Here is a 72,089-nt window from a genome sequence, read left to right as displayed (position 1 = left end):
TAAGGATATACCTCTCATGGCACCTGAGATTTCGTCTCTAGTAGAACTCGATGAAATTAATACGAGAGCGATAGACTCCATCCATTGAATTTTTGCAGAATGTCAATACGAGGACAACCTTAGAGCTAATTTGAATGACGAGATTGACACCGTAAGTGAAGAAGTCCTATGTATAGTTGAAATAAGGGGTTTTGTAACTAGTCGAGATGAAGAGGAGTCTTTTTAAAACTAAAATAAAGTCAAAAGGAAAAACAATGGTTCTGTTTGAACCACAGGCGTTAAATCGAGACCCTGGCAATGTATGGAGTCACAATCAAACAGGATTGGAGAAATTTGGTTCAAAGGATTGTCAACTAAGGTGACAAAAGCATGAAGAGCGTACAGCTGTGTGCAGTTAATATTCCACAAGGGAATAAAGCGGTTCAAGAAATTGAGGCAGAGTTTGAAACTAGTACACGGGCAGTTGTGGACTCTCAAAATGATAGGAGCGTAGTCTAGAGTCTCAAAAATTTTAATAGACGAGATAGGATTCAAGTTCTGCCGATGTGTTGTGAAATAGGGTTCTGCTGGGAAGCAGCAGGGTTCTTGAAGTCGTGAATTAAGCACGTGTAAAGCTGAATATGTTCAAGTCTCTGACAACTGCACTTCAGTGGTTTCAAGGGTACGTCCAGGGAGCAATTCAGGTGAATGCAGATTGCAAGTGCTGTCCTCAGCTAGAGTCGCTGAGTTTGAATGGGAAAATTTGTCAAACATTCCTATTGAGGGTTCATGTGTAGCAATTTCCGCCAGAGAGTGGAGTGAACTTTCCAGTTTCACTGAAGTAATAGAAGGATTTGAGGTTTGTTCAGTTGGTGGCATGATGAAAACAAGTATTTACAATAAGGGTGTGATAGAGGCCTGCAGGTCTGATTCGAAGGAATGTCAAGAACTAAAGAGGAGCTATGATCGTACATTGGGTTTTGAGAACCAGTCGTGCTTAAGTAGGTCAGAGCTTCGGGCCACACTGGAGAAGAACTAGAGTTGAGGACGCGTGGCCAGAAGATGAGTGTTGCGGTGTGACATTTCAAGCTCATTATCTCAAAAACTACAAGTCCGATTTAGTTCATTTTATCATATGTTATATTGTAGACTAGTACTAGTCACTGCCAAGTTTGCTCAATTTTGAATTATTAGTGTGGGAGCTATTTTCATTTGAAGACTTTCTCCATTTAAGAGTGTTAAGAGTGCTTATAGTTTTTATAAGGGAGCTGCACTTCAGCCCTTTGAGATAGAACCTTCAGTTTGACTCACAATGTGTATCTTACCATTTTCTATCGACTCACAAAATTTGGAGTTGATTTTTTTTAGTTTCTGAGTTATTATTAAAATACCGTTTATTTTAGCCCCAATTTGGACATAGCTGAAAATGTGAAAATTTGTTATTTAGTTCATATTACCTCAATTGTACTGGTTTATTGATTGTGCATTCAAAACTCAGCTAGTATAGTGCTACTTGATCTGTTTTAATCATATCTGGTCATTTGAAGTACACTTTTGTCATATATTTGCCTTTATTAAATTTATTCAAGTATTTATGTTTCCTGAACGGAAGGTTGTACTTGATTAAGAAAACGGAAATGCAGTTAACTTAAAGAAGATTCTATTGATTTTTATCAAAAAAGCTCTGACATTTATGTACCATTTATAACTATGATTTGGTTTTGCTTTCATTGATATTTAGTGAACATATATCCATTTAAATATTACACACGCTTCGTTTAACTTAATTTAACAGACAATAATTTAACTGTCTCATAATAGAGTCCTTTCCATTCTTTCTACTTTGAGAGAGAAACTTACAACAAGAACAGTGCGGCCTTTAAACTTAGGTGAATATTATATTGATAACCTAAGGTAGGCCCAAACATTTGGTCCACCGACCCGGACAATCTCGAAAATGTTTAGAAGAAAGCAGCAGAGTCCTTCTGGAGCCCGCAGTGGTGGTATATCTCATCAGTCAACTGATTGCAAAACGGTGGAAGATGTGGAATATCATTATCAAATTGGCGAGGGAATACCGAAAAAAACTTCAAATAAGAAGAGCAGAACTCAAAAGACAATTTGGCTCTAAACTAAGTAGAGCAGCGAGCAACATAACCAATCTTGACAAATATCTTGCCCTCGACGAGAAAAAAGTCGAAGAGATGAAACATTACAGCACAAGGGTCTCAACAAAGCAGAAAGCAGATCTGCAAGAGAAACAAAGAAACTTGTCTTTGAAAAGAAAAGAACTTCTGGCATTGTGGGACCAGAAGAAGAAGTCATTGGAAACTGCTAAGTCAGTGAGCTTTGTCAAAGAACCACCTTCACTCGTTTAATTGGTAAATGGGACCGATGAGGAAACAAAACCAAATATTGAGCCAATTTAGAACACTAGCGCAACTAAGACACAAACCGATCAGCCAAAATCGAAAGATGTCCTGCCCGATGTTTCAACGGAAGAAGAATTGACACAAAAAGAAGAAGCGCGAGCTAAAATAAAACGCCAAGTGCAACTGAGGCTAGAATATCAAATACAGCAACTGAAAATTGAACAGGAAAGACGAGCTCGAGAAACTGACGAGCAATTGAAACAACTTGAGGAGCAAAAGACACTCTAAATGTTGAAACTCGAAATTAACACAGACGAAGAAGACCAACTTCATTCGGAAAACCCAGTTGTACAGGACAGTGAAGACTTCCTGGGCATTATCAGCTGCAGTGACGATGAAGACTGTTTGGGCGACAACAGAAAACTTATTCAAGCAGAGGGTGACAATCAACAAAATGCAAACGATGTTGCAGCCTCATCTCAGCGGAATTACAGTGACAGCTGGCTGGGGTCACTGATGTCACAAAGAAACTTGCGGAGAGATGGTGTGTTTGGCAGTGCTGCAGTCAGACACCTTCCCGAATCGGTGGGCTCAAACCAACGGCAGCATAGTAAGTTTGAAATTTCTGGTACTTCGCAATCAAGTCCGAAACACGGCTTTAATCAGTTTGATATGTACCCCGTAAGTTTTGCAGTCAATCGCAGGTTACCAAAACTTAAGTTAAGAGAATTTAATTGCGATCCCCTCGATTGGCCAGAATGGAGTGGCATGTTTCTATTGACAGTCGATCGTAGTACTATATCAGACGACGAAAAAATTACGAATTTAAAAACGCTATTAACTGGGCCGGCAAAAAGAACGGTGGCTGTTATGGGTTGATCGGGCGATATGTACGACATGGTTTGGAAAACGCTTGAGCGCAAATTCGGTCAGCCGCACTTGATCGCAATTGATCTAAAATCCAAACAACCCACAAATTTGGCCATAGGATAGTGCTAGTTTTGTTATTTTTGTTGACACAGTCGGAAACAATTCGGTTACAGCAACAATTTGTTTTCATCAAGTAATCTAGACATGATAGTTAATAAACTACGGGCAGACATAAAACGCAGATGGTTTGCACACATTGAAACAGCGTCGCATAATTCGAAGCTGCCAAATCTGATTGAACTGAACGAATGGCTACAAGAAGAATCTTTAGTTAAAGAGCGAATGAAAACTGCAGCAACCAAGCAATTTCCAAAGAATTCATATAGAGGAAAACAAAATAGCGTCAAATCAAGTAGAGACCAACCAAAAAACTCCACTTCACTAACGATAGAGAACTAAGATTTCAGAAATGCCCTCTCGATGGCGGAGATCATCCGCTTTGGAAGTGTGATAAATTCAAAAAGTTCTCTGTCACAGAATGGTCTGAAGCAGTGAAAAAAGCTAACCTCTGTTTGAAATGCTTGACGGAAAAGCGTCACGTCAGAGATTGCAAATCGCAGCTCAAATGCGGAATAGACGGCTGTGAAAGAAATTACAATCGCATATTTTACAACAACCTGGCCCATGAGACAGCTTGGTCAGTCAAAGGACTCCTCCAAGTTGGACCGTTTCAAATCTGTGCTAAACACGGAAGTTTTGTCGAAACTAAAGCAGTTTGCGAAACCGCCTCCTCTCAAACTTGGATAGACAAAGAGTTCATACAATATCTACGCCTTGAAGGAAGAAATACGTCGATATCAGTGACTGGGATCCATGGATCGAACTCAACCGACTGTTGGAAAGTACCAGTCAAGATTGGGCCGGCCGATGAAATCAGCGACACAGTAGAAATAAAAGCCAGTAGTTATAAAGATCTTGTAGTTGGAACCTCGGTTTACAATGTAATTGAGCTAAGTGAACGTTATTTTCATTTATCGTGCATAGACTGAAGAAAATTGATTAGAAAGAGGTAAAAATGATTCTTAGTCAAGATGCTTAATCCCTAATAGGACCTTTAGAGTACAAATATTGTGGAAAAAATTCTCCATCGGCAGCAAAAGCTCCAGTAGGCTGGACGCTTAGTGGCCCACTGCCAAATAGTGAAAGGACAGAGAGCAGTTTCCTATGCAGCGATAGCGATGAAAATCCAGGGCTAACAGAAATTGTGGGAAATAGGTGGGAAATCGAATCCTACGGTACAACAGTTCAAGCAAAAAACAGAACAACACTTGAAGATAAAAAGTCTCCTGAAATTGTAGAGAAGACAACTTTAAAGCTACCACAACGTTTCCAAGTTCAAATGCTTTTTACCGGAAAAGAACAAAAACTTGATTGTAACATTTCTTCCGCCCTCGGATAACTACGATCGCTCGAACAAAGAAGCAAAAAACGAGTCGTTAAAACAGAAGTATAGAGATTCATTAAAAAAAGATTTAGCAAAAGGCTATATCTCCTTTCTGGAAAACGGTGAAAATGAACGTCAGGATGTTTGGTATCTACCTCTTCATCCAGTTGTAAACCCCAGAAAACAAGAGAAAGTACGAAGAGTTTGCAATGCTGCGAAAACGTTTCGAGGATACTGCCTGAACGACGTTATGATGAAAAATCCCGACCTTTTTGAAAAATCTAAATGAAATTTTGTTCAGATTTTGAGAAAACTGTGTTGCACTACCTGCAGATATTGAAGAAATGTATTTGCAAATTCAAGTGCCAGAACAACAAAGACGCTACCTCAGGTTTATGTGGACAGATGAAGATGGTGAACTAATGCCGAACCAGTACAACCCGCATATTTTTGGAGCTAAGTCATCTTCTACATAAGCAAATTATGCCCTGCAGCAGTGTGCAAAATTGTTTTGACTGGAACATCCTAATGCATCGCAAGTAGTAATGGATAACTTTTTATGAGGACGATATGCTTGTTTCGGTTCACACAACTGAACAAGCATCTGAAGTAATCCATGAACTGAAGTCAATGCTAGCAAAAGGAGTTTTCAACCTCACAAAATTGTTTTCTAATTTCGAAGAGTTTTTGAAAACAGTGAAATTACACCAATAGAAAGTGAAGACACCCCTAAGTTCTTGGAACTTATGAATAGCAGCCAATAATCTGTTAACTGTTCGGAAGGACCAAGAGTTCCTGCAGACATCAACTTGGACGCAAAGACATATTTTGTCAACAGTGTCGCAAGTGTTCAATCCTCTGGGATTCATGGCACCATTTGTCATTCGAGGAAGGATGTTAATGAAACGAATTTGACAGACACAAGGTCACAAGTGGGACTCGCCAATAGCGGAAGACATAAACACCGAGTTTTACAAGTGGGTGCAAGAATGGAGTAACTCAGAACATTTATCCGTTCCAAGGTGGTACAATCAAAAATCTTGTGACAGAGTTGAGCTGCACGTCTCTGGAGACGCGTCGGAAGATGCCTTTTGTGCAGTAAGTTACGTTGTAATCACCAAACCAAAGCAAGGGTGGCTTCAATGAAACACCATATACCAAAATTAGAGTAAATGGCAGCAGTTATAGGAAACAGAATTAAAGATCTAATTTTGAAAGAACATAGAATTTCGTTTGCGTCAATCTATTTGTGGAGCGATTCAAATACTGTTTTGCAATGGCTGCGTAGTAGTGACAAAAAGCCTTCCTTTCGTTGCTAACTGGGTAGCAGAAATCCTAGACAGGTCAACAGTTGATCAGTGGAGACATATAGCTGGAGCTGACAACCCAGCTGATCTGGGAGTGAGAGGCCTCTCCTTAAATGAACTGATGCAAAGTGTCTGGATAAATGGACCCGATTGGCTGAAGAGCGAAATTAATGAAACAGAAAATTGGGAGAAAGAAGAAGTAGTTCCTGACCGACAAAAAGTTTTTGAATATAATTCGAACGAAAAATCAGCTCCGATTGACTGGAAACGATTAAGTAACTTCAAAGAGAAATATATTTGCGAGAATATTGATTCTGAAAAATGGGAACAAAGAACTTACTCCTGTTTTGCTTGACCAGGCAGAGAATCGAATATGGGAGTTAGTCCAGAGAGAAATTCACACAAACGAAGTAGCGTCACTGAAAAAAGGAGACTCTGTCAAAAGCATAAAAAAAATGAATCCCTGAATCCTTTTCTCAACCAAAATCTAATAAGACCCATAGTTCGACTTAGACACGCAAACCTCAGTTTCGGAGAAAATCATCCTATTATTTTACCACATTCTCATCCAGCAGTTGATTTATATATCCAGTTTCAGCTTAAGCACAACCATCACCAAGGTGTTGAACATATTAGAGCTGAATTTCAAACAAAGCTTTGGGTAACTGGTCTAAGAAACGCATTGAGTTTGGTTAAACACCAATGTCTACACTGAAAAATGAAGAGAAGCAAAAAATCGATGCCAATGATGTCAAATTTAGCAGTAGTCAGAATACAAGATAATGTAACGCCGTTTACAAACACCCAAGTAGACTACTTTGGACCGTTTTCAATAAAACTTTTCCGAAGAACAGTGAAAAAACGGATTTGTCTATTCACCTGTCTAAGCGTCAGAGCAGTGCATATGAAAACCGTTCAGTCACTGGACACCCAGTCTTGCTTAGATGCAGTTCATCGGTTCATAGCGAGAAGAGGGAAACTGAAAACAGATATTTCTGACAACGGAACTAAATTTATAGGCGCAGCGAACGAAATCAAGGCGGCCTTCAAGGAACTGAATCATTTTGAAATGCAACGCAATCTAGCACAAAACAAAATACAATGGACCTTCAACCCCCCTGCAGCTCCACATTGCGGTGGCGCATGGAAGTCATTAGTGAAATGGAGCAAAAGAGCGATTTTCAATATTTTGGGAAAAGATTTACTGAAGGAGGAAAATCTCTCGACAGTAACATGCACAGCAGAACAACTTCTGAATAATGAACCTCTAACGACAGTTAGTAGCGATGTTGAAGATTAAGATACGATAACACCAAATCATTTCCTAGTTGGAGGGGCAAACGTGTCTTGGCCAATTTCTCTGTTCAGCGATAACAAAGCTTCAAATCAAAAAATGTTCCAACACATCAACGAGCAATTGAAAGGTCTTTGGAAGCGAAGAAAGGTCTTTGGAAGCAAGTATCTACCCTCACTCCTACGCAGAGCAAAATGAAGAACTGAATCAGGCACCGACATCAAAGTGGGAGACTTAGTCTGGTTGGTTGATGAGAAGGAAAGCTACTTCAACTACCCTTTAGCCAAAACTGAGAAGCTTCATGAAGGACACGATAAAGTAGCTAGAATGGCGACAACTAAAACTGCTAAACGAACCTATTTACGGCCATTAGTTAAACTTATTTCATTGGATACTGACCGCATTTGAAAGTGTTTTGCTAGAATCAAAATAGGGCCGGTTATGTTACGGTCTGACATTTAAAGCTCCTTATCTCAAAAACTACATGACCAATTTAGTTAATTTTTTTTCATATGCTACATTGTAGACTAGTGCTAGTCACTGCCAAGTTTGCTCAATTTTGAATCATTAGTGTGGGAGCTATTTTTATTGGAAAATTTCCCCCATGCATTAAGATTGCTTGTAGAATTTGTAAGGAAGTCGCACTTCAGCCCTTTGAGATAGAACCTTCTTTTTCACTCACAATGTGTATCTTACCAACGTCTATTGAATCACAAAATTTGGTGGTGATATAAGTTTTTGTTTCTGAGTTATTATTAAAAAACCGTGTTTTTTAGTCCCAATTTGGACTTAGCTGAAAATGTGATAATTTGTTATTTAGTTTATATTAACTTAATTGTTATTGTTTATTGATTTTGTTTTCAAACTTCAGCTAGTATAGTGCTATTTGATCTGTTTCAATCATGTTTGATCATTTTACATACACTTTCTTTATATATTTGCCTGTAGTAAATTGATTCAATTATTTATGTTTCCTGAACGGAAGGTTGTACTTGATTAAGAAAACGGAAATGCAGTTAAGTTAAAAGAAGATTTTATTGATTCTTACAATAAAAGCTCTGATGTTTAAGTACCATTTATAAATATAATCTGGTTCTGCTTTCATTGATATTTAGTGAACATATATCCATTTAAATATTATGCACGCTGTGTTTAACTTTAAATTTTTTGCGTTTTTATTTTGTATTGTACAATTAGACAAGAAATAAACCGTTTCATAATGCAGTTTTTTCTATTCTTTCTACTTTAAGAGAAAAATATACAACGCGAACAGGGCGGCCTTAAAACTTAGTTGAATTATATGTTGATAGCCTAAGATAGGCTCAAACACTTTGGATGGAGGGGAGAATGTCCCGGTGAGCGAGAGTGCTATTAAGCGGAAATCAGACGCCCAAGTAAACAAGAATTTCTTGACTACCCCTAATTTAAAAGAACACCTGAAGGTCTTAATTTGTCACAACAACTGGAGAACAGCTGAAGTTCCATTAGTTGAGAAAATTTTGAGAGCCTTGGTGCAGTTTTTTATGCAAAAGCAAATAGTTTTACGAGAGAGATGTCTTTTCAATGGTTAAATCAAGGACGAAATGTAGGGCATCAGAGAAGGGCCGGCGGAAGAGGGTTGGTTCTGGAAGTCATTACACAAAAAGCTATATGAAGCGGCACGGAAATTTCAGAAATGTTGTCAGGAGAAATCCGAGAGGGGAGGGATGAAAAGTAGAGTGGAGGCCGACTCAAATCTCAGTGAGCAGTCAGCGGAATCACGCGGCTCATGTAGTGAGGACTTTGGATCCAGGAGTTGTGGTCACGTGTTAGCCGAAGCGAGTGAGTCTTGCCGTTCATCGGAGGACTTAGCAACTGATGAGCAAACAAACGGGCAAGAAAGTCAAATTAGAAGTTTCAGCCATCAGCTAATTCACAGCAAGGTAGCAGAGAAATTGGTCAAGCGGAGATTTGCATACGAAATTCTAGATAGCGGTAAGAGTTCGGAGCACAACATCATCTTATTTCCGAGGGATGACGATCAGAACAGAGGGGAAGAGCTCAATTCGTTGTTGGATATAGAGTACCTGTTGATCAATACAATTCGTTTGTACACAGCAGAAGGAAGGAGACCAGTCAGCACTCCTGCAGTCAGTCGGAAATCTGGCTAGCTGGTGCTCGGAACACGATAATGAGATGTTCGATGTGGCTTCAGACAATTCGGAAAGAGAGATGGAGCAAGCTGAAGCCGATGAGGAAATGGTGCTGTAGAAGGAGACCTCCAGATTTGGGATGGCGGTTCAGTGAGGAGATTGGAGGGCATCCCTGCAAGCATGAAAGGAAGAAAATTTTTTGAGGGAGTACTGTCGGTTTCATAATCTTCAGCACGATAGCTTCGTCTTATTTTAGTCTCTATTCTTGAGTTTCAAATTAGTTTTTGTGTTTTATCATTGGTCGGTAGAGTGCCAAAAATAAGTCCGAAAAATTGATTAATGGTGTTAAGTTTGTTTAAGTTGCTGAATAATCGCTTGAGATTGTTACCGAAACTGTAACTGGTAGAGGGTGCATGGAGTATCAGTGGTAAAACACAGAAACTTGGTTTGTGAGTATTGTGTAGAGCAAGCTAGTTGCATATGGCTAACCTTGATACAGAATTAGAAAGGTGAGTTGAACCATGAATAATTGAAGTTGGAGTTACCGGAAATGTTTGAATAAGATTTGTTGGTGAGATGGCCGGGGTAAAGGATGAAAAGATTCGATGGTTCAACTAACCAGTTGCTGTGTAGATAAATCGCAATAGAAAGTGGTATTTAGTTGCCTCTTTATTAGTTGTTATATGTGTTGTATCTATTTAAAACAGTCAAGTTTTTAATATGCGTATTCCTTTTAGTGGTTTCAGCCGTATTTGTTCATTTGAATTCAATTGCTGTAAATTTGATAAATTGTTGGGTTATGGACTTTCGCAAGCGGAATAAAAAAGCGTTTTTAAATAAGTAAAGAATTAATTTCTCAAAAATGAGAGAATAACAAAATGATATTTTACAGTAGAATTTAGAGATTTACAGGAGAGGTCTGATTATTAGATCAAGATGGTGATTTGAATTTGGGGATGGAAAAGGACTCAAAAATCAGCTGTATATATACCCATTATCAGTGTGAAAAAGTCACGATACAAAACTAATCTTAGCACCGTGATTTATAGTGGGGGTCGCAAAGGTTACCCAAAATGGTTTGCTTCTGCAAATCAGTCGCAAAAGGAAACCATAAATGGAGTGCATTTGCACTTTTCTAAGAATTCATTCACACTTCCGGAGATATCATCATCATTTAATACATGCTGGGAAGATTTGACATCACTTAAACTAACTCTAATAATAGTTATCTAGATTCACCAATTTGAACCGAATATTGATTCTCAGCACCATTTCTTGACAATTCATTTATATAATTTCTTTGATCGAAGTCATATTGCTTGTCTTTCTAATCTGGTAAGTCAAACTTTCTTTCTAATTCTCACTAAGTTTAAGACTATAGTTTGATCGATATTCTAACACCCCCACTCAGACTTGAGAAGATTGCGTAGAGGCTGTTCCCATCAAAACAGCTCTGAATGTTTCCACTTTCGAAACGGGTAAGGACTTTGTGAAGATGTCCGCTGCCATTTTGTCTGTAGGAACGTAATGAATTGAAATAGTCCCATCTTCCGTCTTGTCACGAATGAAGTGAAACTTTGTTTCGATTTGCGTGCTCCTCTTGTGCATGACTGGGTTTTGGCAAAGTCTGATACAACTTTGGTTGTCCTCTCCAATTGCTATTGGACGTTTCTGTTGGATGCCAAAATCCTCTAGAAGTTGTTTCAGGTAGAGTGCTTACTGAACTGCTGCTGCCAAGCCCTGATATTCTGCTTCTGATGAAGAAAGAGCAACTGTGGCCTGCTTCTTGACACCCCAGTTGAGTGCTGCGCCACGTCCGTTGAGCTTGAAGTAATAGCCCGTTGTTGATTTTCTGTCGTTCACGTCTCCAGACCAGTCTGCATCACTTTCCCCCACTAAATCATAACTAGCCTCTTTTGTGTAAGTAAGTTTTAAACCTTTTGAACCTTGAAGATATCGCAGAAGTCGTTTTCCGCACATCCAGTGTTTATTGGTAGGTGCATTCATGTGTCTGGACAGAATGTTGACTGTGAACATGATGTCTGGCCTCGTCTGTTTGGCCAGATACAGAAGTGATCCAACCAAGCTTCCGTAGATCCTCTGGTCCGCTTCTTTGTCTCCGTTCTGTGCTGTCTGAAGTTTCAAATTCAAATCAGCTAGAGTTCTTGAGGGTTTGCATTGATCCTTTTGAAACCGCTCAAGCATTGTTTCTATGTAGCGTTCTTGGTCGACTGTGACTTTTCCCTCTTCTCGTCTGATTCTTAGACCCAGAAACCAGTGTAGTCTCCCTCTGTCTTCCATGTGAAAGGTTGCTTCTAATGCCTTCTTGACATCAGAGACCACTGTCATACTTCTTGATGCTACTATGATGTCGTCAACCCAGACCAAGATGAAGGTGTGATCCTCTGCCTCTGATCTTGCGAACAAGCTGTGATCGTTCCTGCTTCTGGTGAACCCCTGTCTCAATAGGAAGTTTGCCAGCTCTTTGTACCAGTTGTTAGCAGCCTGTTTCAAACCATAAATTGATTTATTTGGTCGACATACTAACTTCTCCCCATCTGATCCGCGTTTTACAAACTCCTGTGGCTGTTCCAGATACACTTCTCCCTCGATTGGTGAGTGCAGGAAAGCAGTCTTGACATCAAATTGGTGCATCACATGGCCCTGCTTCGCTGATACCTGAAGTAGAATCCTGAATGTCTCTGGCTTGCGGGTAGGCGCAAAAGTCTCAAAGTAGTCCAGTCCTTCCACTTGTTTGAAGCCTTCAGCCACATAGCGCGCTTTGTATTTGTCCACTTGACCACTGGGTCCTAATTTCACTTTGTAGACCCATTTGCCCGGTTTGACGTCCCTGTCTGTGGGTGGTCTCACTAGGTTCCAAGTCTCGTTGTCTTGGAGTGCCTTGACCTCGTCCTTCATTGCCCGGTGCCACTGGTCCCAATCGTCACCTTGCTTGGCTTCGTAGACTGTTTTGGGTTCCACATAGTCGCCCTCAGTCACAGCAAGATGGGCCCTGACTTCTCCAAAAAATTGCGGAATATTCCTTGCTCGTGTCCCTCGTCTGGGCTCTGCTCTGTCCGCGTGTTCCAGTGCATCTTCATTGAAGCCAACTGTCTCTAACTGTGAGAAGTCTTCTGTGTCACTGTCTTCCAGTGACTCTGAGTCTCTGTGACTCCCTCTTGTTGCATTAGATCCTTCATCTAGTGCTGTTTCTCCAACATCCGAGGCCTCTTGTCTCAGTTTTGTTTCTTGAGTATTCACGCTCCCTGCGTCATGCCACTCCTCCTTTATTGCAGTAGATGTGTCCTGTCGTTCTCTGTCGTCATCGTCTTGATGACCATCATCTGGGTGCCAGATTCCCAGTTCCAACCCATCATCTAGTAGGTCAGCCATTTCTTTGTTGTCAAGGATTGAGCCCACTTCAGACTCCTTGATGATCTCATCTCGAACTGCCATCACCTTGCGTGTGTTGGGTATGTACACCAGGTATCCGTTTTCTCCTTCAGTGTAACCCACAAACTTTCCTTCCAGTGCCTTGGGTTCAAGTTTGCTGACTTCTCTGTCCCTCTTCCTCATGAAGACTGTGCAACCAAAAATAGATAATTTACTAATTGGAAGCTTAGGTTTTTTACTTCTCATCAGCTCTGCTGGACAATTTTCTTCTCCTCGTCTCACAACCAACTTTCTGATCCTTGCTGCGTGAAGTATTGCTGCTCCCCACATCATCTTGGGAAGTCCTGAGTCAATGAGCAAACATCTTGCCATCTCCAGCAGTGTCCTGTTGCACCTCTCAGCTAACCCATTCTGTTGTGGCGTCTCTGGTATGGTCTTCTCCTGTAGAATGCCTGCATCTAAGCAGTACGTCTTGAACTGCTCTGAGAGAAACTCCTTCGCATTGTCTTGCCTCAGCTTCTTGGGCGTCCCCACACTGAGAAAAATTTTCTTCAGGCTGGCCAGAGCTTCACTCTTTGCCTTAAGCAAGTCCATAACACAAACTTCGTGTACTGGTCTGCAAACACAATGCAGAACCGGAACCCTGACAGTGACTCTACTCTGAAAGGTCCCATCACGTACTGGAGTCTTTGTGATCTTGGCCAATGCACACACATTGCATACATCATCGAGTTCCCCCACTGTCTCTGGTGCATTCCTGACCACATCTGCTTGATTCAAATGACCCAATCGTCTGTGCCACTTCCTTGCACTGTCAAGTTTCACGCTGTTGGAACTCATCTTGAATTCTAGAACGCTGCAGGGTGAGTAAAACAAAATTTTTTCTTGTGTTAGTTTTACCCGAGTTCCCTTCAGGAGTTTCATGCAGCTGTTTCCTCTCTCGAAAGTGAAGCTATGTCCCTACTCCGTGCATCTTGAGACTGATAGGAGGTTTGAAGAATAGTCCGGCACACACAGAACAATTTTGAGTTTGCATTGGAATTCCCCTTTTTTTGAGGGTATGCTGATCCTCACACAGCCTCTGTCCACCACTCTGGAAGACTCTCCGTTGGGATTTCTGACCACTGATTGAATGGGCACAATGTCCAGGAACGCATCGATGTTCGTCACTATGTGATCTGTACAACCACTGTCCACTAGCATGCCTGCTGTCTTCCACTGGGCAAGAGCTGCCCAGCATTCCTCGTCTGGTGTAGCCAATGTTGGACCCATTGCCACTGCCTCATGTTTGCCTCCATCTCTTTGTCTCTTGCATGCCCTGTCTAGGTGACCCTTCTCACCACACTTGCTGCATTGTGCTGTCTCCTTCTTCCTGCAGTCCTTGGCAAAGCAGTTTTCTTTCTTGGGTCCCTTCTTGAAGTCACGCTTCACTGCCAGTGCCACTGAACCACTTTGTCCTTTGCGTTTCTGCACCCTGCTCTCATGAAAGTTCTGCAGCCTTTTCCTCAACTCTGTGAAGTTCGTTGCCGGGTTGAAGCTTTCCTGTATAACAAAACTTTCATACCTCATTGGCAGACCATTGAGGACCAAGGCGTTGAAGAGGGTCTCTGAGACTGCTTCCCCTGCTTCTTGTAGCCTTGTGAGCAGCTCCTGTCCTCTGATGAAGAAGCTGTCTAAATCCTCAGAATCCTCGAGCTGCAGTCGAGCAAGCTGTGCCACTAAAGTCACCACTGTCGGCATCTCCACACTCTGAAATCTCTCTTGCAAAATCTTCCAAGCCTTTGCTCCATCTCCAATGCCATCATCTCCCACACAGTCATGTCTCATCAGCATGAGAGTTGTTGCATCTAGAGTCAGTGCCAGATGGCACCACACATTGTTCCGTTTCTCCTTGATGTCTGCAACTTCCTTCTCATATGCATCCTTCAGCACCTTGTGGTTCTTCTTCTCATCATTGGTTGACCCATTGGCCAGTGGAGCAGGCTCATTGGGTTGCTCCTCTGTCCCCAGTAGTGATTTGTAGAGTCCCTTCGTCTGCATCATCGCAACAAATCTTGTGCTCCAGATTGGAAAGTCCTGTGCCTTTCTTGTGTAGGTCAGCAGCTTCACTGTCTGTTGATCCATTAGAGTTTGAGCAGGCAAAATAATTGTGAAAAGAAAATGTACTAAGCAGAAAAGGATTATGACTGTCAACAACAAATTAGTTTTGTTTTGGAAATTAATTTTATGACTTAGAAAATTGCTGGGCCCATAACCTGTTGGGTTATGGACTTTCGCAAGCGGAATAAAAAATCGTTTTTAACTAAGTAAAAGAATTAATTTCTCAAAAATGAGAGAATAACAATATGATATTTTACAGTAGAATTTAGAGATTTACAGGAGAGATCTGATTATTAGATCAATATGGTGATTTGAATTTGGGGATGGAAAAGGACTCAAAAATCAGCTGTATATATACCCATTATCAGTGTGAAAAAGTCAGGATACAAAATTAATCTTAGCACCGTGATTTATAGTGGGGGTCGCAAAGGTTACCCAAAATGGTTTGCTTCTGCGAATCAGTCGCAAAGGGAACCATAAATGGAATGCATTTGCACTTTTCTAAGAATTCATTCACACTTCCGGAGATATCATCATCATTTAATACATGCTGGGAAGATTTGACATCACTTAGTCTAACTCTAATAATAGTTATCTAGATTCACCAATTTGAACCGAATATTCATTTATATAATTTCTTTGATCGAAGTCATATCGCTTGTCTTTCTAATCTGGTAAGTCAAACTTTCTATCTAATTCTCACTAAGTTTAAGACTATAGTTTGATCGATATTCTAACAATAAACTTTCCAGAGTTTTACATTGATGCACTATTAATACTCATCTGTAGATAGCGATAGTTCGCAAATTGGTCTACGAGGCTTACGTTAAGTGAATAGGTTGGTTGTGGTTTATTGTGGAATTAATAAAAGAAAAAGTAATGTATGCATGAAACAAAACCTATTGATAAGAGAGACTAGATGCATCAACAAGACAAGCAAAACATTTTAATTTTGATGTTGGTTAAGACTTAGGTCAAATGCCAGCTTTAGCAATTATTCAGGAGAATAATAGTGTAGAAAAAAGGAGTGTGGAATTTGTAAAATCTGATGTTCAACTTCTAGAGCGGCAATCGTACCATTGAGATGAGACAAATTGCATATTTCCCTTTTCATTTTCCCAACTTTAATTCCGCAATGTTTTAGAGAGTCATATATAGATGTACATAGTTTTATTATGATAATATGATTTTTGGAGGGGTCAATTGAGAAACTATTTCACAGGTATAGTCTGAAATGAGCTGGAACAACTCTGAGGCCTTGAAGATGACCGATTCATTGTTTGTTAGCGTCAGCAGACAGATACTGATTTTGTTTTAGTTTAAATAGCTTGAGTAGAAGTCATCAATGTATAAAGAAAGCGTTCAGGTCATTTAATTGTTCTTTTTAAGTCTCAACAAACTTAATGTAAGAAAGACATAACTAATGAGGTCAATAATGCGAAGTGAACAAATTCGTTTGCTTGGACTTACTTGTATGTTGTTGTTTGATTATTTACTAAGGAGTAGAACAAAAACATCACCAAAACAGTACCATGATAACCACTTTAGCTTAGGAGTTGAACTGTAGAGAGGTTTTGATAACGAAAACGTTGTTGAGGTAGTAGATATGACTTGATTAAACCAGAACATCGGTTTGCGCCATTGGAATTCAGATCACCAGAGAATACCGGAGAACCGCAGTTATCAAGCGGCCTAATGGAGAGTTTGTAGAATAGAGAGAAAAATAGCTTTTTAGTTGTGAGTTTGGTTGCAAAGTTCAAGTTGTGAACCATCTTTTATAATAAAACTCTGGTTGATTTTTGATTTGATTTTGTGATCTTTAAGATTTCTTGTTTATTCATTTGATGTTATTTGGTTACTCGAATCAATTCATTATTCCAACTAGAGATTCTTAAAGCCGCGAAGAGCAGCGTGGGGACAAAAGACACCTCCAATAGAAGTCTGAGAGCCGTCAAAAAACCCCTTTCAATTTGTTAGAGTTCTGAGCGATAGTCAGTCCCCAGATGGTCAGCCTAAGCGAAGAACAAAATTCTTAGTTTTAAGTGTAAGCTCATACAACTCTATGTTTTCTACAGCCAATATGACTCAACGAAGTCGTATCACAAATGCAGATCAATATCGAAACACGAATTACAACCTGCAAAAGAATCCAATTTTCTGTCTGCGAACTCAATTGGACATTAGACCTTCTTGTGGAAAATTTAGTAACAATAGTGATATAGCCAAACACTATTAAAATTTATTTCACCAAAGACATATCAACTCAGATGAAACATTGAATCTCGTATGGTGAATTAGGACTGACAATGCAAGAGACAAACAGATAAAGACATTCTAGAAACAGACTTGGGAGAAAATTTGGGCAATTAGTAACATTCCTTTGAATTGCCAAATTGATAGCGTATCCAGTGGACATAACTGTTTTAGCCGATAGACAGCAATCACCGTTAGGATGAGACCTGGTCCCATAGCTCTTTTCAGCAAACATAATCCTTAAAGCCAGAATCCCAGGTCGAGGTGTCAACGCTAAAAATTGCTAAAAGATATAAAATTTGCGGTGAATTTGAGTAAAATTGTAAGATTTGCGATCAATGCAATGAATGCGCTGAAAAAATACTTTTAAGCGGTGAAGAATATTATTCAACCGCTTAAGCGGTGAAAAAAAATTTTTCAGCGCTACCAGCAGAATGCGATGAAAAATAATTTTTCACCGCTACCACTAGATTGCGGTGAAAAAAAATTTTTCACCGCTAAAATTGCAAATCTTACAAAACTTCACAGCGCTAATTTCAAATCTTTATCTTAAATTCTCAGGAAAAATCATTGAGGTAAGTGACAGATGGCGCAGCGGAGTAACAAGTTGTTGAAATTCAGGAGGTGAGAGGTTCGAACCCGTGTACGGCATTCCCGTTTTTGTAAGTATTGCCAGTGTTATTGAAACTTTCAACATGATTCTAAAAACCGCCAAAATTGCAACAAAAACTTGACTCTTTTGTCCAACAACGTGAAACTTAGACGTGCTCTTTTAACAAATGATTAGACTAGAGATATGTTTTAAAACATAATTTTGGTGACCATCTGCTTTGAAAATAAGGACATAAAATCTTCTGAATTAAAATTAATTTTTTTTGAAACAAAGAGGGGGCATGAGCCCACCCGAACACTAATATCCAAGACTACGACAGAGGAAGAGTTTCTTATTGCAGACGAGCCAAACAAAGACGAAGAGTTTTTTTTCAAGGGTTTTCAGACGTCACCCGACCAAGAAGGCCTGAGATTTTTTTGGTTACAGACGTCACCAAGAGATGATCGCCCGAGGTTCCAGACGTCACCTCAGAAGTCCATTCCCCGGTTAGACGTATACAAAAAAAACGCGATTTTCTTTGCGACAAAAAATCTCAAACACACAAAAATTGTCCCACAACGAGCTTTTGGTGGATGGTTTATGAAATAAACAGCCGTGAGCAACTACAAGTCAGCAATTAACGAAAATCAAACACACAAATTGCCTGAAAAAACGATATAGCGTTTTTTGCATCGGAAAAACTCAAAAACAATTTTCTCAATTTGTCGCAAAATATCTACTTGAAAGTAAACATTTTATTTGAATAGAACACTTCAGTTGGACTTAAAATCAACTTTATTTTGGTTGAACACCTTATGTAAAATTGTTGCTCAAAATATGAGAAAGTCGCAAAAGTGCTTTTTTGAGCGTCAAAAATCAAAAAACGTTTTTCTAACCTTTTAATGAAAAATTTTTATTAAATCCAAAAACCCATTGATTAGCCCCCCTGGGTTGGTTGGAAAAGAAGCTTCAAAATCAATTTATCGATTTTGCAATTTTGTACAGAAGCAACTCAATTTTGACAAAATTTGCTTCCTTGACTACAAAAAATCAAAAAACAATTTTCTAACGTTTTAGGGAAAACCTTTTAATAAATCCAATAAACCCATTGATTAGCCCCCTGGGTTTGTTGGAAAACAAGCTTCAAAATCAGTTGATTGAATATACAAACTTATAAAGAGGCAACTTGAAATTTGCAAATTTGCTTCTTTTACTTCTATTGTTTATTGGAAATTTTCAGTAGATAACAAGAAATCGTTCGAAATAGCTCCTTCTGTTTGTTTGAAAAAAATCTGAAAATTTATTTCATCCCTTTGCAAAACTGCAAAGAAGCAACAGAAATGTGGCAAAATTGTTTCTCTGTTATGTAAAAATCAAAACACGATTTTTCTAATGTTTTTTTTCCTACTAAAGAAAAAATCAATCAATATTCAAAAAAAGGAGCTATTTTATATTTCTCCTCAGTTCATTACAAAACAAGTTAAAAACTATATAACCATACTGCAAAACCGAAAAGAACACACAGAAAATTACTGAAAAGCTTCTGACAAAAAAACCTACAAAGAGGTTTGTGTTTTCTTTGACCTTAATTGCATAATACTAGCCGCGAGCCCAGTTAATGGGGCAGTATGCTTTCCTAAGAAAACCCGACATTTACCCTTGTTTTGTTTTCATTTTGCATACTACTAGCCGCGCATCTTGTTAATTGAGTAGTATACACTGAAAATACCTTCTCAAGAGAAATAAAAAGAGAAGATAAGATCTATTTTCCTTTTTTCTCAAAAAGAATAAATCAAAAGCTCTCGAATAAATCCCCACTCAAATTCGTTCTCGCATATAGTCCCTTTAAGTTGGAAAACTCAAACGTCTCTTCTTTTTTGTCCGCGGTCTCAGAAGTTGCCGAAAGAAGTCCCTTTTCCCCCTTTGGTCTCAGTAGTCACCAACTGAAGAGGAGTGTGTTTCCGTTGGGTCGGAGTAGTCACCAAAGTAAAATTGAGCAATTCATTGCTGGCAGATAATATCCAGAAACAAAAACAACCAGTTTAATGGTAGCAGTTGTCCTTATTTTCATAAGAATCGCAAAACAGAATTTCTTGGAAAAGAGCTTCAAAGTAGACCCAGCTTTTAAGAAACCAGATTTCTCTGCTTGTCTGTAGCTCACGTTGCCTGGTTGCACCGCATTTTAAATTTAAAAAAATTAACCTATTTTGAAGAAGTATCAATATAGATTTAGTTTGTTTGGTTTTAGGTTTTATTTGTTCCTAAAACTCCACACACACACAAAAAAAGAAAACACTTCAGTAAACTTTTTTCTGGTACCTTGATTGTAATAAAGGAGAACTAAAACTTACAGGAGAATTGTTGCGAAGTCATATATGTAAAACAAAATTGAAAGCAATTATTTGGTCTTGTTTGGCTCAACAAATCAACGGTACACACGCATGAACGCTTAGTTTTTCGTTTTTTAAGCAAATTTTTAGCTAGATTTAGCACAAAAAAACACCTTTAGGATTCCTGTTTTTGTGAAAAGTTGCGTCGCTACTTTTGAACAAAAAGAGCTAGGCTGATTAGCCTACATAAACTCTTTTTTTTTAATTTACCAACGGAGGTTTTTTAATTTACCAAAAATGTCGTCGCTCAGTAAATTTTGAGCCATTTTTTCTTTTACTTTACATACGACAGAACCATTACGAGTTGAATACAGCCGGTTCATCAAGATGACAAAAGAAAACAGCCAGAAGTTGCAATACGCATTGAACAAGTTCAAAATGACTGAGCTCAACATGAAAAATCAGCTTGATCTCTTACAGACATCCGTTGAGCAGAGAAAAAGCTTCCGCACTCTTTCTTTGTTGATGAACAAAATCAAGGAGAGCGTTGAAGAACTGAAGACAAACCTTGAAAGCATTATGATGGAAAAAGTAGGCTCTAGTAGCATAAACTCTGTCATGAAACGTCAATCGAACTTGATCTCTCGTCTAGAAAAATTGGAACTAGAAGTCAACAGTCTCGACGATGATGGTCAATTGAGTCAATCATCAACTCGAGTGCGCGATGACATCAGCTGCGTCTCAAAGTCCTCAAAAAGACAGCTCGAGTCGCATCGATTGACACCGGTTTCCCAAAACTCAGAGCAAAACAAAGTAACAGTAAAGAGCCCTGCCAGCGATGTCTCCCCTCCAGTGCCCCCGAGACCGGCGAAACAATCGTTTTTCCTTCCGCAAAGAGAAAATAAACCCAACCTTTTCTCCAAATTTCTTCAGAGCAACAGACAATTTGCGCAGGATACTAGAGAATTGACTGAAGAATCAGTAAAAATTTTTACGTTGGTTGAACACATAAATCAATCAATGTCGTTGTTAGCAGCCCCAACACCAGCATCAACCTATTATCCAGTGCAAACATTCAAGACAGATTTGTCTTGAGTAATCCTCAATCTCCAGAACACAACGTTGTTATCAGAGAGCAAGAGAATACTTTCAACCAGTTTGCTTCAAATCAAAAACCCTTCATTCCAATGAATCAAACTGCAGTCTTATTTCCTGTTGAATCTATTGATAACCAGCCGGAATTAATTCAATCATCAATTGGAGAATTGAACCAGTTCTCTAGTTCAAAGCTGATCACATTGCCCGAAATGCCAATGAATCATCCAGCAAATGCCACAGTTAGACGAAAAGAAAAGTCTTTTGTCCCCTAAATAACATAAGAGAAGATCAAAGCATACAACGTCTTGCATTAGATTTACAAAACACACTTCAACATAACTGCTCAGTTAACAAAACCAATACCAAACATAAGGTTCATGCAATTTGAATGAGCAAATGCTTCAGCGTCAATTTTTTTCAGAAAAAGGAACAAATAGAGTGACAAATGAGACCACGCCAAATCCATATTGTTACGAAGACAGTCGCCACAATCCCCTACATTTTGACATAAATCAAAGTGCAACTGCTCAAACTGTTTCAAACACTCAATTTTCAGCTGTTCCAATAAGTGAAAACCAGAACAGCGGAAAATTGGCGTCAGCAATGTCGTTACCAACAGTAGCGCAAGCAAACGTTTCCCAACGATTTCAGAACCCACTTCACCCAACTAGAGTTCATTTGAGCAATGGAAAGCGAACGGAAGAAGCAAACGATGGAAATGTTTTCCACTCCAATACAACACTCAACAACCAAGGTACCAACCTTGTTTGCTGTTAATCATCTCAGTCAACTAATTGTCCGCTTACTCCGGAAAATCCCTTTACAAACTGCCAAACAGCCATTCTTCCCCCCTTTACTCAACATATTAGCCAACCAAACATTTCGGGAAATTCGAAGCAAATTCCAAATTGGTCTTTTTCTGGAAAGCAACTGTTTCAGCCACGAACTGAAATACAAACAGAAACAATCCCGTTTGAAAATAATTTTAATTTACAAACCACAAACAAATATTCCACTAAACTTCCACCAATAACAATATCAAATTTCAATGGTAACCAACTGAAATACCATGAGTAGATAAACAATTTTTTCAACCTAGTTCATAATAAAACTAGCCTTACGGATACACACCGTATAACATACTTACAGAACTCGGTCTGAGAAAAAGTTCCAACCTACTCGTGTGACGCAGCTTACTACGGGATTGCTTTGAAAGAGCTCATGGATGACTTTCGAGATCCCAGCATTGTTGTGAATGCTTTCATCAATCAGCTGGAAGCCTGGCGTCCGAAAAATGACTACAACAAACAGCGTTTCGTATCTTTTGCTTCTTTTCTCAAACGATTAGTGCAATCTTTTGAATATTTAGGCTTCAAAGCCGACTTGCAAAGTTCAACATTGATGAAAAAGGCAAAAAAAATTCCACATAATATATATATATATATATATATATATATATATATATATATACAATAACATCAATTGGAAATCAACCAACCGTCTCTGATTTTCAGAAGTGGCTTGAAGTACAGGCCCAAGTGTACGACAAAATCAACAGAGAAAATGTTCATAAGCCGTTTAATAATTGGAACACTTTCGGTCAAAACAGTAATAGCATTAGCAGAATTAACAACAACAATGATAATAGGAACAGCAATGCTATGAATCAATTTTCTAATAATTCACAAAACAACTGGAAACCGAATTCATTGCACTCAAGTTGCCCTGCAAACCAGCATGGTCAACCAGCCTTTCCTCCGCGTAAAGATGCTGATCAGTCAAACAAGTGTTGCGAGAAATGCAAAGGAAGTCACATACTCGCAACTTGCCCTGAATACCAGGAATGTGCGCCAGACCAAAGGTATGACATTGTGAGCAAGAACAATCTTTGCTCGAATTGTTTAAGCAACAAACAATTTAACCAGTCATGTCCGTCCACAAAACGATGCCAAACATGTAAAGAATTTCACCACACAACTTTCCATGATCCTTCAAAACAAGTTAAGTGGCCCACCGCTGCCTTCTCAACAAGCAATCTCAATCAGCCGACACAAAATCTAGCAAGCCCTTAAACACAGCCATCATTTCAACAACAAAATCAAAACAAAAGTACTGACACTGTCAGCAGTACAAAGAGCCAGCAGACAAAATACGGTCAATCGTTTTCTGGTAAAAGACAATCAAAGCAACAAAATATTCAACGCGCCCGTTTGAATGCTTCGAATCTGACCCAAAACTTCAGTATCAACCGGAATACAATTCCTCCTCCTGAATGGTATGAACAAATACAAATAATAGCAGTTTCATTTGTAAACGGAAGTAAAGTGTTTGATACCTACGCTTTGATTGACCCCGGAAGCCAGTTCACCTTCCTGCTGGATAAAGTTACTAGCTTTCTTGAGCTTCCCTGCGAAGCACTAGCATCAACAACTCTGCAGTACCTAAACACTGAACATAAAATGCCACTGTCCAAAATTAGTGAAACAGTGAAAATAACGCCTTATGACAAAACAATCAACACTTCAGCATTGCAAGAGCCTTTAGTACAACATATCTCAATGTATCACCCGCTAACGTTCTTCGTTGAATAAAGCTTGGATGGACTCTCGCTTGAGAGTACGAGCTATCTCCTAAAACAATGAACGCAAACAAGCCCCCTCGCCAACCATTCATTAATTTTGATGTTGGTTAAGACTTAGGTCAAATGCCGGCTTTAGCAATTATTCAGGAGAATAATAGTGTAGAAAAAATGAGTGTAGAATTTGTAAAATCTGATGTTCAATTTCTAGAGCGGCAATCGTACCATTGAGATGAGACAAATTGCATATTTCCCTTTTCATTTTCCCAACTTTAACTCCGCAATGTTTCAGAGAGTCATATATAGATGTACATAGTTTTATTTTGATAATATGATTTATGGAGGGGTCAATTGAGAAACTATTTCACAGGTATAGTCTGAAATGAGCTGGAACAACTCTGAGGCCTTGAAGATGACCGATTCATTGTTTGTTAGCGTCAGCAGACAGATACTGATTTTGTTTTAGTTTGAATAGCTTGAGTAGAAGTCATCAATGTATAAAGAAAGCGTTAAGGTCATTTAATTGTTCTTTTTAAGTCTCAACAAACTTAATGTAAGAAAGACATAACTAATGAGGTCAATAATGCGAATTGAACAGATTCGTTTGCTTGGATTTTCTTGTATGTTGTTGTTTGATTATTTACTAAGGAGTAGAACAAAAACATCACCAAAACAGTACCATGATAACCGCTGTAGCTTAGAAGTTGACCTGTAGAGAGGTTTTGATAACGAAAACGTTGTTGAGGTAGTAGATATGACTTGATTAAACCAGAACATCGGTTTGCGCCATTGGAATTCAGATCACCAGAGAATACCGGAGAACCGCAGTTATCAAGCGGCCTAATGGAGAGTTTGTAGAATAGAGAGAAAAGTAGCTTTTTAGTTGTGAGTTTGGTTGCAAAGTTCAAGTTGTGAACCATTTTTTATAATAAAACTCTGGCTGATTTTTGATTTGATTTTGCGATCTTTTAGATTTGTTGTTTATTCATTTGATGTTATTTGGTTACTCGAATCAATTCATTATTCCAACTAGAGATTCTTAAAGCCGCGAAGAGCAGCGTGGGGACAAAAGACACCTCCAATAGAAGTCTGAGAGCCTTCAAAAAACCCCTTTCAATTTGTTAGAGTTCTGAGCGATAGTCAGTCCCCAGATGGTAAGCCTAAGCGAAGCACAAAATTCTTAGTTTTAAGTGAAAGCTCATACAACTCTATGATTTCTACAGCCAATATGACTCAACGAAGTCGTATCACAAATGCAGATCAATATCGAAACACGAATTACACCCTGCAAAAGAATCCCATTTTCTGTCTGCGAACTCAATTGGACATTAGACCTTCTTGTGGAAAATTTAGTAACAATAGTGATATAGCCAAACACTATTAAAATTTATTTCACCAAAGACATATCAACTCAGATGAAACATTAAATCTCGTATGGTGAATTAGGACTTACAATGCAAGAGACAAACAGATAAAGACATTCTAGAAACAAACTTGGGAGAAAATTTGGGCAATTAGTAACATTCCTTTGAATTGCCAAATTGATAGCGTATCAAGTGGACATAACTGTTTTAGCCGATAGACAGCAATCACCGTTAGGATGAGACCTGGTCCCATAGCTCGTTTCAACAAAATAAAATCCTTAATGCCAGAATCCCAGGTCGAGGTGTCAACGCTAAAAATTGCTAAAAGATGTAAAATTTGCGGTGAATTTGAGTAAAATTTTAAGATTTGCGATCAATGCGATGAATGCGCTGAAAAAATACTTTTAAGCGGTGAAGAATATTATTCAACCGCTTAAGCGGTGAAAGAAATTTTTTCACCGCTACCAGCAGAATGCGGTGAAAAAAAATTTTTCAGCGCTACCACTAGATTGCGGTGAAAAAAATTTTTTCACCGCTAAAATCGCAAATCTTACAAAACTTCACAGCGCTAATTTCAAATCTTTATCTTAAATTCTCAGGAAAAATCATTGAGGTAAGTGACAGATGGCGCAGCGGAGTAACAAGTTGTTGAAATTCAGGAGGTGAGAGGTTCGAACCCATGTACGTCATTCCCTATTTTGTAAGGATTGCCAATGTTATTGAAACTTTCAAGATGATTGTAAAAACCGCCAAAATTGCAACAAAAACTTGACTCTTTTGTCCAACAACGTGAAACTTAGACGTGCTCTTTTAACAAATAATTAGACTAGAGATATGTTTTAAAACATAATTTTGGTGACCATCCGCTTTGATAATAAGGACATAAAATCTTCTGAATTAAAATTAATTTTTTTTTGAAACAAAGAGGGGGCATGAGCCCACCCGAAGACTAATATCCAAGACTACGACAGAGGAAGAGTTTCTTATTGCAGACGAGCCAAACAAAGACGAAGAGTTTTTTCAAGTGTTTTCAGACGTCACCCGACCAGGAAGGCCTGAGATTTTTTTTGGTTACAGACGTCACCAAGAGATGAACGCCCGAGGTTCCAGACGTCACCTCAGAAGTCCATTCCCCGGTTAGACATATACAAAAAACGTGATTTTCTTTGCGACAAAAAATCTCAAACAGACAAAAATTGTCCATCAACGAGCTTTTGGTGGATGGTTTATGAAATAAATAGCCGTGAGCAACTACAAGTCAGCAATTAACGAAAAACAAACACACAAATTGCCTGAAAAAACGATATAGCGTTTTTTGCTTCGGAAAAACTCAAAAACAATTTTCTCAATTTGTCGCAAAATATCTACATGAAAGTAAACATTTTATTTGAATAGAACACTTCAGTTGCACTTAAAATCAACTTTATTTTGGTTGAGCACTTTATGTAAAATTCTTGCTCGAAAAATGAGAAAGTCGCAAAAGTGCTTTTTTGAGCGTCAAAAATCAAAAAACGTTTTTCTAACCTTTTAATGAAAAATTTTTTGTTATATTCATAAACCCATTGATTAGTCCCCCTGGGTTGGTTGGAAAAGGAGCTTCAAAATCAATTTATCGCTTTTGCAATTTTGTAAAGAAGCAACTCAATTTTGACAAAATTTGCTTCCTTGACTACAAAAAATCAAAAAACGTTTTTCTAACGTTTTAGGGAAAACCTTTTAATAAATCCAAAAAACCCATTGATTAGCCCCCTGGGTTTGTTGGAAAACAAGCTTCAAAATCAGTTGATTGAATATACAAACTTATAAAGAGGCAACTTAAAATTTGCAAATTTGCTTCTTTTACTTAAAAGACTCAAAAAACATTTTTCTAATGTTTATTGGAAATTTTCAGAAGATAACAAGAAAGCGTTCGAAATAGCTCCTTCTTTTTGTTTGAAAACAATCTGAAAATTTATTTCATCCCCTTGCAAAACTGCAAAGAAGCAACAGAAAAGTGGCAGAATTATTTCTTTGTTATGTAAAAATCATAAAACAATTTTTCTAACGTTTTTTTCCTACTAAAGAAAAAATCAATCAAAATTCAAAAAAAAGAGCTATTTTATATACCTCCGCAGTTCATTACAAAACAAGTTAAAAAATTATATAACCATTCTGCAAAACCGAAAAGAACACACAGAAAATTACTGAAAAGCTTCTGACAAAAAAAATCTACAAAGAGGTTTGTGTTTTCTTTGACCTTAATTGCATAATACTAGCCGGGCGCCTAGTTAATGGGGTAGTATGCTTTCCTAAGAAAACCCAACATTTACACTTGTTTTGTTTTCATTTTGCATACTACTAGCCGCGCATCTTGTTAATTGAGTAGTATACACTGAAAATACCTTCTCAAGAGAAATAAAAAGAGAAGATAAGATCTATTTTCCTTTTTTCTCAAAAAGAATAAATCAAAAGCTCTCGAATAAATCCCCACTCAAATTCGTTCTCGCATATAGTCCCTTTAAGTTGGAAAACTCAAACGTCTCTTCTTTTTTGTCCGCGGTCTCAGAAGTTGCCGAAAGAAGTCCCTTTTCCCCCTTTGGTCTCAGTAGTCACCAACTGAAGAGGAGTGTGTTTCCGTTGGGTCGGAGTAGTCACCAAAGTAAAATTGAGCAATTCATTGCTGGCAGATAATATCCAGAAACAAAAACAACCAGTTTAATGGTAGCAGTTGTCCTTATTTTCATAAGAATCGCAAAACAGAATTTCTTGGAAAAGAGCTTCAAAGTAGACCCAGCTTTTAAGAAACCAGATTTCTCTGCTTGTCTGTAGCTCACGTTGCCTGGTTGCACCGCATTTTAAATTTAAAAAAATTAACCTATTTTGAAGAAGTATCAATATAGATTTAGTTTGTTTGGTTTTAGGTTTTATTTGTTCCTAAAACTCCACACACACACAAAAAAAGAAAACACTTCAGTAAACTTTTTTCTGGTACCTTGATTGTAATAAAGGAGAACTAAAACTTACAGGAGAATTGTTGCGAAGTCATATATGTAAAACAAAATTGAAAGCAATTATTTGGTCTTGTTTGGCTCAACAAATCAACGGTACACACGCATGAACGCTTAGTTTTTCGTTTTTTAAGCAAATTTTTAGCTAGATTTAGCACAAAAAAACACCTTTAGGATTCCTGTTTTTGTGAAAAGTTGCGTCGCTACTTTTGAACAAAAAGAGCTAGGCTGATTAGCCTACATAAACTCTTTTTTTTTTAATTTACCAACGGAGGTTTTTTAATTTACCAAAAATGTCGTCGCTCAGTAAATTTTGAGCCATTTTTTCTTTTACTTTACATACGACAGAACCATTACGAGTTGAATACAGCCGGTTCATCAAGATGACAAAAGAAAACAGCCAGAAGTTGCAATACGCATTGAACAAGTTCAAAATGACTGAGCTCAACATGAAAAATCAGCTTGATCTCTTACAGACATCCGTTGAGCAGAGAAAAAGCTTCCGCACTCTTTCTTTGTTGATGAACAAAATCAAGGAGAGCGTTGAAGAACTGAAGACAAACCTTGACAGCATTATGATGGAAAAAGTAAGCTCTAGTAGCATAAACTCAGTCATGAAACCTCAATCGAACTTGATCTCTCGTCTAGAAAAATTGGAACTAGAAGTAAACAGTCTCGACGATGATGGTCAATTGAGTCAATCATCAACTCAAGTGCGCGATGACATCAGCTGCGCCTCAAAGTCCTCAAAAAGACAGCTCGAGTCGCATCGATTGACACCGGTTTCCCGAATCTCAGAGCAAAACAAAGTAACAGTAAAGAACCCTGCCAGCGATGTCTCCCCTCCAGTGCCCCCGAGACCGGCAAAATCATCGTTTTTTCTTCCGCAAAGAGAAAATAAACCCAACCTTTTCTCCAAATTTCTTCAGAGCAACAGACAATTTGCGCAGGATACTAGAGAATTGACTGAAGAATCAGTAAAAATTTTTACGTTGGTTGAACACATAAATAAATCAATGTCGTTGTTAGCAGCCCCAACACCAGCATCAACCTATTATCCAGAGCAAACATTCAAGACAGATTTGTCTTGAGTAATCCTCAATCTCCAGAACACAACGTTGTTATCAGAGAGCAAGAGAATACTTTCAACCAGTTTGCTTCAAATCAACAACCCTTCATTCCAATGAATCAAACTGCAGTCTTATTTCCTGTTGAATCTATTGATAACCAGCCGGAATTAATTCAATCATCAATTGGAGAATTGAACCAGTTCTCTAGTTCAAAGCTGATCACATTGCCCGAAATGCCAATGAATCATCCAGCAAATGCCACAGTTAGACGAAAAGAAAAGTCTTTTGTCCCCTAAATAACATAAGAGAAGATCAAAGCATACAACGTCTTGCATTAGATTTACAAAACACACTTCAACATAACTGCTCAGTTAACAAAACCAATACCAAACATAAGGTTCATGCAATTTGAATGAGCAAATGCTTCAGCGTCAATTTTTTTTCAGAAAAAGGAACAAATAGAGTGACAAATGAGACCACGCCAAATCCATATTGTTACGAAGACAGTCGCCACAATCCCCTACATTTTGACATAAATCAAAGTGCAACTGCTCAAACTGTTTCAAACACTCAATTTTCAGCGGTTCCAATAAGTGAAAACCAGAACAGCGGAAAATTGGCGTCAGCAATGTCGTTACCAACAGTAGCGCAAGCAAACGTTTCCCAACGATTTCAGAACCCACTTCACCCAACTAGAGTTCATTTGAGCAATGGAAAGCGAACGGAAGAACCAAACGATGGAAATGTTTTCCCCTCCAATACAACACTCAATAACCAAAGTACCAACCTTGTTTGCTGTAAATCATCTCAGCCACCTATTTGTCCGCTTACTCCGGAAAATCCCTTTACAAACTACCAAACAGCCATTCTTCACCCCTTTATTCAACATATTAGCCAACCAAACTTTTCGGGAAATTCGAAGCAAATTCCAGATTGGTCTTTTTCTGGAAAGCAACTGTTTCAGCCACGAACTGAAATACAAACAGAAACAATCCCGTCTGAAAATAATTTTAATTTACAAACCACAAACAAAAATTCCACTAAACTTCCACCAATAACAATATCAAATTTCAATGGTAACCAACTGAAATACCATGAGTGGATAAACAATTTTTTCAACCTAGTTCACAATAATACTAGCCTTACGGATACACACCGTATAACATACTTACAGAACTCGGTCATAGAAAAAATTCCAACCTACCCGTGTGACGCAGCTTACAACGCGATTGCTTTGAAAGAGCTCATGGATGACTTTGGAGATCCCAGCATTGTTGTGAATGCTTTCATCAATCAGCTGGAAGCCTGGCGTCCGAAAAATGACTACAACAAACAGCGTTTCGTATCTTTTGCTTCTTTTCTCAAACGATTAGTGCAATCTTTTGAATATTTAGGCTTCAAAGCCGACTTGCAAAGTTCAACATTGATGAAAAAGGCAAAAAAAATTCCACATAATATATATATATATATATATATATATATATATATATATATATATATACAATAACATCAATTGGAAATCAACCAACCGTCTCTGATTTTCAGAAGTGGCTTGAAGTACAGGCCCAAGTGTACGACAAAATCAACAGAGAAAATGTTCATAAGCCGTTTAATAATTGGAACACTTTCGGTCAAAACAGTAATAGCATTAGCAGAATTAACAACAACAATGATAATAGGAACAGCAATGCTATGAATCAATTTTCTAATAATTCACAAAACAACTGGAAACCGAATTCATTGCACTCAAGTTGCCCTGCAAACCAGCATGGTCAACCAGCCTTTCCTCCGCGTAAAGATGCTGATCAGTCAAACAAGTGTTGCGAGAAATGCATAGGAAGTCACATACTCGCAACTTGCCCTGAATAATACCAGGAATGTGCGCCAGACCAAAGGTATGACATTGTGAGCAAGAACAATCTTTGCTCGAATTGTTTAAGCAACAAACACTTTAAGCAGTCATGTCCGTCCACAAAACGATGCCAAACATGTAAAGAATTTCACCACACAACTTTCCATGATCCTTCAAAACAAGTTAAGCGGCCCACCGCTGCCTTCTCAACAAGCAATCTCAATCAGCCGACACAAAATCTAGCAAGCCCCCAAACACAGCCATCCTTTCAACAACAAAATCAAAACAAAAGTACTGACACTGTCAGCAGTACAAAGAGCCAGCAGACAAAATACGGTCAATTGTTTTCTGGTAAAAGACAATCAAAGCAACAAAATATTCAACGCGCCCGTTTGAATGCTTCGAATCTGACCCAAAACTTCAGTATCAACCGGAATACAATTCCTCCTCCTGAATGGTATGAACAACTACAAATAATACCAGTTTCATTTGTAAACGGAAGTAAAGTGTTTGATACCTACGCATTGATTGACCCCGGAAGCCAGTTCACCTTCCTGCTGGATAAAGTTACTAGCTTTCTTGAGCTTCCGTGCGAAGCACAAGCATCAACAACTCTGCAGTACCTAAACACTGAACATGAAATGCCACTGTCCAAAATTAGTGAAACAGTGACAGTAACGCCTTATGACAAAACAATCAACACTTCAGCATTGCAAGAGCCTTTAGTACGACATATCTGAATGTATCACCCGCTAACGTTCTTGAACTCAATCAATTATGCCACACCTTCAAGGAACTTAGTCACATTTACTTCCCTGACATAGCCAACGGTGCAATAGTCGCCCCTCTTGGTGTCAATACGTTTGCCTTCACATATCCAGTTGACGTAATCCAAGGTAGCAAAAAGCGTCCATTCGGCGTAAAAACAAAGCTTGGTTGGACTCTCGCTTGAGAGTAAGAGCTATCTCCTAAAACAATGAACTCAAACAAGCCCCCTCGCCAACCATTCATTAATTTTGATGTTGGTTAAGACTTAGGTCAAATGCCAGCTTTAGCAATTATTCAGGAGAAGAACAGTGTAGAAAAAAAGGAGTGTAGAATTCGTAAAATCTGATGTTCAACTTCTAGAGCGGCAATCGTACCATTGAGATGTGACAAATTGCATATTTCCCTTTTCATTTTCCCAACTTTAATTCCGCAATGTTTTAGAGAGTGATATATAGATGTACATAGTTTTATTATGATAATATGATTTTTGGAGGGTGAATTGAGAAACTATTTCACAGGTATAGTCTGAAATGAGCTGGAACAACTCTGAGGCCTTGAAGATGACCGATTCATTGTTTGTTAGCGTCAGCAGACAGATACTGATTTTGTTTTAGTTTGAATAGCTTGAGTAGAATTCATCAATGTATAAAGAAAGCGTTCAGGTTATTTGATTGTTCTTTTTAAAACTCAACAAAATTAATGTAAGAAAGACATAACTAATGAGGTCAATAATGCGAAGTGAACAGATTCGTTTGCTTGGACTTTCTTGAATGTTGTTGTTTGATTATTTACTAAGGAGTAGAACAAAAACATCACCAAAACAGTACCATGATAACCGCTGTAGCTTAGGAGTTGACCTGTAGAGAGGTTTTGATAACGAAAACGTTGTTGAGGTAGTAGATATGACTTGATTAAACCAGAACATCGGTTTGGGCCATTGGAATTCAGATCACCAGAGAATACCGGAGAACCGCAGTTATCAAGCGGCCTAATGGAGAGTTTGTAGAATAGAGAAAAAAGTAGCTTTTTAGTTGTGAGTTTGGTTGCAAAGTTCAAGTTGTGAACCATCTTTTATAATAAAACTCTGGTTGATTTTTGATTTGATTTTGTGATCTTTTAGATTTCTTGTTTATTCATTTGATGTTATTTGGTTACTCGAATCAATTCATTATTCCAACTAGAGATTCTTAGAGCCGCGAAGAGCAGCGTAGGGACAAAAGACACCTCCAATAGAAGTCTGCGAGCCGTCAAAACACTCCTTTCAATTTGTTAGAGTTCTGAGCGATAGTCAGTCCCCAGATGGTCAGCCTAAGCGAAGCACAAAATCCTTAGTTTTAAGTGAAAGCTCATACAACTCTATAATTTCTACAGCCAATGTGACTCAACGAAGTCGTATCACAAATGCAGATCAATATCGAAACACGAATTACACCCTGCAAAAGAATCCCATTTTCTGTCTGCGAACTCAATTGGACATTAGACCTTCTTGTGGAAAATTTAGTAACAATAGTAATATAGCCAAACACTATTAAAATTTATTTCACCAAAGACATATCAACTCAGATGAAACATTAAATCTCGTATGGTGAATTAGGACTGACAATGCGAGAGACAAACAGATAAAGACATTCTAGAAACAAACTTGGGAGAAAATTTGGGCAATTAGTAACATTCCTTTGAATTGCCAAATTGATAGCGTATCCAGTGGACATAACTGTTTTAGCCGATAGACAGCAATCACCGTTAGGATGAGACCTGGTCCCATAGCTCTTTTCAACAAAATAAATTCCTTAAAGCCAGAATCCCAGGTCGAGGTGTCAACGCTAAAAATTGCTAAAAGATGTAAAATTTGCGGTGAATTTGAGTAAAATTGTAAGATTTGCGATCAATGCAATGAATGCGCTGAAAAAATACTTTTAAGCGGTGAAGAATATTATTCAACCGCTTAAGCGGTGAAAGAAATTTTTTCACCGCTACCAGCAGAATGCGGTGAAAAAAATTTTTCAGCGCTACCAGCAGAATGCGATGAAAAATAATTTTTCACCGCTACCACTAGATTGCGGTGAAAAAAATTTTTTCAGCGCTAAAATCGCAAATCTTACAAAACTTCACAGCGCTAATTTCAAATCTTTATCTTAAATTCTCAGGAAAAACCATTGAGGTAAGTGACAGATGGCGCAGCGGAGTAACAAGTTGTTGAAATTTAGGAGGTGAGAGGTTCGAGCCCGTGTACGTCATTCCCTTTTTTGTAAGTATTGCCAATGTTATTGAAACTTTCAAGATGATTCTAAAAACCGCCAAAATTGCAACAAAAACTTGACTCTTTTGTCCAACAACGTGAAACTTAGACGTGCTCTTTTAACAAATGATTAGACTAAAGATATGTTTTAAAACATAATTTGGGTGACCATCCACTTTGATAATAAGGACATAAAACCTTCGGAATTAAATTTAATTTTTTTTGAAACAAAGAGGGGGCATGAGCCCACCCGAAGACTAGTATCCAAGACTACGACAGAGGAAGAGTTTCTTATTGCAGACGAGCCAAACAAAGACGAAGAGTTTTTTTTCAAGGGTTTTCAGACGTCACGCGACCAAGAAAGCCTAAGATTTTTTTGGTTACAGACGTCACCAAGAGATGATCGCCCGAGGTTCCAGACGTCACCTCAGAATTCCTTTCCCCGGTTAGATGTATACAAAAAAACGTGATTTTTTTGCAACAAAAAATCTCAAACACACAAAAATTGTCCCCCAACAAGTTTTTGGTGAATGGTTTATGAAATAAATAGCCGTGAGCAACTACAAGTCAGCAATTAACGAAAAACAAACACACAAATTGCCTGAAAAAACGATATAGCGTTTTTTGCATCGGAAGAACTCAAAAACAATTTTCTCAATTTGTCGCAAAATATCTACATGAAAGTAAACATTTTATTTGAATAGAACACTTCAGTTGGACTTAAAATCAACTTTATTTTGGTTGAACACCTTATGTAAAATTCTTGCTCAAAAACTGAGAAAGTCGCAAAAGTGCTTTGTTGAGCGTCAAAAATCAAAAAACGTTTTTCTAACGTTTTAATGAAAACTTTTTATTAAATCCAAAAACCCATTGATTAGCCCCCCTGGGTTGGTTGGAAAATAAGCTTCAAAATCAGTTTATCGATTTTGCAATTTTGTAAAGAAGCAACTCAATTTTGACAAAATTTGCTTCCTTGACTTCAAAAAATCAAAAAAAGTTTTTCTAACGTTTTAGGGAAAACCTTTTAATAAACCCAAAAAACCCATTGATTAGCCCCCTGGGTTTGTTGGAAAACAAGCTTCAAAATCTGTTAATTGAATATATAAACTTATAAAGAGGCATATTGAAATTTGCAAATTTGCTTCTTTTACCTAAAAGACTCAAAAAACATTTTTCTAATGTTTATTGGAAATTTTCAGAAGATAACAAGAAAGCGTTCGAATTAGCTCCTTCTGTTTGTTTGAAACAATCTGAAAATTTATTTCATCCCCTTGCAAAACTGCATAGAAGCAACAGAAAAGTGGCAAAATTGTTTCTTTGTTATATAAAAATCAAAAAACGTTTTTTTCCTACTAAAGAAAAAATCAATCAATATTCAAAAAAAAGCTATTTTATATACCTCCGCAGTTCATTACAAAACAATTTAAAAAACTATATAGCCATTCTGCAAAACCGAAAAGAACACAAAGAAAATTACTGAAAAGCTTCTGACAAAAAAAACCTACAAAGAGGTTTGTGTTTTCTTTGACCTTAATTGCATAATACTAGCCGCGACCAAATAATTGAAAGCAATTATTTGGTCTTGTTTGGCTAAACAAATCAACGGTACACACGCGCGTACCAAAAAATCAGCTTGATCTCTTACAGACATCCGTTGAGCAGAGAAAAAGCTTCCGCACTCTTTCTTTGTTGGTCAACAAAATCAAGGAGAGCGTTGAAGAACTGAAGACAAACCTTGACAGCATCATGATGGAAAAAGTAAGCTCAGGTAGCATAAACTCAGTCATGAAACGTCAATCGAACTTGATCTCTCGTCTAAAAAAATTGGAACTAGAAGTCAACAGTCTCGACGATGAGGGTCAATTGAGTCAATCATCAACTCGAGTGCGCGATGACATCAGCTGCGTCTCACAGTCCTCAAAAAGACAGCTCGAGTCGCATCGATTGACACCGGTTTCCCAAAACTCAGAGCAAAACAAAGTGACAGTAAAGAACCCTGCCAGCGATGTCTCCCCTCCAGTGCCCCTTAGACCGGCAAAACCATAGTTTTTCCTTCCGCAAGGAGAAAATAAACCCAACCTTCTCTCCAAATTTCTTCAGAGCAACAGAAAATTTGCGCAGGATACTAGAAAATTGACTGAAGAATCAGTAAAAATTTTTACGTTGGTTGAACACATAAATCAATCAATGTCGTTGTTAGCAGCCCCAACACCAGCATCAACCTATTATCCAGAGCAAACATTCAAGACAGATTTGTCTTGAGTAATCCTCAATCTCGAGAACACAACGTTGTTATCAGAGAGCAAGAGAATACTTTCAACCAGTTTGCTTCAATTCAACAACCCTTCATTCCAATGAATCAAACTGCAGTCTTATTTCCTGTTGAATCTATTGATAACCAGCCGGAGTTAATTCACTCATCAATTGGAGAATTGAACCAGTTCTCTAGTTCAAAGCTGATCACATTGCCCGAAATGCCAATGAATCATCCAGCAAATGCCACAGTTAGACGAAAAGAAAAGTCTTTTGTCCCCTAAATAACATAAGAGAAGATCAAAACATACAACGTCTTGCATTAAATTTACAAAACACACTTCAACATAACTGCTCAGTTAACAAAACCAATACATACCAAACATTAAGTTCATGCAATTTGAATGAGCAAATGCTTCAGCGTCAATTTTAATCAGAAAAAGGAACAAATAGAGTGACAAATGAGACCACGCCAAATCCATATTGTTACGAAGACAGTCGCCACAATCCCCTACATTTTGACATAAATCAAAGTGCAACTGCTCAAACTGTTTCAAACACTCAATTTTCAGCTGTTCCATTAAGTGAAAACCAGAACAGTGGAAAATTGGCGTCAGCAATGTCGTTACCAACAGTAGCGCAAACAAACGTTTCTCAACGATTTCAGAACCCACTTTACCCAACTGGAGTTCATTTGAGCAATGGAAAGCGAACGGAAGAAGCAAACGATGGAATTGTTTTCCCCTCCAATACAACACTCAACAACCAAAGTACCAACCTTGTTTGCTGTAAATCATCTCAGCCACCTAATTGTCCGCTTACTCCGGAAAATCCCTTTACAAACTACCAAACAGCCATTCTTCACCCCTTTATTCAACATATTAGCCAACCAAACTTTTCGGGAAATTCGAAGCAAATTCCAGATTGGTCTTTTTCTGGAAAGCAACTGTTTCAGCCACGAACTGAAATACAAACAGAAACAATCCCGTCTGAAAATATTTTTAATTTACAAACCACAAACAAAAATTCCACTAAACTTCCACCAATAACAATATCAAATTTCAATGGTAACCAACTGAAATACCATGAGTGGATAAACAATTTTTTCAACCTAGTTCACAATAATACTAGCCTTACGGATACACACCGTATAACATACTTACAGAACTCGGTCATAGAAAAAATTCCAACCTACTCGTGTGACGCAGCTTACTACGCGATTGCTTTGAAAGAGCTCATGGATGACTTTGGAGATCCCAGCATTGTTGTGAATGCTTTCATCAATCAACTGGAAGCCTGGCGTCCGAACAATGACTACAACAAACAGAGTTTCGTATCTTCGCTTCTTTTCTCAAACGATTAGTGCAAGCTTTTGAATATTTAGGCTTCAAAGCCGACTTGCAAGGTTCAACATTGATGAAAAAGGCAAAAAAAATTTCCACATAATATACTGATAAAATGGACAGAGTATACAATAACATCAATTGGAAATCAACCAACCGTCTCTGATTTTCAGAAGTGGCTTGAAGTACAGGCCCAAGTGTACGACAAAATCAACAGAGAAAATGTTCATAAGCCGTTTAATAATTGGAACACTTTCGGTCAAAACAGTAATAGCATTAGCAGAATTAACAACAACAATGATAATAGGAACAGCAATGCTATGAATCAATTTTCTAATAATTCACAAAACAACTGGAAACCGAATTCATTGCACTCAAGTTGCCCTGCAAACCAGCATGGTCAACCACCCTTTCCTCCGCGTAAAGATGCTGATCAGTCAAACAAGTGTTGCGAGAAATGCATAGGAAGTCACATACTCGCAACTTGCCCTGAGTACCAGAAATGTGCGCCAGACCAAAGGTATGACATTGTGAGCAAGAACAATCTTTGCTCGAACTGTTTAAGCAACAAACAATTTAAGCAGTCATGTCCGTCCACAAAACGATGCCGAACATGCAAAGAATTTCACCACACAACTTTGCATGATCCTTCAAAACAAGTTAGGCGGCCCACCGCTGCCTTCTCAACAAGCAATCTAAATCAGCCGACACAAAATCTAGCAAGCCCCCAAACACAGCCATCCTTTCAACAACAAAATCATAACAAAAATACTGACCCTGTCAGCAGTACAAAGAGCCAGCAGACAAGATACGGTCAATCGTTTTCTGGTAAAAGACAATCAAAGCAACAAAATATTCAACGCGCCCGTTTGAATGCTTCGAATCTGACCCAAAACTTCAGTATCAACCGGAATACAATTCCTCCTCCTGAATGGTATGAACAACTACAAATAATACCAGTTTCCTTTGTAAACGGAAGTAAAGTGTTTGATACCTACGCCTTGATTGACCCCGGAAGCCAGTTCACCCTCCTGCTGGATAAAGTTACTAGCTTTCTTGAGCTTCCCTGCGAAGCACGAGCATCAACAACTCTGCATTACCTAAACACTGAACATGAAAAGCCACTGTCCAAAATTAGTGAAACAGTGACAGTAACGCCTTATGACAAAACAATCAACACTTCAGCATTGCAGGAGCCTATAGCACGACATATCTCAATGTATCACCCGCTAACGTTCTTGAACTCAATCAATTATGCCACACCTTCAAGGAACTTAGTCACATTTTTTTCCTTGACATAGCCAACGGTGCAATAGTCGCCCTTCTTGGTGTCAATACGTTTGCCTTCACACATCCAGTTGACGTAATCCAAGGTAGCAAAAAGCGTCCATTCGGCGTAAAAATAAAGCTTGGTTGGACTCTCGCTGGAGAGTACGAGCTATCTCCTAAAACAATGAACGCAAACAAGCCCCCTCGCCAACCATTCATTTACCATGTCTGCCGGAAAGACATTGAAGAAGAACCATTGGACGAATTGATTCAAAGATTCTGGAAAATAGAAGCATTGAAGACAGCTCACTAGACCAATTAGCAGTGCAAACAATGGAAAATTCAATCTGTCACAACGGTGAAAGATATCAGATTGGCCTTCCTTGGAAACCTGTAAAGAAACTCAAGAATAACTAATTCTCAGCAGTCAGTCAACTAAAAAGTCTACAAAAACGACTACAAAACGATCCCGGTCTCAATCAGAAGTACAACCAGACACTCCAAACAGACTTGGATGAAAATTTTGTCAAGAAAGTCCAAATGCAAGCACCACCCCCAGAGTCGATATGGTACTTACCCCACCATCCAGTCACTAACCCAAACAAACCCGGAAAAGTGAGAAGAGTTGCCAAGGCAGCATCAAAATTCCGCGGTGAATCACTGAACTCAAATCTTCTAACTGGTCTTGATTTGCTAAATAACTTAGTTGGAGTGCCGTTGAGATTCAGAGAACACCCGGTTGCTGTTTTGTCAGACATCGAAGGAATGTTTATGCAGATTGCCGTGAGACAAGAAGACCAGTCTTCTCTTCGTTTCTTTTGGATGATAGACAACTCCATTCGACAATTCCAATTCAATAGATTAATCTTTGGCGCAACATGTTCACGATTTTGCGCAATTTATATGCTCAATAAATGTGCAGAAGAGAACAAAAGTGAATTTCCAGCCGCCTTGAACGCTATTAAACACCACTTTTATATGGATGACTGCATTCAGTCCCTGCCAACAATTTCAGAAACCAAAGAAGTCATATCACAGACAACAAGATGCCTGAAAAATGGTGGCGTCAGGTTGACAAAATTTGTTTCGAACGAACCAGATGTCTTAGCTGAAATCTTTTTCGACGACAAAGACGAAACAAAAGAGATCATAAGAGTCCTTGGTCAAAAATGGAACATAGCAACTGACGATTTTGTCATGTTTCCCCTACAACAATTTCCTAAAGATGCAACATTGTACACACAAAGGAAAATATTCAGTTTGATATCTTCAATCTTTGATCCCTTCGGTCTGTTGTCTCCCCTGACAATTAGAATCAAAATGGTTTTGCAGCAGATTTGGAAACTTAGAAGAAAATGGGATGATTTGATACCACATGAACTACACCATGACCTCCAGAAAGTTCTAAACAGCTACTTTGCAATGCCCGAAATCCGAATACCAAGAATTGTTCACAATTTCACTAAAATCACAAGCAGCCAACTTCATATATTTGTGGATGCCTCAATGGCAGCTATGGCAGCCGTTGCTTACCTCCGTACAACCAATAGGCGTCAAACCACTCCGCCACAAGCATGTTTTCTCATGGGAAAATGCAAAGTTGCTACCATTAAACAAATAAGTGTGCCAAAAATGGAACTATTAGCCGCTGTTATAGGTGAGCGCCTTCTACAACTGATCCAAAGAAAAATGACACTGACATTCGATCAAATTTTTCTCTGGTCCGACAGCCAAGTAGTTTTGGACTGCATAGCCTCAAATAAGAAGCAAAACGTTTTTGTTTCAATCAGATTGCGAGAAATTCATAAAAGTTCTTCACTCCAGCAATGGCATCACATCTCAACTTATCTCAATCCCGCCGATCACGGAACTCGCGGTCTTGAGACAAACGAAATTCAGCAGAAATGGTTAGATTCACCCCAACTTCTTTGCCAAAACGGGTCGACCTGGAATGAGATAAACAAACCACGCGCAACATGTGCGGCAGCCACGAGAAGTCCCAAGACAATTAAACCTATAGTCGATCCGAGTAAATTCTCAACATGGAACAAACTTCTTCTGACAGTTGCGACAGTTTTCAACCTAATTAATCGTGCAAAGAAAATGCGAATGAACAATCACCAATACACAACAGAAAACATTTTATTATCAAAAAAACATCTCCTGAAATTATCTCAGGACAGCTTTTTCCATTCGACCGTTAATTCCTTACAACGTGGAATCAAACTAGATTCTAAGTGCAAAAAACGACGCTTAAATCCGCTGTTGGATGAGGACGGATTACTCAGATCTTGTGGTCGATTGCAGTATGCACCAACACAACTGGATTTGGAAAAACGTCCAATAATTTTGCACGCCAAGGACAAAATTGTTCGTTTGTACTTGGAACATGCCCATCAAATATGTATTCACCAGTCCACAGAACCAATAAAAGCATTCATTCAACAACGTCACCATGTGATTGGCCTTCGGAAAGCGTTAGCAATCGTACGGTTTCATTGTTTCCTATGTCGACGCTTTGACACGAAAAATATTCAACCAATTTTGGCACCATTAACTAGTTTTCGTTTTCCAACAGCAAAAACACAGTTCTCCATTGCAAATTCTGGTGTAGATTTCTTTGGACCCTTCTACATCGAAAATTCCAAAGGCATTTTAGAAAAACATTATGGTCTAATATTTACATGCATGGTGACGCGAGCAGTTCACTTAGAAACGTGTCCAGACCTCAATACAGATACGTTTCTCAATGCCTTCAGAAGATTTTGCAGTCGTCGATGCCAGCCCCAACTTCTCTACAGCGACAACGGGAAAACTTTTGTTGGCGCTTCTGAAGAACTGAAGAAAACTGTTAAAGCCTTGCACAATGACAGAATCTACAAAGCTTTAGCAGTAGCCAATACAACGTGGAAATTTAACCCCCCATATGGCCCTCATTTTGGCGGTGTCTGGGAGCGTTTGATCCAGAGCGCCAAAAGAACGCTCCTCCTCATTCTAGGATCCAGAAGACTCTGTTTTGGCACTTTCCTAACATTAATGGTGGAAACAGAATCAATCCTCAACTCCAGAACATTGAATAACGTTGCTGAGCAGCCTGACAACGAGGAACTTTTTACTCCAAACCACTTTCTTATCCAGCGTCCCTTCAATAGCTTGCCACCAGGACAATTTGGAGACCAGCAACCTGCAAGCTTGAAGACATGGAAGAACACGCAGAAGCTGATGAACCATATATGGCGACGTTTGGTGAAAGAGTTTCTGCCAACGCTTAGCCGACGGTCGAAATAGTCAAACAGCAACGATCGACCTCTCAAAGTGGACGACATTGTTTGGGTGTTGAAGGACGAAAAACCAAGAGGCATTTGGCCAATGGGAAGAGTCATGGAGACAACGCCAGGACGAGATGGAGAAACACGAGTCGAAAAGGTAAAAACGGCTTACGGCACGTTCGTTCGCCCCGTTTCCGGTCTCGCACGCGTTTTTTCTCCGTAGTCTTTTTTATCTTTCTCGCTCCAGTTTTAGGCAACGTGAGTTACCCCTTTCCCACAAATTGATTACCGACCATATTGACAACATTTCAGCCTACAGTTTTAGAGCCAATTTCAGAGAAGATGACAAAAGACTTCAATCAATTGATGCCTCCGAAAACCCTTGATGCCCCCTTTGTGCCCTTGCAGCATGTTGCCAATGTTATTGCAACTTTCAAGATGATTAAAAAAACCGCCAAAATTGCAACAGAAACTTGACTCTTTTGTCCAACAACGTGAAACTTAGACGTGCTCTTTTAACAAATGATTAGACTAGAGATATGTTTTAAAACAGTAAGAAATCCGGTGAATGCGGCGAAAAAAGTTTTTCACCGCTAAAACCCACAAAAATTCACCGCATTCAACGTTAAAAGATGCGGGCGCTTTAAGCTGAAAAAGTTTTTTTTCACAGCTATTCACCGCTAATCTTACATTTTTTTAACCGAACCTCGACCCGGGATTAATTACTTTGATCAAATTTTGCCCAATTATGGAGAAGACTGCATCAAATTACTACATCAATTATTACATCAATAATTATATTATATTATAATATAAAATATCATAAAATTATATATTATTATTATAATAATTGGGACTACTTAATATTTTGGATTTGTAATAATTGAAATTTAAAGTTGAAGGAATTATTGTGCAAGGGTACATTATAAAACCTCAAAAGTTCTCAAGCGAGAGTTTCTTTTCACCAAAATTATCAACACTAAAAAATCCAGAACACTCACATTAGACTCAAACTATTTATAAAATCTATTCACAAAAACAGATATAAGATGTCTGATTTCAAAAATTTGACAGGCTAAAAATCAAAAACCATTGAATTTGTTTTTGTAACGCAAATGTTGCGGGATTTACCCTACGCCTAAAGTCGACTGGAATTACATCTGGATACGGCCTGCCATTGGAATTTTAAAATCATAGATGAAACAATCTCCAGCACACATAGCTTTCAAACAGACTTTGGAATAAAAGATATGCTGCCAGAATTTTAAAAAGCGATAGACAATAAATTAACTAGACTCCAGATTACATAACGTTTCTTAGACGATAATACAATATTGAGTAGACACAATCAATTAGATTATCTCATATATGCATATTCATGTGTTGAAAAATCAAACGATCATAATCTGCGTATCAGGTTCTCAAAAAAGACTTTGCTAAAAATATTTAGCCTGGCTATAAATATATGCAGAGGGGAACTGAACCAGTTGAATCCAAAACACCAGAGACATTGGAAAAAAGCATCTAAAACACTGAAGCAATTACAATCTCTTCTAGGAAGCGATTGCCAGAAAAACACATTTATTCCCAATCTAACTCCATTGTGTGATCATGCATCGATATTTTTAAGAAAAACTGAAAGTTTATTCTAACAAATATTCATCAAAAATCGAATCCATCGCTTTTTTGGCTAAAAAACGCTTGCGTCTCGATCTCTCAACATCATTGAACTACGATTCAGTGTTGATATAATTGAAGTTTTGGATGTTCCTCTATTTGGAGATTATTTCAATCTTTATCTCTTTGAAAAACCCTTCAAGATCCTAAAAAAACTTTTGTCCTTTATGAAGGAGCATCATACAATGAGACCTACATTAGTCGATTAGCTTTTTGGACTGATTGTCTTTAGTCAGTTGATTTTCACATCAAACTCTTCCCTGGAACCAGGATCATTTTAGTAAATTATATTCAGAGTATTAAGCTCGCCAACCAAAGCAAAACTTAATTAACCAGATATGACGATGAGTTTATGAGTAGTGGATAAAACAAGGGATTCAACCACCAGTAAAATTTGTCCCTTTCTCCAAACGCTAATCGCGTATGTCGAATCGGGCCAAATTTTACTGTTTGTTGAATCCCTTGTTTTATCCACTACTATATTCACCACTATAAATACATACTACGCGCACAATTTTGTGTACAAAAATGTACATAGCTAGTATAATTTATGCAATTCATACACTAATATCCAAAAGTTCTCAAAGCTAGATTTAAGCCTAATTTCATATCTAATATGCCAAACTATACTGAAATAAATCAGGTTAATCATCTCACAAAGTTTTTTTCAATAGAATCGGATGGACTGAAAATAACTCAAAATTGCTTAGAATTGGATAATAAGAAACAAGTTTCTTTAAAATTTTGACTTTAACCAGGAGACGATTGATCTATGATGTTTAACTGAGTGATTCTATGTACCTGGTTACATTTTTGAGCCGAGTCTTGGGAGGTCTTGTTAAAAGGTTGGCTCGCCTTTACCACGCTTCGGCAGTACTGCTCGACCTTTCTTAATGGCAACTGTGGGGGAGGGTGCAACTACAGAATGCTTGAACACTTTTAATTTTAATTATTAGGCTGACTGAAGTCTAATATTAAGCTGACTGAACAATATTAATGTATCATTTTACAGTTTCTGTAGTGAACTGAAACTCATGATGAATAGCCAAAAAGTGCCGTGGAGAATAAAGGTCCCCACGTGGAGAATTATTCTAGAACATTTTTTTTGTAGAATATTCTCACATGATTTTTAACTTAAAATTAGTTGTCACTTCCCAAGTAATTACATGTTTTAAAGTAAAGTAATAATTAAATCCCTCTATTAAACTGAATGATTTGTATAATCTATTAAAAATTAAATAAAGATTTTAATAAATACTAACTTTACTAGCTAATGTTTAAGGGTATCTTATATTCGAAATTTTCACTTGTTTGATTTCATTCTGTTAGTGGTGGTGACTTTCTTTGTCAATGGTGGCGGCCATTTTAGCATGACATGCACTTTTCATTCGATCTGCTAAGCAGTGTAATGCGATGTTAAACCAAGCTTGTTGACTTCTTGTACTATTAGTGTTTGCTAAATATGAAAGAAAGCGAACAATAATAGCACAGTCAAAAACACTGAGATCGGTGGAAACATGGTGATTAGTGTTTCTCTATGTCTTCTTGAATATTATACTTATAAACATGCTCTCTGAATTGATTTCTAGTGTGACGATATCTATATCTATGAAGATAAATACATAGTCTACATTTCCTATTTCTAAATCTATATAATGATATATGTTTATAAACATTACACATACTACATGTTAGATATTGATCAGGATCAGAATAATGATATCCCAAATGTTCCATATAATTTTTAACTTTAACCATATTTTTACATACATAACAAGAAGATTATAATTCTTTACAATTATTACCAGGGTTTAACATTCTTTCCAGGGTTCATTTATGCATTTTTTGCATTTCATTTTCATTTTTCGAAAAATTATTTTTTGATAATTTCCCTAAATAAATACATCATGTCTCAATCAACTAATACTAGTGTCATAAACTTCTGCGATGTCTGTAATCTATCCTTTCAATCAAAGAAGGCTTTATACAGGCATCAATCATACGATCTCAAACATAAGGAACTATTGGAGAAAATTTTTGAGTCTGAAGAAGAGGAAATCTCGGAGAGGGTGTATAATTTGGATGAAGATGATTATAATTTTAAAACTAAACCAGCCACTAAACCTAAAACTAAAACTGAAGAGGATATCTACACCAGAATTAAGTATGAATGTAAAGAATGTCATGAAGAATTTAGAAGTAAAGTAGCTCTAACTACTCATTCATATAGTCACAATCGCATGTATCTAGAAAACACAGAAGACTTCGATATAAACTCAAGTCAGAACATGAGATAATTTTATATTACTGATAAAGGTGGGAATTACATTGAAGATATAGATGAAGCAACTAATTATTCTTTAGAAGAAATTAAAAACTGTTATCAGTTCAGAAAAGTTAAGAGTTTTAAATATAAGATCACGGCTGAATGTGATTATAAGAAGAGAACCAAAGAAGAAGTTGAAACTACTAAAATATTCTTCAATACTGATTATATTAATAATAATGCAATATATGAATATGGTGACTTCAATCGGTGGCTAGATTTCAAAAAGGAAATATATGAAGGTTATGGTGATGATTTTGAGTTTCTTGGAATAAAAAGTATTCAGTTAAACATTGAATCAACTAAAGCATCTATTGGTAGTTATATAGACTTACCTCCTGATCTCAAAAACTCTAAATCGATATTAAATATACGTAGTTATAAAAACAATTGCTTACAACTAACTGTAACTGCTTGGCTACATCCCGCCCCACACCATGCAACTCGAGAAAGTAAATATGTAGATAAACTAATTGAACCAAGACAACAACATGAAGATGATTTTGCTTATATAATAAGAATACAGAAATTGTACAATATTAATATTTGGGTATACACACCTTGTGGTAATGGTAAAATAGAATTGTTTAAACAAGTGGATGATTTTAATAAAGATAGAAAAGATGTAAGAATACTAGTTTGGAGTAATAGTCAAATAGAACACTGTGCCCTAATAAAAAATATAGAAACCCTGTTAGAACGACCAAATAAAAATAACATAAAATATTTTTATTGCGATAGGTGTACCTATTGGTTTAACTCACAAATTAAATATGATAAACACGAATGCAGCACCTCATTAAAACCAGAGATTGTTTGTCCTAAGAAAAAACATATTACTTTTGTAACTGAACACAAACGTCAGAATATAAAAAATATTATAATTGCCGATATAGAATGTTGCCTTGTTGATGTCTCAACTAATGATTTAAAATATGTAATAGCTGAACATATTCCAAAAGCTGTGGGTTACACCTGGCAAGGTAACTTCACGCACTACTTCGGTCTAGGCTGCATCAAAAGATTTGCTAGAGATCTGTTAGAAATAGAAACTGAGAATAACTTCAAGCGCAACAAACAAATGATATTCACAGAAGAAGATAAATTATATCATGAAACTAATAACACTTGTCATATCTGCAGCAAAACATGTGTTAATAAAGTAAGAGATCATTGTCATGAAACTGGTAAATATAGAGAACCAGCATGTAAAATATGTAATCTAAGATACAAACAACAAAACTTCATTCCAGTAATATTCCATAATGGCTCTGGCTATGACTTCAACCTACTAACAGTGAACTCTTTAAACAGAATAATGATAAAAGAAAAGTAGATAACATACCACTAGCTGCTGGTAAATCTAAGATGTTTAGCATTGGTTGTCTCAAATTCTTAGATAGTTATAACTTCTTAGCGATGTCTCTAGATCAAATGGCAAAGACATACGGATGTAAAACTAAAACATTATATCCATATCAATACTATGGTTTAGAGTCGTATAGTAGCAAAGCTACCTATGATGAAGCTATAGGTAATCTAAAAACAGAAGACTTCAAATCCTCACTATATAATAAATTACCAACACAAGAAGAAGTAGATACCTTTAATAATGAAAACAGTCATAAAACTGGAAAAGATCTAACTATAGAGTATTTGAAGAATGATGTGAAAATATTAGACTATTGCATGAATTAAGCTAAGCATGAAAGAACTCAAGCTCAAACCACTACATTACGTTAGTCTCCCAGGTTATAGTTTTGATTGTTGGTTAGTATCAAGCGGTGTAACAATAGATACATTACAAGATAAACAAATGCTAGATGATTTTGTTGGTGCAAAGAGAGGTGGTATATGTGGAATAATGGGTGATAGATATATAAATATTAGTAATACTAATACTAATGCTAATATTAATGATAATACTAATACTAATACTAATACTAGTACTAATACTGATACTAATCAGGGAACCTGCTTGGCAGATACTAATGATAAAGTTATTAATAGAAATATATGGTACATAGACGCAAACAACCTATATGGTTATGCAATGATGCAAAAGTTACCTTATAAGGATTTTGAGTTTAATACTACTACTACTCTAGATCCACAAACGGACTTCATCCGTGGCAAGCCAAGCGGGTTCCTCGATGTAATATTGAATACTCCAGATGATAGTGATCATGGTTACTATATATTTTGTGATATTGATTATACTAATGAATGTAAAGAGAGAACAGAACAGTTAGCACTAATGACTAATAAAAGAAAGATAAATTATAATGAATTGGGATATCAGGAAAGAGATGGAGTCAAAGCAAGATCAGGGAAACTGCTTCACCGATCAGAGAAATTAATCTTAGACCAAAACAACAAAACAGAATATATGGTTCATTATAGGATGTTAAAGTTCCATGTTAAGATGGGAGTAAAAAAACAAAAATACATAGAGTAATTAAATTTAAACAAATTTATATATGTATTGATTATATACAAAACAATACAAATAAAAGAGCAACAGCTAAAACTGAAGCAGAAAACGATGTAAGGAAATTAATGAATAACTCATTATATGGAAGAATGTGCATGAATCCTCTACGCTTCTTTCAAAGCAAGTTCTTGCATGACGAAGAAAAGATAATGAAAAATGTAAGTAAACCAACATTTAAGAATATAACTAGATATAGAGATTTTAGCCAAATAGAATATAAAAAGAAAAAAATAGAATATGATTCTCCAGTATATGTAGGTGTTACTATCTTAGAATTAAGTAAATTACACATGTATGATGTATTCTGTAATATTCTACAACCATCCCTCAAAGATCTAACACTTCACTATATGGATACGGACAGTTTCGTATTAAGTTATAGTGAAGGTAAAGTTAGTGATGAGCATATGGACTTATCTAATTTAGAAGTACCTATAAAAACTAATAATAAAGTCCCCAGAAAGTTTAAGCACGAGCTGGGAAGTAGGATTATTGAGGAATTTATAGCATTGTCCCCCAAAACTTCAAAAATTATCCTAAAAACACTAAAGAAAAAGGAATAAAGAAGCATAATAATGCTAGGCACACAGATTATTATGATGCATTAATGAATAATACACAGAGAACAGTAGATGAATGTAGAATACAAAAAGTTGGCGATAACAAGACAACAACAAAAACAAGTAAGATCAGTTTAAATATTTTGATGATAAAAGGTTTCATGTAAACAATATAAAAGTTATCCACATGATAAGGAACTATATTTATTTAAAAGAGATTTGGTAAATAGGATCCGAGAAGCGGCTTCACCGATTAAAAAACTATATAGAGATAAGGATAAGGATGAAGATAAAGATGTAGATGAAATGATTAATTATATTAAAGAATTAAATATAGATAGCAATAGAAAATTAATAGAAGCAGCTGTTAGATAATATAATGAGTTAATATAAAATTATATTTTTACTAATAGATCTAATTCATACTTACTATAAAATTTTTTTGTAAAAAGTGACTAAACTATAAACATTTATAGAATTAAATAATCTAGAAAAACAAAACATAAGAAATAGATTAGCAGATAAATTAAAACAACAAGAATATTATGAAGAAATAGAAGAGTTATTTGATCCTTTAACTAAAACTTTAAATGAAAACAGTGAAGCATGGCAGGCTCAAGGTGAAGCAATGCAAGCTCTTCAAAATAAACCATTATCAGCACTCAAAGGTAATACTAATGCTTTAAAGAGCGTGGAGCACCAAAGACAAAGACGAAGACAAAGTAGCTTTCTTGAACAAACCAATCTTGCATTACCCGTAAAATTAAAATATGATAGAGGTAAAACATTTACTATAGATAATGAAATGTTTGAGATTTTATTACTAATGAGTAAGCAAACCAATAAACAATTCGAATTAATATCAGTTTATCCAAATTCAAACAAATTCAAATTAAATGGTGTGGATGTATCTTTAGTCCTTGATGGTATTAAAATGAAAAGTAAAGTATATGTTTTTTCTAAAGGTTTTGTTATATTTATTACTAATAGAGATGTAACCGAAAGAGATATAAGAGGCGATGAAAACAAAATAAAACAATTTTTAAGTGACATTGGTTATAAACAAAGAGGAGTTACTAAAAGTAATAGATCAAAACTTATAAGAAGAATGTTTGCTAGTATCGGTGAACCCACTTCTCATGTTATATCATTACCAACCTCTAGTGAAGATGAAATATATCGTCATGATACTAGTGATTATGAACAAGGGATAGTAGAAGAAGAAGAAGAAACTGATTATGAGACTGATTATGAGACTGATCCGCAAAGCGGTTGGGAAACCAAGACCGAAGGTCCATACACCGATCCGCAGATTGAAGCTAGTGGTTTAAATAGCATAGACCCAAATAGTTTAATAGAAAGATTAGAACTATTAATACTAGAAACAAAAGCTGGTCATGATGGATTATATGATGAAATGCTAGATATATCTAAGCAACTATTATCTATGAACATTATTAATCAAGAATAATTAGATAATTTTATTTTTAACTATGGTAAATGAATAAAGATAGAAAAACAACAACAACAACAACAACAACAACAACAACACCAACTAGCTAAAGAAGTATCCAGCCCTCAAATAACAAAGTTTAGAAGAGAAAGAATAATACCCTTATAAAAAGATGAAACATGGTCAGCTGATTTAATTGATAAGTCATCTCTAAGTAAATACAATAAAAATTATAAGTTTATATTAACAGTTATAGATATATTAACAAAATATGCATGGGCTATTACATTAAAGAATAAATCTGATTTATCTATAACTAATGGTTTTAAAACAATCCAATCAGAAGGACGAAAACCAGAAAAGTTATGGGTAGATAGAGGTAGTGAAATTACAATAAAACATTTAAATCTTTACTTAAAGAATATGAAACAAAACTATATTCTACTGATAGTGATTTAAAGGCTGTGTATATAGAGAGATTTAATAGAACATAATTACACATAATAAATAAATCTATGTTCATCAATGGCGATGGTAATTGGGTAAATATATTAAATGATGCTGTTGTAACATATAACAATAACATTCACTCAACAATTAATATGACACCAGTTGATGCTTCTAATAATCCTGATAAAATCAGATACTATGTTAAAACTACCAAAGCATCACCTAAACTTAAAGTTGGTGATTGCGTTAGAAATGCAGATAAACGTAATATCTTCTCTAAAGGTTACACTTCTAATTGGAAAAGAGAATTGTTTAAAGTTAATGAAGTTCTAAAAACCCAACCACCAACATATAAAATAGCAGATATTAATGATGAGATAATAGAAGGTAAATACTATGAACAGGAACTATTAAAATCTGAGTTTGACTTTGAATATAATAATAAAGTTTTAGAATCATTAAATATAGACCTACGGTCCTAAGTCTAATTATAATTCTAAGTCTAAGTCTAATTGTAAGACTAATTATAAGTCTAATTACAAGACTAATTATTATTCTTATTATATGTAAACAAATACAAAGATGACTAGAAATAGATTCAATCAAGCTAAACATAAATCAACATCAACATCAACAAACAACTTAACACTAAGTAAGGCTCGTGGGTTATTCCTAGAAGATAATGATAATATTGATATGAAGGGTACCTATAAAATTACAAATGTACATCCCCCGATAGATGAAAAAGATGTTGTTAATAAAAAGTATTGTGACAATAACTTATTATCCTCCTCTAATAAAATAGAATTTGTAAGTAGAAATATAACTGAACTAAGAAAGGGGGACTTTGATAAAGTTACAACTAAAACCTTACAACTAAATGAAACACAATTTATTGAAGAACTAATTAATGAGTTTATTGAATCAACAATTGAAGTCAGAAATACTGTTAAATTTTGTAATAAAGTTGCTGCTGATACTATCTCTAAATATAATCAATTAAAATGAGAATTTGATAATAATAAGTTTAATCAGAATATCACTAACATACAACTAGATGAAATGTTTACTAAGGGGTTAAAGGAATTTAAAGAAGTTAATAAAAAGACTAATTCTTTTATAGATGAAGCCCTTTTAAAGCATAAAAGACAATAGTACAATATATAATTGCTATACTTTTACGAAGTAGGTCACTTGATAATAAAGAGAAAGACAGACTTGAGATGCATTATGGTTTTAATGAAGAAGATATAACAAAAGAAATAGAAAGTTTTTTTTACTAATGAAAATAAGTAAAGCTATGACGGAGTCCATGACTAACCCAACAGCACCGAGTGAGAGATTACTATATCCAGATTTGTCATCAGTATCAGAAAGATTAATAAACGAAAAGATTCAAGTTAATAATAAATTTAACAACAATATTAACATTATAAGAGATATTAGAAATTATTATGAAACTGAAACTAAAAACTATAATAAGAAGTTAAAAAGATATAAGAATTATATTAACGTAGCTGAGATAACAAAAATAGTATTATAATCAATAGCAACAACTGCAACAACAACATCAGTTGCATTAACAGGTATAAGATTAGCTTATTCTATACCAACAGCTTTTGCTACAGCAACTGTTTGTGGTTCATTATCAAAAACAATTAAAACTAAAATTAGAAATAAAATTATAAAGTATTCACAAATGTATATTTTAAGTAAACAGTTTAGTGATAAGTTCAAAAATCTATATACTAAATCAATGAATGATAATAAAATAGATAATGATGAGTATAATGAATTTGTTAAGTTAAATGAAGAATATAAGAAGAACAAGTAAAATAAGTTGAGTATTTTTTTAGATTAAAGATATTAGTGCTTAGTAATAACAATGTTTTTAGTAATAATAAAATTAGTCTTAATATTTATCAATAATCATAATTATACACATAAATATAACATAATCATAATCATAATCATAATCATAATCATAATCATAATCATAATTCATAATCATAAACATGATATAATCATAACCATAATCAAATAATTATCACTTCTTTGTGCCTAAATATAACCCTCTCCCTTTTTGTACTACCTTTATACCTTCACCAGTAGTTGCAAATTTAACTAAATCGGGTGTGGCTGATAAAGCAACTCTAGGATTTCTAGATGCAGCTGCACTTCCTATTTTACTTGCTATTTCTAATGCTCTTACCGGATTATTAGTTACTTTCTTTCCAAAGTTAACTGTAGCCCTACCAACACTTTTAAAGAAATCTTTCAATCCATCTGCTTCTATTGTTGCATCACTAACAGTCATTGACTTATTTCTCTTACAATTAACACAATTACCCTTTAGCATTTTAGTACCTTTTGAAGTAATAAAACCTCTTATGTTATTAGTACCACTATAATGTCTACCTCCAACACAATATGAATTAGTTTTGAACTTATTTAAAAGACTCATTTCTACATATAAAAAATAATGGAAGTTAAAAAGTATAATCCCTTCGTTGTTATTAAGCCTAAGCCTAAGCTCAAGCCTAAGCCTAAGGTTAAGCCCAAGCCCGAGGTTAAGCTTGAAGCTAGAGGCTTGGCTCTAGAGAATAAAAAGAAATTAAACATTATTTATGCTAAAGGTTTTGTTAATACTAATAAGAAATAGTTAGGTATTAACAAGAGTAACAATTAGAGCTGACTAGCTATAAGTATAAGTATAAGTATATGGTTATGTATAAGTAAAAGTATATAATCATAACAATAACTATATTATACTATAATTATAAATTATCGCTAGAGTTATATCTAAAACTATAATTATCGCTAGAGTTATATCTAAAATTATAATTATATCTATGACCTAAATTATATCTATGATATTATATCAACCATCTTATTACCATCACTATTCACACTAATAACTTTTCTAGTTAATACTAATGCATGACATATAACATCTGCAACTGCAGCACTAAATTTAAAATTAAGTTGTATTGGTTGTGGACCTATATGATCCCTTTGATAGATATCTAGTATCGAATACACATATTCTATAATTATTTTTGAATGTTCTATGATTTATATATGGTTTTATATTATGTGGTAACCCATTATAATCTTTATTTATGCTAACAATCTCTTTAAAAGCCTCATTATAATTATTGGTTTCATAATTAATATTCATTCTATCCTCAGGATAAAACTCACTACCAATCTTACAATAACATTCAGTAACATTCATTACATTAAATGTACTTGCATCATGAGTTTGTTCATTAACATTATTATTTTCAAAACCAACTATTATATATTGTGGTCTTTCCATACCACTTTTCATACCTAGATTAAACAAGAAGTTAGTAGCATTGGGTACATTCTTATAAAATGTCTTTCTTTCATAATAGCTAAAGTCTACATTATATTTTTTACTTAAACCCTTTTGCACAATAATTCTATTATCATTACTAGGATCAATACTAGGTACACACCATGATCTATCTCTAATTTCTATATTACCATCCTTAGCAACTGCACCAGGATTAGCATTAACTCTAAATAGAGCTCTATCATTATTATTTCTTTTTAATAATAGTTTAAATCCTAAACCATATATAATCTTTTCTAAATCTTTTATGAAACCAAATAGATCACTCATCCTAATCATCATATACATATGACCTCGTTGTGCAGCAATATGGTCACCTTTAAGTTGACTATCCCTATTGCCCTGATTTCTAACAAAACCACTCTCATATTCATCATCAGTACTAGTTAAAAACTTATACATCAATAGGTTAGGATGACAATGCTTTATAAATTCAATAGTCCTACCACCACTAGTTTTAAGCTTAATTGAACTAAACAATGCCATCATACCATAATTAACTAATCTGATATTAGCATCATTAGCAAATACACCACCAGCATCATCTGATACAACAAACTCTATCTCTAGATATGAATCACGCAAATTTAAGTGATTCTCTTCTCTATTGAGTATGATATTAATGTTAGTATTGATTGTATTCATTGTTGCCGGATTATTGGGTTTATATTTTATTATCTTACTTTTGTGTATATCATTATTATAACCATATCTTGTAGCCAAATTAAAATCCTTTTTTATTAGATAAAAAATGACAGACAACCTGATTCTATATGAACTACAAAATATACACGAAGCTTTAACTAAAACTAAAGAAGAGCATACACTTAACTTTAGAATGATAAAACCAACAGAAAAGTTTAACTTTAGTGAACCTATACTTAATACAACAAAATTAGGTTTAATTAGATTATCTGTTTATAATTCGGTGTTTAATGTGAATAGGAGAAATAATCAATTTTTATATGCTAGTACTGTTATAGAAGATGATGAAGCTTTACCTCGGGCTCTTAGCTCTGACCCTAACCTTAACCCTATCTCTGCCTCAAGCCCAAACATTACATCTATATATTAAATTATAAATATAAAGGAATCCCATTGCTATATTCAACTATTACACCGGAGCATATGAGTTAACTGATATAGCAGAATTAATAAAAGAAGAAACTGATGGTAATGTTATAATAGAAACTGATAAGAATACGATGAAATGTTTAATGGAAATAAAACAAGGAGCACTCAGCTTTGATATAGAAAACTCACTAGCCTCATTACTTTTAGTATTAGATTTAGAAAAATAATTTATAAAAAAGGTAGATATAAATCTCAGAAAATTATTGATATTATGGGTTTTAGTACTATTAACATTCATTGTAATGTGATATCTGGAGCTAAAGATAATGGTAAAGATACAGATATATTATATACTTTTAATCTAACAGAACCACCGGGTTACTTGATAAATATTATACCAACTAATATCTTGTTTCAAACTGTAACTAAAGATGGAAAAGAATATATAGAATTTCATATTAATGATGAGCATGGACGACCAATAGACTTTAATGGTGATGTATTAAGTTTTACTTTACATCTAACATAGTTAGCAGGTCTCTTTGTGTTAACAACTTCGTTGATCTAGTGTAACTAGCAACTTTGTTGATCTGACGTAGTCAGCTGACCGAAGACCCATCTGATTTAGACTTATACTTACATTTATACTTACACTTAAACATAAACTTAATTACAAAACTCGCCGATCCCAATTAATTCTTAGTTTACCATTAATATTTTTATTTTTAGTTATATCAATGACAATATAATTATAAGGCTCTTGCAATACCTTATTACATATATTAGCAAAATCATTATAACTAAGTTCAACATTATTAAAGAAATCTTGATATATCGATGCTAGGACTTTACCTCTCTGTTCAAATAAAATAAATAGATTACAGTTCTCTCTAACACTCTTCCTATCCAGAGAGAACAGGTTTTGATTGAGATATATCATATTACAGTTATTATGTCTACCTCTACAAAAGTAGTCATTAATGACTGGTTCTTTGGCTCTAACATCATCGAATATCATTAGTTTCTTTAAATCTTTGGGTAGTTGATCGGGATATGATAAATCTTTTATATCTTTAATAAATTCAACATCTGCTTTTGGGTTTATTCTTTCTATACAATGGTACTGATCACCAGTAGGTCCAATGATGTATAGCTTATTAAAGTATATACTAGCTAGAATTAGTTTTTTTAATAAAAATGTCTTACCACATTCACTAGTACCAGATATTATACATCTAAAGTTATCTGGGAATGTGGCTTCAGTAATTATATCATCATCATTTAGCCATGAATATAGATCATTTTTATATTAACAGAGATTGGTGAATTTGGAAACGAGCTTCCCTCGTGGTTAACCAAACAACTCTGTTGAACCGCTTGGTTTACCACAGACGGAGTCTGTTCGCGGATGCTGTTAGTAGGACTATTACTTTTGCTATTATTATTATATTTACTCCTTTGGTTTTTTTCATCAAATAGATATATAAAATTATCATCGTTATCATTATCATTATCATTATCATTATCATTATCATTCTCATTATCATTATCATTATCGTTATCATTATCATTATCATTATCATTATCATTATCATTATCATTATCATTATCATTATCATTATCATTATCATTATCATTATCATTATCATTATCATTATCATTATCATTATCATTATCATTATCATTATCATTATCATTATCATTATCATTATCATTATCTTTATTAGCAAAGCTACTTCGCAGATCATTACTTTTAAGATTAACATTATCATTAACATTATTAGCAAAGCTACTTCGTAGATCATTATCATTAACATTATTAGCAAAGCTACTTTGTAGATCATTATCATCATCCTTATCCTTATCTTTATCACCACCTCTACTACAATTCAAACAAAAACACTCAATATATATTCCTGGATATTTTACATTGATTAACTAGAATCTTCAATGCCCTTTTAATTCTAAATCCTCTCTCAATAAGATAGATCATATATAAACAATAAGCCCCACAAGAAGATTCATCTTATTGTTGTATTCTCTCATTAGAGCCTAGATCAACATATTCTTCTAGGAATAATGGTGGGGTTTCTACACCTAAACTATCAAAGTAATACACAGGACCATCGGTGGAACCGCTTCGCGTATCTTCTCTTCTTATAACTAAAACCCAATGTGTACCTTCAGTTGGATGTAGATTTACAAAAATGTTGAAGTTAGGATCCTTGATACTATCTGGAGTTTGATCTCTCATTACAATTTCAATTGGTGTTAGACTTATATCTTTACCTATATCTTTTATTCTGATATCACTCATAGCACTATTATCAATACTAAATTTATTATTGAAATCCTCAAAAGTTAGGATGTGCATTTTTATATAATAAATTTATTATATCTAAGTCTAAGTTTAAGTCTAAATCTAAATCAAATCTATATTTATTATATAAAAATGGAGACAGGTAGTGCAGTTTTTATTTTTCTTTTAATAATTGGAATTTGTTATATAATATATGATTCAATACCGAGTAAATACACAAAACTAGAAGAAAGCTTTGGTGGATTTATGAATAGGAGTCTGCTTAGATTTGAATATGAAAAGTCACCACTACATACTATTGTTTATGGTGGAACTGGAACGGGTAAAACATATTTTATTAGACAATATTTGAAGTTATACACAGTCCGAAACCAAGATCAAGATCAAGATCAAGATCAAGTTCAAGATTAAGTTCAAGATCAAGTTCAAGATCAAGTTCAAGATCAAGTTCAAGTTCAAGACCAAAGTTCCATAGTTATAGTGTGCAAAGATGACAGAGACTGGTTAGATCCTGAGTCTAATAAGTTTTATACTGGGTTTAAAAAATGTGATATAAATATGATCACAAAAAAAATATGCACAAATTTCAAAATTGTGTAATAGTACTTGATGATATGGGTGATAGGTTAAATAAGGATATAGGTTATTATTTCACTGAAGGTAGACATTATAATATTCAAATGATTGTAATGTGTCATAAACCAGCTCAAATAATTAATACAGCAAGAATGAGTTGTGATGCTATTTATTTAACAACTTATAATGGACCTGACCTATTTAAAAACTTTAATGAGATATGTAAATGTGAACATGACTTCAATATAATAATTAGTGAATTAAATAGTAACTATTATAATTGTAGAGATGGAATGTCAGATGAACTTCGTTATGGTATAATTAAAAATAATAAAAAGGAAAATACTTTTATTATTATTAGTAGTAATGGAACAATGATATATATGATTCAAGAGTTGGTTTCCTTGATTTAAAAGCTCTTAGTTTAAAAGATGATTTAGAAAGAGAAGATATAAATAAACTTATAGCATATATGAAACCACTCATGGTAAATGCAACAGATAGAAATGTTATTAATCAAAATAACTATCGGTTTTATTTTAATAAACTTCTTACTTTAAATAATATTAAAATTCAGAATGATGTTTTAACAAAAGAGATTACTAAGGGAAAAGGTATGAAAATTTTTTGTCAAATATTGGTGGAAATATAGGCACAGGTTTAATTATATTTAATTGTTTTTATCCTGATTCAATATCAAGAAATGCTGGAACTGTAGCAATGGGAGCAAGCACAATGTTGAGTAGAGTAAATACATTAGTTAATTTTGGATATGGAGAAGAGTTGGAAGGTGAAACACGGACAAAGTCCAATTCCTCGATCCAAGAGGGATATATAGATCAGGGAAGCAGTTATACTGATCAGGGAAGCAGTTATACTGATCAGGGAAGCGGTTAGACTGATCAGTATAACTGTGACTTCGTCAATGAAGAGATGGGAATTTTGAATAGAAAGGGAGGAAGGTTTTAAACAAACTATATATAAATAATGAAGAATTTAGAGAAGAGATTATAAATTTTGTTAAAGATAAAAAGAATAAGATCTTGATTTGATTTTAGATAAGAGGTTTAAAACTAATACACTCAATACTTTAGGAAATAAATAATTAGCAGAGTGTATCACATCTAAAGATAATACTAAATATTTAATTGAAATCATGGCTAAATATTATCCTACAGCATAGCTAATATTATCTGCGAAGCAGTTATACTGCTAATTTTATCTATTAAAAATGCTTTTACAATGTTTAGAGTGTAACTATAAATATGGAAACATTGCTTGTTTAAAATATAATTATGAATCATGTCATAAAGATAAAACTGATAAATGTATGTGTGGTAATATAATATTAAGTGGTATTTGTGCTAATGATTTTTCCCCGTGGGGTTGTTCTTAAAAAATGAATCTAGTTCTAGTTCTAATTCTAATTCTATATCTAGTTCTACTTCTAACCCCCTTTCTAATTCTAATTCTAATTCTAGTTCTAACCCTAGTTCTAACCCCAGTTCTAGCTCTAGTTCTAGCTCTAGCTCTAGTTCTGGTTCTGGTTCTAGTTCTGGTTCCGGATCTATTTCTGGTTCTAGTTCTGTTTCTAGTTCTATCTATGACTCTAACTCTAACTCAGATCCTAACCCTAACCATAACCTTAACCCCAACCCTAACCCTAACCTTAACCTTAACCTTAACCCAAGCTCAGAAGTATTAACTAGATGTTGTAATAAGTGTAATTATATAAAACCACTAAATAATTTTGATGAGGGTAAGTATAAATGTAGAAGTTGTACTTCAGCTAAAGTTAATTGTCCATATTGTACTTCTGTTGTGAGATATGATGGGATAAGGGCTCATGTAAAGAAACAACATCCAGATGTAGAATTAACTAGAGGATTTAGTAGAAATCTGGGTGAGAAAACAATTAATACTAGAGCTGTAAGTCCTTTAGTTATTAGCCAAACTGAGGAAATTTGTTCATGTAAATACTATAATTTTGTATCATTTCTTATTAAAAATGGAATAAATATAGAAAAAGTAAAAGAAAATATAAATTTATTGAAAAGTATAGATAATTTGAAATAAAAATATAAAAAATATAAAAAATATCAAAAAGAGGGAATCACTCTTTAAAGAGCAAAAAAGAGCGATCTTTTCTACTGGGGATCACTCCGAATAAGAGTGAATCACTCTTTAAGAGTGAAATGTAAGATTTGCTTTGATTTTTTGATTTTTTGTTTTATTTTTGATTTTAATTGATTTTTTTTATTGAATTTAGAGCAAATATATAGTAGTGGATAAAACAAGGGATTCAACAAACAGTAAAATTTGGCCCGATTCGACATACGCGATTAGCGTTTGGAGAAAGGGACAAATTTTACTGGTGGTTGAATCCCTTGTTTTATCCACTACTTTTATGGATGAAATGGATTCCCGCAATGGTAAGGTCAATTACATATTCTGCTCAAGTTTTACACGCATGTCACAGTGAAAGCAGTAAATAAGAGTAAGGTACATCCTTATCGGAGCCCAACTGAAAGACACCAGCAATAAAATTCAACGGTTTTTCCCTTACTCGTATTGGTTAAAAACAACCCAGGATGAAGTCCGCGACCCAAGAAAGGTATTGGCCAGACCGACCATACCCAAAACAGGCATTGGCCAGACCGACAATACCCAAAGATAGGTATTGGCCAGACCGAGCAGACTTTGGCCACCATTGGCCAGACTGACCAGACATTGTCCAGACCATTGGGCAGACCGAACAGACCCTAGGCCAGACCGTTGTCCAGACCAATGGCCAGACCGAACAGACCCTAGGCCAGACCATTGTCCAGACCATAGGCCAGACCATCCGCCAGACCGTTGTCCAGCCCAATGGCCAGACCGAGCAGACCCTACGCCAGACCCTTGTCCAGACCGTAGGCCAGACCATCCGCCAGACCCTTGTCAAGATTAATGGCCAGACCAAACAAACCTTAGGCCAGATCATTGTCGAGACCGTAGGCGAGACCGTTTTCCAGACCATTGGCCAGACTGAACAGACAGGACAGACCGTCCCGAAGTCGAGGTGTGCGTTAATGATCAGACCCATCCAGACTAAACCCATCGAGACGATAATATGCCATGGTCGGACTTTAGATCGTTTGTCATACGTGATCGTTTTTAACTCGTATTTTCTCTTTCCATGATCAGACACATCCAAACCATAATCAGCCATGAACAGATTTTAGCTGGTTTTATAGAAATTGTGCTCGTTTTTAGCAGACCTAAGAATCGATCAGACCTAAGAAGCGACGGCTTAAAAAAAGAATCACCATCCTAGCAGCGTTGGCATCTTTGGGTAGTAGTAGTAGCGGCAGCATTTATAGTTGTAGTAATAGTATTAGTAGTAGTAGTAGTAGTAGTAGTAGTAGTAGTAGTAGTAGTAGTAGTAGTAGTAGTAGTAGTAGTAGTAGTAGTAGTAGTAGTAGTAGTAGTAGTAGTAGTAGTAGTAGTAGTAGTAGTAGTAGTAGTAGTAGTAGTAGTAGTAGTAGTAGTAGTAGTAGTAGTAGTAGTAGTAGTAGTAGTAGTAGTAGTAGTAGTAGTAGTAGTAGTAGTAGTAGTAGTAGTAGTAGTAGTAGTAGTAGTAGTAGTAGTAGTAGTAGTAGTAGTAGTAGTAGTAGTAGTAGTAGTAGTAGTAGTAGTAGTAGTAGTAGTAGTATTGATCTGACTGCCAATTTGAAGTAGTATGAAAAGTTGATCTCGGGACAATATGAAATTTACTATTATTCATTTTGGCACTTAAATTGGCATCACCTATATTTTTTTTTGGGTGACCACTGTCAACTTTTTTTTCCAGAAAAGCAGAAATCAAGGTCATTGAACCCAAAAAAAATTTTTAATTTTCACTTTCAATAATTTTTCCTCGAAGTTGTAACAGTTGAGTTATATGCCACTTTGAAGCAAAAATTTTGTCGTACTGCCAACATGAAACATTAAAATTTTATTATGGCATCACCAAATCTTGGTAGTAAGAAGAACTGAAACAAATTTTTTTCGTCTTAAAATCTAATACAAAAGTCAAATTTGTGCCGACCAATAGCTCAAAATTCAAAATAAACTAAGTTTCTACTAAAATTTACAGGCTAACTGAGCTTGTCTCATCTCACTCCGAACGAATAACTCAACAATTTGCATGTGCTGGGACTTGAAACAAAATCAGTGCAAAAGCCAAGAGTTAGTTGATACAATCTAAACTATCAGTGCAAAAGCCAAGCGTTTGCATATAAACCATATGCAGTCTACCATTGACAAATCATGATGAAAGTCAAATTTTGTATATATATAAATAAATGTTTTAGGATGATGTGGTGGACAGAAGGAAGTCTCACAGGACGTATCACCCTTGATTCATTAGTCTCTCAGAAGGAAGTATCAGTCGTGTAACAATTCATTTAAAAGGCTTGCAATTGTAGGACAATAAAAACAATATTTGCAATCGTTGATAACTCAATCGTGATCAATCAATCGTGAAGCGGTTAATTATAAACTGTAAATTTAGGTGGCTATATTATTGTGAGGGGGGCTATAATGGGAAAGACCCAAAATTTAGTTCAGTTTATTTCCTTTTTGAATATATTAAATTTTATTTTTGCATATTTTTATTTCAAAACCAAAATGCGTGCAAAACCAATGTATGTACACGAGTGTTGGCCAAAATGAGTTGGACTCTAATCGGATTAAAATGTTCATGCATTTTAAACATGTCCAATTTGTTCAAACTAAGTATGTTAAATATGTTTAATGCGTTTGCATATAAACCATATGCAGTCTACCATTGACAAATCATAATGAAAGTCAAATTTTGTATATATAAATATATGTTTTAGGATGATGAGGTGGACAGAAGGAAGTCTCACAGGACGTATCACCCTTTATTCATTTGTCTCTCAGAAGGAAGTCTCACTGGACGTATCACCCTTGATTCACATTGAACTTTTACATATAGGAATGTTGACAAAAATTGTGCATACATGACTTAATAAATACTTGTTTTTCAATCGTGTTTTTCAATCATATGGGTGATCAACTACTATAAGCTTCAGATAAAACTCGTTTACAGATAAGACTGTATTGTTCGCTCTTTTTGAGCTCTCTTTGTCTGCCTCATTGTCCAAATGAGGGACGATTGTAACATAGTTCCCCAAATGAGGGACAATTGAAACATAAATATGTAAACGTACTGCATTTGGCAGAAAAAAAATTGAATAACAAGAAAAGAAAATTGAACAAATGCATACTGCACAGTAAGTAAGTGAGCTCAGTAAGTGAGGCTTTGGCACAGTAAAATGTAAGTAAGTGAGGCAATGTTCTTACATTTGCTGGCAAACAGGATTACAGATCCTTGTGACCCAATTCATGACCCGAAATGTCAACCTCATATTCCTCGTATTGATCATAATTTGAGTCCGAGCTCTCTTTGTCTGCCTCATTGTTCAAATGAGGGACGATTGTAACATAGTTCCCCGAATGAGGGACAATTGAAACATAAATATGTAAACGTACTGCATTTGGCAGAAAAGAAAATTGAATAACAAGAAAAGAAAATTGAACAAATGCATACTGCACAGTAAGTAAGTGAGCTCAGTAAGTGAGGCTTTGGCACAGTAAAATGTAAGTAAGTGAGGCAATGTTCTTACATTTGCTGGCAAACAGGATTACAGATCCTTGTGACCCAATTCATGACCCGAAATGTCAACCTCATATTCCTCGTATTCATCATAATTTGAGTCCGATTCACTATCCTCCTGAGGGCATAGTTGAATTGAACTTTCAATCAATTAAGGCTTGTCGGGTAATTGTGCGGGTTGGAATGCTGCGCTGCAAGATGGTCCTTGTACCCCGATTTCATGGTCTATCTCTGTTTCTGATGCTAGTTCCCCAAAATGGCTTGTTGTTTTGCGGAGACGTTTGCTTCTACGAAATCCAGTTTCTTGTCGACTGATCCTTACTGGGGGTGCTGAGTGATAAGAACAAACTGAATTATCTGGGCTCGCAATTCTTACTAGTTTTTTGGTAGGAAGTTCTTTCAAAAATTTTCTTTTGGAGCTTCGTCTCTTACATGTCCTTGATACTTTCCGTTCTGGAATTTTAATTCTGCTCGCCTTTTTTGTGTTAGATTTCGATGGGTCTCGGCTGGGATCAGTCTCGGACTGTTTTCTAATTGAAATTTCCCCCGACATTTTCTTTAATGAAGTTGAGACGTGTTTCTGCATTCGTTCGACCATTGCGTCTATTGCGTACCCACTCTTGTCCACTGGTTGGATGAACTGCTCAAGTGGAGTATTCCTCTGTTCTGGTGTTCCGAATTTTGCTAAGTCTGCTTTATGTATATCAGTGTCGGGTCTACCCGGTACGCGCATCGTAACGGTTGAGTCTGAAGTCTTTATAATTGATGCTCCCTCTGGTATTGTCTCATAAAGTCCTTCAAGACTGTTTCTCCTCCTCTTAACATTTGAGTTTTTCCGTGCAAATTTGATTCGGGTACTCGAAGGATTGACTGGCTGTGAACTCGATGACGGAAGAAATTTGAAGAAGTTCTGCGCACTAGTTGCCTCTCTGATTTGGTCTTTATTTCGTTTAATTTCTTCTTCACTTAGTAAGTCTTCGTCCCTCCAATTTGAATCATCTATTAGTTCCTCCGAGCCGAATGTGTCATAATCTAAACAGTATTTCGTAACATTATCATGAAATATTTGTGTCTGAACATTATCCCTGTTTTAAAATTATAATATGTACATTTCTTTGTTCTGACCATCGTAAAGGTCTGGTACAATTGGTACAATTAGCTTAGTACAATTGGCTTTAAGTTCTTACCAAACTCTGTGCACGCTTTACACAGTCGAACCCTATTGAGTAAATCTCTGTTGCAAATTGGCCACCACACTCCATTTGCCAGTTCCGTCATGCCCCAACTTCCGGGCTGTGTAGCATGGAATTCATCTGTAACTGCCTCTTTAATGCTGTTAGGAATTGCTATTCTATTGTCGACAAATATGCAACCGCTCCTTGTGCTCAATGATCTCCAATGAGCATGCACTTGTTTACTAAGTTTGCGACATCTTTCTTCGTCGTTTGAAATAATGCAATCTCTGATTTCTCTTAGTATAGAGTCTCTGTTGGTAAGGGCAGCTAAGAATTTTGAGTTAAACAATTGTCGTACATTTGAGTCTAGGTCAGAAAATGTGGGCATCATGATAGGAGTACTGGCTTGCGTTTGGGGACAAGTAGGAGACTTTGAAGGAGACAAGTAATTTCTAAGATTAAAATTATTTACAAAAGGGATTTCATTTGTGTAACTTGGTTTGGACGAAATATCTGACATGTAAGTATAAACAATAGGGTGGTTTGCAGACGATTTAATTTGATGAAGAGAAATAGACTTAGAATTAATTTGACTTGAATAGAGTGAATAGAGAAAATTTGTGAGCAACTGATCATTACTTGGCGAGTTTGAATTAGAATTAGAATTAATTTGACTTGAATAGATTGAGCGACTGATCTGTACTTGGAGAATTTGGCAAAAGCGAGTTATTAGCGCGTGATTCACTTTCTACACTTTCTACATTCTTTGCATTCTTTGCATTGTATTGTCCTACGTTTGCATAAGTAATAGTTGTTTAAGTCATGTGATTTCTGAATGATGTGAACGTGCGGCGTTTGTTTACTTGTATTGCAAACGTTCGGCGTTTGCTTCAAATTGTTCCGCGTTGTTGCAAACGTGCTTTGAATGAAGCTACCCCTGACTGGGAAGTGTATTAGCTATGAAAATTAGCTATACCAAATTATACTAAATTTGAACGATTGAACAAATGCAAAACAAATTTAGAAATTCAATATCACCCCACAACAAGCTACCCTTGACAGGGAAGTGTATTAGCCATAAAAATTAGCTATACCAAAATATACTTAATGTGAACAATTGAACAACATCGCGTTTCACGGTTGCATGCAACAGATTTAGAAATTCAATAAGATCACCCGCTCGCCTGCAGCGAGGAAACCCCAGCACGGTAAGTGCCGTATTCGTAATGGAGCCGGGCTGTCATGGTGGTGGGTATAGGTAACCCTACGGATTGTTAACGGTGAACAACTTGAGACAGCGTAGTTAGGTTTCCAGCAGTAAACGAGTGACCTTAGTTATTAGTATATATCAAACACCTACTTTCCATGGTACAAAAAATAAGTGTTCTAGCTCATTGTTTTCACGCTAAAATGTCGGATACCTATCATCACTCTTCAGTCCTGAAAAGCTCAGCTAATAATAATAATAATATCATTTCCTGGTTTTAAACGGTTTAAAATCAAATTGTAATGTATTACTTTGCAGTTGTTGAACAACTGGCTCAGTTACATTTGTTTTACATTATAACCAAGTTTCAATTACCGTCGATGTTTTAAAATCAAAACTTCGCTGTATTGTAAATGATGCCCAATAACTTGATCGATAAAAGAAAATTGATTGACCCCCGTTTGGCCCCTATCACGTCAAAATGAATATATTTTTATATATATTTGAAAGGGGGATTACAATCCCCCACCCAAAAACAATTGCGTATTATATATCATTTGACCTGCAATCGTGTAACGATTGATGAACAACTTCAATTTTTGAAAGGGGGGATACTTACAATCCCCCACCCAAAAACAATTGCGTATTATATATCATTTGACCTGCAATCGTGTAACGATTGATGAACAACTTCAAAGGCATTCTCTGAGTAGACCTTTCTAATGATCATTTCCAATGGTAAAAGCTAATGGTAATTATAAACGATAATTAATCATATTTTTATGGACGCTAATTCATTAAAAGTTAATAACTAGTACTTGCACAATAAACAAGTAGATGAACAAAGTTAATAGCCAGTACTTGCCTCATAAACAATTAGATAAACAAATTATCGCAGCCTCTTTTTGGACTCAAATTTTCAGGCCACTAAAACTATTTCAAACTTATGCCATTTTAAAATTAGCTCTTACAACAATAAGATTCAAATCTTTGTCAGCCAAAAATGGTCAAATTGCGAAGTCAGACATCACGTACGCGAACCCTCAGAAACAGAGTTATTGCTGATGACAATCAAAATAACAATAATAATAATAATAATAATAATAATAATAATAATAATAATAATAATAGGAAGGGTAAGTTGAGCAAGAAACGAAGTCGCGAGCAGCAGTCCGACGAAACAACTGCTGGAAAACGATTTCAGCCCGACGATAGACAACCTGATGATAGAGAACCCGACGATAGACAAGATGATGATACACAACCCGACGATAGACAACCCGACGATAGAGAAGCCAACGATAGAGAACCCGACGATAGACAACCCGACGATAGACAACCCGACGATAGAGAAGCCAACGATAGCGAACCCGACGATAGACAACCCGACGATATAAAACCTGATGACAGACAAGCCGACGATATACAACATGATGACCAAGAGGTACGAGAGGATGGCACAGATATTGTAAACGCAAACTGGCAAATTCTTGGTTTCATCGATGCTGATCTCACTGAAAAGTTAATTGACTGCGAAACGTTGGAAACACACAAGCTCTGTTTTCATTCAGACTTTCAATCTCTTTTATTGAGAGATCCGAAAGCAAAAGCTCTGTACACGCAGATGTTCAAATCATATCTAGACTCCCTTGAAAATGTTAGTTTCCTGACTACCTCAAAATATGAACCACAAGATGGCTTCACACAGATGCGCGTTGTTGCCAAGAAAAAATTCAGGCCAAAAACAGTTATCTCAGGTCTGCAAGGTTTTACCGAAACTGTCTCTGATGACGAGCTCACGGAGGATATGTCTTTTTCTGTTTTTGCTCCCACAACCAATTTTAAGAGCACACGGATTATGCTCGGACCTGCTTCATTCGTCAACCACGAATGTAATCCAAACGCCCGATATGTTGTGTCCGGTGAAAAAAACAAAACCATCATATCAATCCAGACAACTAGAACAATTGAAATTGACGAAGAATTTTCAGTTTTTTATAGCCCTGATTATTTTGGAGATAATAATAGGAATTGCCAGTGCACCACATGCATGAAAGAATCCAGATCCAGTGAACAAGCAATCGTTGAAGTGTCACCCAGTGAAGCAATCGTCGAGGAAGCACAGAGTGATGTAGCAATCGTTGAAGTGTCACCCAGTGAAGCAATCGTCGAGGAAGCACAGAGTGATGTAGCAATCGTTGAAGTGTCACCCAGTGAAGCAATCGTCGAGGAAGCACCGAGTGATGTAGCAATCGTTGAAGTGTCACCCAGTGAAGCAATCGTCGAGGAAGCACCGAGTGATGCAATCGTTGAAATGTTACCCATCCGTGAACAATCAATCGTCGAGGAAGCACCGAGTGATGCAATCGTTGAAATGTTACTCATCAGTGAACAAGCAGACGCCGAGGAGAAGGTTCGACTCCAACGGCCAAAGAAGGTTAAAACTGATCCAGTTCTGGAGTGCTTAGTCTGTCATGCCGTTGTCAAGCGAATGGACAAGCACTTGCAGCAACACAATGACATACTGGAGAAGTCAGAGATGACATTTATCATCGATTTCTACAGGACAAAAAATGTACAGAAAAAGCAGAAAAACTACGACTGTATGGCTTGCTACAGAAGATTTGCTTCTCTGGTAACGCACAAGTACACCAATAAGTGCGATTGTTCTGCAGTCACGAGAGTGGAAAATCCGGAAAGCAGGGCGTAAGTTATTTTACTCGGAGACCATTTTTTTGACAAGATGAAATAATTAGTCAATTGTTAGTTAGTGAGAACGCAAGTTAATGATTAAAATGAGTCAAACGTCTGACAATTGCATAAACAATCCAATGTTAAGTCAAACGTAAGACAATTGAATAAACAATTAAATGTTGAATCAAACGTGTAACATTTGCATAAACAATTAAATGTTGAATCAAACGTCTAACAATTGCATAAACAATAAAATGTTGAGTCAAACGTCTAACAATTGTATAATAAACAATCCAATGCATAACCAATATAATGTTTACTAAAACATCTGACAATTGCATAATACACAATCCAGTGTTGAGTCAAACGTCTGACAATTGCATAAACACTCCAATGTTGAGTCAAACGTCTGACAATGTTGGGCAATAAATTACAATGTATTTCGGTTGAGTTATATTTTTGCTTGTTTTAGTTCACTTCCAGACAATCTAAGAGCCAAATTGAAGTCCTCAGTGATTGCGAGGACGAGCGATTTAGAAATTGCCCGCAGGTTCACTGAGCACCAAAAACAGTTGGCAAAATGTGCAGGCAATGAATATTGCAACGAGGACAGATCAGGCTTGATTCAGTTGATGGCTGTATTGTATGGGGAAACCCAAGGTCTCAGGCGACCACAGCAATTATTACAAGCTTGCCTCCAGTTGCAAGAGCGAAGAGGATTGAAGCCTCAAACGATGCTAAACTATCTCGCAACTTTCAGCAACTTCGTTGATTACTGTTTTTTGTATTCAGACGGTGTCTCCGCCAGGATGGAACGAGAGCACTCAACAATGTTGGCTGCCATTAAAAGTGTAAGGAAAGCGTTTTCTACAGCAGCTATTAAGAACTATCGTAGCACAGCCAAACAATTGCGAGCCCGAGTCCCGTCAATTGCTCTTGTACGAAATCGTCACAAGATCGCATTGAGTCATCTACAGGACAACTTAACAACATCTACCTTAACGTACAAGCAACAACAGGCCCTAAACTTCTTTGTCCTACAAGGTAGACTGAATGTCCGGTCTGGACCCTTACTGGCACTCACTTGGGAGGACGTCAAGTACATAGAAGAAAACAGCGTTCTGGAAACTGATAGGCACAAGACGGGAAAGTTCTATACGCTGTATTTGAAAATAAAGGCCGATCAAATACCTCTGCTTTACAAGTTGAAAGAGACATTTGCTGATGAGATTATTTCAATGGAGTCGAAGTATGTCTTCAGCTCGAAGCAGAACAAAATTGAGCGGTCCATTTCAAAACACATACAAGAAACTTTCTTTGCTTTATTCGGCAATGACCCAAACGAAGTGCGATTCAACGCAAACTCTATCAGAAAGTACTGGGAACGCCGATGGAAAAGTTTCATTGGCAAGGTTCCAGAAGGCGTGACAAAGGCGCATTTGGCACAAACGGCTCACAACAAGACAACAGCTGAAGATATCTACATTGGTAGAGAGGGAACATCAGAGGACCGCGACCAGCTGTTGTCGATATATTGTGACGATTTGTCATCAGATAACCCAGAACCGGAAGAAGCCGAAGAAGCCGAAGAAGCAGTAGACGACAAAGAGTCTGATGTATCTGACTTTGAAGAGCCCGAAGAGCAACATCCCATTGATCCACAGACGCCAATGGAGACGCCCATATGTTCGAATGAACCAATCGTACGGCGATTCAATGCAATTAGGCCGTCAGTTAACGTTACTCCAATTAACACGGTTACTCCAACAGAACAACCTGCTGCAAACGTGACTCGGGAACAAACTGTTACTGCAGACGCTCGACGGAGGTCAACTATAGGTCAGAGTAGTGAAGACGTGCTCCGAGAGAAGTTTATAAAGTCTTTGAAATCTTTCCGCGTCAAATCAGGAGCAACCAAGTGGACTGACCCAGAAAAAAAAGCATGCTTGCTTTTTTCCGAAATCAGCTCCACTGTTTCAACTGCAAACATCAAGGCACGATGTGAGGAGGCAGGAATTAGATTACCGAACGATGCGCATTTGCGGATATACGCAAAACTAAAGTCTGCTGTTCAAGTATTCAAACTTAGATAATTTTTTTTGTTTAATTGTTTAACCTTGTTTATCCTTATATAATTGTTTAACCTTGTAACTTAACATGCTTAACCTTGTAAATGTTTAACGTTATTTAATTGTTCAATCATAACTTACCTAAAGTACCTGTCTTTTCTACCAAGAGTACTATGTTTAATCAGTCGTCCCACGATTGTAGTAGTAAAAGATAGACCAAACGTCCCACGATTGTAGTAGTAAAAGATAGACCAAACGTCCGACGAAATTTTTGGTAGTAGCAAAAAGTCTGTAAATTTTGAGAAAAAGTTAAATTTTTAAAAAAATAGTCTGTAACTATTGTAAAAATTTTGGTAGTAAAAAAACAAATCTCAATACCAATTTAAAAAATATTGTAAAAATTTAGTAGTAAAAAACTTAATCTCAAAATCATATTAAAAAATTGATCCCAATTTGAAACCCTTACAACCACCCTTACTACTTTTTTGAATTGGCATTTTCACAAAAATGTTGAAAAATGTTGTTTCAAATTGGTATGAGCTTTACACTTTTCGCTTCAAATTGTCCTTCAGATCATGTAGTAGTAGTAGTAGTAGTAGTAGTAGTAGTAGTAGTAGTAGTAGTAGTAGTTAGTAGTAGTAGTAGTAGTAGTAGTAGTAGTAATAGTAGTAGTAGTAGTAGTAGCAGTAGTAGTAGTAGTAGTAGTAGTAGTAGTAGTAGTAGTAGTAGTAGTAGTAGTAGTAGTAGTAGTAGTACTAGTAGTAGTAGTGGTAGTAGTAGTAGTAGTAGTAGTAGTAGTAGTAGTAGTAGTAGT

General features: G+C 36.2%; 1 protein-coding gene across 1 annotated transcript; it reads left to right on the top strand.

The window, feature by feature from the left end:
* The first annotated feature begins 41,575 nt into the window (after window positions 1-41,575).
* On the top strand, window positions 41,576-42,175 carry LOC142349082 (uncharacterized). The gene has a single exon (XM_075400495.1). The coding sequence runs from the start codon at window positions 41,576-41,578 to the stop codon at window positions 42,173-42,175; it is 600 nt and encodes a 199-aa protein (XP_075256610.1).
* The last annotated feature ends 29,914 nt before the right edge of the window (window positions 42,176-72,089 follow it).

The sequence above is a fragment of the Convolutriloba macropyga genome, chromosome 11 (assembly GCF_964194025.1).
Source record: "Convolutriloba macropyga chromosome 11, txConMacr16.3, whole genome shotgun sequence".
NCBI lineage: Eukaryota > Metazoa > Xenacoelomorpha > Acoela > Convolutidae > Convolutriloba > Convolutriloba macropyga.
The sequence above is the reverse complement of the archived record's forward strand: the minus strand, read 5'-3'. Positions and strand labels throughout refer to the sequence as shown.

Coding starts and splice junctions, on each gene's coding strand:
- LOC142349082 (XM_075400495.1), top strand. CDS start 41,576: ATGGTGACGCGAGCAGTTCACTTAGAAACGTGTCCAGACCTCAATACA.